At 41.7% G+C, this 69,558-nt stretch overlaps 1 protein-coding gene across 1 annotated transcript; it reads left to right on the top strand.

Annotated features, from left to right (window-relative positions):
• The first annotated feature begins 10,380 nt into the window (after nt 1–10,380).
• BNC1 (basonuclin 1) lies at nt 10,381–36,457 on the top strand. Its single transcript, XM_034784744.1, has 5 exons — nt 10,381–10,637; nt 28,216–28,318; nt 28,475–28,710; nt 29,927–31,854; nt 34,702–36,457. The coding sequence occupies exons 1-5, from the start codon at nt 10,629–10,631 to the stop codon at nt 35,384–35,386; spliced, it is 2,961 nt and encodes a 986-aa protein (XP_034640635.1). The 5' UTR covers nt 10,381–10,628; the 3' UTR covers nt 35,387–36,457.
• The last annotated feature ends 33,101 nt before the right edge of the window (nt 36,458–69,558 follow it).

Genomic DNA, 69,558 nt, shown 5'->3' with positions numbered 1-69,558 from the left:
GAACTCCCGCCCCCCCCCCCGTCTCTTGACTGCCCCCTCCAGAACCTCCCTGCCCCTTCTCCTGCCCCTGGCCCCCTTACGCTGCTGCTCAGAACAGAGTGTTGGGCTCTGTGCGAGCCGGACACGTGGCTGCGCTCCCCAGCACAACACACAACCCGGTGCCTGGCCCTACACAGTGCTGCGGGACCGGGCTGCAGGGGAGAGCTGCCGGCTCAGAATGCAGGGCGGAGCTCCTCTACAGCTGCTCCGGAGTCCAGCCCGGGACTTCCCTGCAGCCCTCCCAGCCGCTCGCTCTGCTCTGCCGGGGGAGGGGGGAAATCCCGGACATTTTGAGTGATTTACAAATTCCCCCCGGACGCTATTTTTAGCACAAAAAGGAGGACATGTCCGGGTAAATCCGGACGAATGGTAACCCTATCTTTGGAGCTGCTGTGGCTGTCAAGGTATATTCTTGTTTGTATTCCATGGTGTGGCAATTATTGGTTATGAGGAGGAGAAGCAGATGGTAAGAACCTAGAAAAAGTTAGAATGTCAATGAAGTATTAAGTAATCATGGAGAATGATATTGCAGATTTGTGCTTGGTGAAGTAGCAGCGCCTGGGTCATGAGAGGAAAGCAGGAATGGACAGGTGAGAACTGCTGGGGAAAGATGAAGAGAGGTTGCTGGGAGACCAGACTAAGATGTTATTTTATGATGGATCAAAAAGGAAACAAAAGGAGAAGGCTCAAAAAAGGGATGGGCACTAGTTGGTTTCTTGCAGGCTGGTGACAGCAGTGAGCCTTGAGAAAGGAGTTTGAAGGAGAAAAGGATACTGCTACTCTACAGTTCCATTCAGGGAGGGTGCTTCAGGCATGTGGAAGAAAGCATGAAGACATGTACAGAAGGAGCAGACAAGCTGGTAATTGAGGCTGCCACCAGTGGTGGAGGAGACACAGGGGGCAACATGTAGGAGACGAGTAAACAGATTGGTAGGGGCAGAGTTGTGAAGAGACTTGAAGGAGAAGATGTTTGAACTTGATGTGGTGAAGAGGAGAGTCAGTGGAATGATTCAGAAAGGGAGATGATATGTTTAGCAATGGAAAAGGAAGATGATCTAGCAGGTATGGATTGGAGGGGAGTGATGTGGTGTCAGGGAGGCCAGGGGAGGAGATTGCAACAGTCAAGATGGGAGCTGAGGAGGGCCAGGACAAGAGTTTGAGCTTTCATACAGAAAGTAAAGGCCACATTCTAGAATTATTAGGGAAGAAGAAACATCAGCCTGGAAGCATGGTGTAAGAATGAGGGAGGAGTCAAAGATGCCATCCATGTTACAGACTTGATGGTGGTATAGCCAGTGACAGAGAGTATGAGGAGTAGAGAGAGTTTAGGAGGCGAGATCTGGAATTCAGTTTTGACCACATGGAGTCTGAGAGGACTATTGCCATTTTTAGTCACTGCATTGTTCATAACTTGCTCCTGAGATTCCAAATTTGTACAACATGGTAATAAAATAAACTCAGTTATGTGCATTAGAATTTTAGAAGAACATTCTCAATTTTGACATATAAAGTGAGTGGGTGGGCTTAAGTCATTTTGACTGAAGTTAGCCAGGATTCCAGCCCAATACACCATGCTAACACTACTTGCATTGTCTCGGTATGTTCAGGGATGTCACCAGCTTACCATACAACTTTATCACTGCACATTTCCCCATACAGTATCTTTCTGTGCTTTTATCTCCCTTGCCCATTGCCAAAAGCGACTAGCTTGGAACAAAGCTCAATCAAATCTCAAACATCATGAAAAAGGGGAAATCACAAAAGGTGGAGTTCTGGCTGTAGCTGCAGCTGTGGATCCTATGGCCACAGGCTCTGGACAATCTGGAAAATTAATCAAAGTTCAGTCAAGGATGTATGATATTGCGGCTACTGCAGCAATGTCAAGTGGCACCTGGGAGCTGTTCATTTAAAAAAAACCCAGCTCCCTGAAAAGCATCATAATACTGACCTTTGACTCCCAGTTGAAGGGTAACGTATGATAGTAGACCTAGAGAGCGCTGTGCCTTCTTCCTTCACCACTGAGTAAACTTAAAAGAGCCACATGTATTTTAGAGTTAAACAGAAATAGACAACTTGCAGCAGGTGTTTAATGTGGAATTAGTGACTCTGGGGTTTCAAAGGAGTCTGTTCAATGGGAGTTAGACACCTAACTCCCTTAGGCTCCTTTGAAAATCAGTCTGAATGTCATTGTGCTCTGGGTACGTGTAAAACTCCATCAAAAACATCTTCAGCCTAACCAGTGAGAAGGGCATGTAACTGGATAGACACTTGCTGTGGAGAGGGAAAGCAAGACCTATAGCTCTGGCGCAAGCACAAAGCCTGATCTGAAAGCAGATTGGTGTTCACTGTGTGTGGGAGCTGGTAATGCCCATCCATAATAAATATTGATTTAAAAAAATTAAAATGGCTGATAGGCTTGCCCAGTCAGGAAATTGCTGTTCGTTCTTCTCATAGTAACACTTTTCAACCAAAATTTTTCATTTTAAAAAGGAATGTTTAACGATTTGCTACCTACATAACAAACGCTTAACCTGTAGCTAAAAGAAAACCTACATGACTTTATGACTAAATGTTGGCAACGCTTTAGGCAGGCAAAATACTTGTCTCGTTCATTTTATCAGTCTGCCACTGAGACACCTCGTAGTCATCTGTGTAATATTCTAACACTCCCATGAAACAAAGCAAAATTGCCACCATTGGCATTGCTGGCATGTTACTCACTGGCTATTATATTCCATGCTTTAAACACGTAATAAAACCACTACCTGGTACTAAACAGAGTGAAAATCCCAGTGAAACACTGGAGGCTGTGAAAATGAATGAGGCTTCTTCCTGTGGGCAAGGTGTCTGCTGATATGAGCTATATTGATTTAGGCTTGCATCACCTTTACTGGTGCGATATCAGTGTTAAGGTTTCAGGATACCATGCTACCCACCCTTCTTTTTTTAATTATCTGTACCTTGATTGCTCCCAGTTTTGTGACAAAGCTTCTGCCCATACTTTGGCACACCCATTAGCCCACATCTGAAGAAGTAAGGTTCTTACCCACGAAAGCTTATGCTCCCAATACTTCTGTTAGTCTTAAAGGTGCCACAGGACCCTCTGTTGCTTTTTACAGATTCAGACTAACACAGCTACCCCTCTGATACCATTAGCCCAGTGTCACACCTTTTGGCCCAGAGATATAAACATGGTTGGTGACTCTTCCTTTTATGACAATGCAGTGTCTCTGGCATTCTGTCTAGGCTGCTTTTAATTAGATACCGCAAAAAGGATCACCAAGCTAGTGTCTGTCCCAATTGTATTCCTGCCTGGTTTAGTGTAACTTAACTTACTGGTATTTTTGATAGGCCATTAGAGTTGGGAGTTTTTTTATTAATTACTAAACTCTTACTGACAGACAAATCCTGCCTGTTAAAACTTGTGTTGTAATTTGAGGATTAAATGCCGCGCCTCTGGGAAATGTCAGTATCAAAATTGATTTGTTGTAGGAGACATATGTTGTTGGAAGCTGCAACTCAACAGAGTAGATTCTTCTGTAATGCTGTTAGCAATTAAATTTTGTAAATTGTTAAGTTACAAGATTTGTGAGAAGGCAGTTCTTAAAAGTACACATTAAAGGAAAATGCATAAAACATCAGTTTAGTTTCCTCTTCCTATCCTCCCAAAAAAAGTCATTGTGTAACTTCTGCTCTCCTGCCTTTTTTGAAAATACTTTTAATTTTTGATGGCTAGTGGAGAAGAATGGAAAATGGTGTGTTTCAATTGACAGTGGAGCTGAGTAGATTTTTCAAATGAACAGTTGACTTGCTGAAAAATGCAGTTTGGTTGACCTGAAACGATTCACAGATTTGACACAAACTGGGTAAACAGTTTTTGCCACAAAAAAAAACAAAACAAAAAAACCCACCACTTTTCAGGAGTTAGGCACCATCACAAACCAGCTGGAGGAATAGGTGGTATATTCCTTATACCCTTTAGTACATTGGTTATGGCATTCACCTGGGATGTGGGAAACCTGTGTTCAATTCCCTATTCTGCCTGATGTGGAGCAGGGATTTGAACTTAAGCCTCCTGCACTTCAGGAGAGTACCCTATCCATTGAGCTATGGGATATCCTGTGGCAAGGCTCTCCTGATGAAATTGTTCCACTTTGTATAAAGTACTTGACTAGTCAGAGAGCGTGAGAATCACACGCTAGCCTGCCCTTTTTTTTTCTTCTTCTTCTTTTCAAAACTACCAGTGAACTGAAAAATCACTGATTACCCAGCTCTAATTGATAGGACTTTTTCATATTACCCAAAGCACTGTGGGTTCAAATCCTAGCCCGTCATTGGGCACCAGATCTGAATCTTCTTTAAATACCATAATGGCTAACTCACACTTACAGTATTACTTTAAATACAAATGAGTAGTGAAGATAACTAACGTACCAAACAATTGCCTGAAAATCATAGCCTTGGACGGGGTGCAAGAGTAACTGAATGTTAAACAAGCTCCCTACTTTCATCATGTTCTTGAGCCCCATATACACAAGACTTTAAAGCAAGATAGGGATCAGTTTATATGTGGTTTTAACTACAACAGCTGTGAACACAGTTTGACAGTCGCTGTGTATGTGGAGTCAAACATTAGAGGCAAAATTTTCAAACGCATGTAAAATGACTTAGGAAACCAAGTCCTATTGTCAAAAGTGATGTAGGTATTAGGAGCTTATATCTCATTGAAAGTCTTCTTAAGTGCCTAAGACACTTTTTAGAGTAGGACTTGGACTCTTACATCAGTTTGGTGCTTTAGAAAATTGTATCATAAAACTAGAGATGGAGCTGAGTAAGAGAACCCACCTTACTTTTGAGAAAGTTAGGAGCTATCTGCATACGTCGTGACACAAATGAACCCATCTCTAGTTAAAACAGTGGTTTTAAAAGTGTGTTCTCCAAGGCTAGCATGTTAGTCCTTGTCCCAATGCACGCAGACTAGTCTGATTGCTAGAAACCATTGTGTTTGGAACCCTATTTAAATGTGGGTCCCTAACTGGGTTTAAAATCAAGCTGTTTGAATAAATGACTTTTTCATTTGCTAGCAGTTCACACCACAAAAGAAATCCTTATGGGTAGAAAAAATACTTTGTTTGACCTGAAACTAAACATTTCATTTCAATTTTGAGTATTTTTTAACTTAAAAAAATAAAGATGAAGGAAATTTTGAAACAAAATTTCTTCAAATCAAAAAATTGAAACATTTTGACTTTTCTGGAATTTTTTTGTTTGTTTTTGTGTGCCCCCCCCCCCCCCCCCCCCCCAGAAATCGAACAATTCCATGGAAACAACATGAACTATTTCAGAGTCAACAAATCTGCAAAAAAAAAATTTTTACCAAAAAAAGTTTCAGCTAAAAATTTTTACCCAGCTCTTGTTGAAAGCTAAGAGCCTAAATTCTCATCAGTGCAGAAAAAAGAGTTCTTCCATTATTGGGCCTTCACTCACCTTTCACCCTCTCTTCTTCAGAATTCCAGTATGGTGAATGTGTTTTCTGTGTTTCAAGGTTCAAAGCCCCCTCAAGCCTTCTGTCCTATTCTGCCTCTTGCAGATTATTTCACTGACTTCCCCCCACCTGAAAAACAAACCCATCCCCACCTCATTCAGACTGACCCCAGGGCATGGAGTTCACAGTTTGAGAAATGGTATGCAAAAGAGCTGAGACACTTTACATAAAATGTAGCTTGAAAATTGTCGCCATTTTGTTTTGGGTAAGGTTTGTACCCCTGACATTTCACCTGTCTGCCACATTTCAGAGAAGAAGTTCAGTTTTGCTCTTCACTTGAAATTTCACAAAATCTCAAGCAAAAGTGATACAACGGCCATCTTTGAAATGTTTCTTTTGTGTACTGTTGGTGAGGGGGGAGGGTTAGAGAGGCAGACAAATTTATTATGCAGCAGATTGTTGCTATTGATCCCTGTCACAGAAGAAACTCTCCACTGTCTATGCTCCTGTATCCTTCACTGTACAATAGTATATCTCCTCTTCACCAACTTCTTGTGTTCCCTTAGTATTGAACCATACTGTAGTGTGACAACTCTCTTATCTCTGTCATAGTTTCCTCACCTAAAGGTGACCCATTGCTCTGCAGACTGACCACTGGTCCTCATGGCTGTTGTGAAGTGAAATGTCTAACCCACACAACTCCCCAGGGCAACAAGTCAGCAGACCATAAAATAAGTGCCAGGATCTCTGCCACCATTTAGTTAAATAAGAGGGACACCAGCCATGTGGTGGTGGAATTTAGGTCAAGCAGGCATGATACAAAGGTCAACATCACTGCAGCAAACCCCAGCAGTAGGAATGAGAGAGACAGGCAGTGCTCAGATGAGCAAATAGGTGTCATTGGAATACAAAAAGCAGCTGCAGGAGTTAGACCAGTTCTGTCCCCTCAGTGTAATCAATGCATTAGTGATTTTTTTCTATCAATAGGATGCAGCCACAAAATTCATATCTGGATCTTGATCTCAAACACCCACAAGTTCCAGGGTGTTGGTGTCTGGGGTTCTGTGATGGGTCTTTCTTTGTGTTGCACCTACACAGTCCCAAAAGCAGTGATGATGTCCTTAAAAAAACAACCAAACTAGAGCAAAAGCAACAGCCTTCCAGCCAGCTCCCCCATAGGAGCTCTTCTCTTTGTTATAAATAAGTAGTTGAAGCACTTCCCCTTCTGACCTACCTACTCATAAACACTCCTATGCTGCACTGGATATACAGGCTGAGACATGGGATGGGGAAGAGAGTAAGGTACAAGGGGAAATAGGCTGGGGCAGAGGCTCAAGGAGACTAGGCTGGAAAGAAAGGAGCTCCCCTTGAACCTCCATTATGCCTTGATTCCACATACCTATTATCACTGCCTTGTATTATGTGAGCACCTAAAGACCTCAATCCACTGGGCTGGGCTTTGTGCATACAACTAGACCACCCCTGCCTGAAAGAGCTCACAATTCAAATAGACAAGTCAAAATTGGAGAAGGGGAAAAAGGTAAAATAACTTGCCCACAGCTAAACAGTGGGTCAGTAGCAGAGCCAAGATTAGAATGAAGGTCCTAGACGATACTGCCTTATACCCCCGCTTTTTCCCTCCACAGCTGTATCCCCTTTAATCTCTGTTCTTCAGCAGAGCTTTGCAAGGCGTTCCCCAGTTTCCATTTGTCTTAGTTGTTACATAGCTGGATAATTGCTGCACAAAAACAAGCTTGTTCATCTCACTGAAACATATGACAAAAAACTATTATAAATGTGTTATGTGTAACATAAATATGTTAATATTATATAATTCCAATAGAAGTTGATCTCAAGATGAATATTGTAACTAGCACCTGTGAAGGCGGGGCCAGAGCTCATTTGCTTAGACTGCAATGGGGCCAGACAGTAACAAGTTGGAGAACCACTAACCTGGTCATAGTGGATAGCTTGCAAAGAACAGGGCCGGAATATGTTCGCACACAGTGTTCATTGAACAATTTTGAATAATGAAAAAATGTGTAAAAAATCAAAATCTGATTGTGGATAATGCATGAACAGAGAAAGCTAAATTAGTCAAATAAATTGTTCACTATAGCTAGTTTGTCCATTCTCTAATGAGAATTAAATCTCTACCAGGTGAGTGGCAGATAGCTAATAAAGAGTTTCTTCCTCTGAGCTGACTAGAGGGGAGAACAGCTTGCCACAGATCTAAATTTTAATCACTTATTATTTTGAAGTAAATTCAGGCCACCTGGCAGTTTATATAAACTTAAACCACTCTTCTAGCTTTTGTTGAAGAATTGCCAATGCGGTAGACACATCCCTGGTATGACATTCTGCATCGCTGCTTATTAAATTAAGAATGAAATATGGTCTAACTAATAAGGGAGGACATTGGCTTTACAAGAACTCACACAATAGTGAGCCTGTGGTTAGGCTTCGTCTTCATTACAGAATTGTATCGTGTTAGAAAACAGCTGTTGAAAAGTCAGATTAGCTAACAGGATGCCGATCACAATTTTTTGATGGCTGTTTTGTGTTGGTTAAGAAACTATTTTCCCACACAGCTTACAAGCTGAAAGACATTGACAGTAACTATCAAAGGGCATTCTCTGAGGGACTGAAGTTCCAGTGGAATCTCTATGTAGACCCATGGCAATTCAAGACTAATTATTATTATTATTTAGTATTTGTATAACCATAGTACCTAGGAGCCCTAGTCGTGTGCTAGGCACTGTACAAACACAGAGGAAGAAGACAGTCCCTGCCCCAAAGAAATTACAATAAGACAAGAGACAACAGATAGATACAGACAGATGGGGGAGTAAAAAAAAAAATACCATGAGTATGTCTACACTGCAGTTAAACACCCATGGCTGGCCTGCATCAGCTGACTCGGGCTCATGGAGCTCAGGCTGCCAGACTATAAAATTGCAACACAGACAGCTGGACTCGGGCTGTAGAGCCTGGTCTCTGGGGCGCTCCCCCATTGCAGGGTCAGATGCCTACACTGTAGTTTTATAGCCCTGCAGCCCCGCGAGCCCGAATCAACTTACATAGACCAGCCATGGTTGTTTCATTGCAGTGTAGACATAGCCAATGAGACAATACTGGCCAGCATGACAGGCAATGTTATCAGTGCACCAGCAGCCTAGCTATTGTCAAGTTTTTTTTTTATAGGAATCAAGGCAAAGGAGAGTTTTGAGGAGGGTTGTGAAGGAAGATAATGTGTACGTTTTGCAGATGTTTATGAGGAGCTCCTCCCAAGGGTGAGGGGCAGCTTGGAAGAAAACATGAAGGTTCTTGTTTGAAAATGTAACAAGTGGGTGATGGAGAATGGCATCATGGGACAAGCAGAGGCAGAAGTCTAAATCTTGCTGGTGAATGAGAGAAAATAGGTAGAGGGGGATAGATCATTAAGTGCCTTGAAATTGAAGACAAGCAGCTTATGTACCTATGTAGCCCTAAGCAGTTGACTGTTCAGACACAGATACTCTTTGTCAGAAATGACCGGCAGGCAGTGGTATGAAGCTAAATCTCCCTCACTGTTTTCTGTTCTTGTTAAAGTTCAGTGTGAGAAACATCATGGGGTGGGGAAAGCAGAGACTTAGAGAAACATGTGCACACTGTGAGATCTTGGGGCTGATTCTGATCTCACACTGGTTTTATGCTGGTATACTCCATGGACTGCAATGGGGTTATGCTGGATTTACACCAGTAGTAAGTGAGATCTGAATCCGGTTCTGTCTGTAAAGCACCATACATACCTGTAGCAAATAACAAATACAATTAAAGGAAGAAAATTCCTGTCAGTAACTAGTTACCTTAGCTGACTTCTCTCCCCAGCCTCTAGTATGGAGGTACAAATCTCCTTCTGGGCAAATATTATTTTCAGATGTTCATAAAAAATTCCTGTTGAGTTCAATGTGAATTGTCGATGTATATCACAATTTGTCTCTACAGGAAATACTAATATAAAGGAGGCAGAACAGGGACCCAGAGAACGGGATTGACAATTTTTTTATTTTATTTTATTTAAATTTATTTTTGTTTCCTGTTTCTTGGCAATTGGAATCCTAACAGCTCCAGGAATGAAATTTATCAGATGAGGGATGACTATGAGAAAGAACCTGGACCAAATTCTGTTCTACGTCACCTGCATACAACCCCACATGTGGGTAACTGAGAACAGATTTTGGCCCAATTATGGTAATTAATTCTCTGCTCCTCTTTATTACTCATATTTTTACCCATAGGAAATCTCCAATTGGTGTATTTTTATCAAAGTCTTTCAAACCTTTATGTTGTGTTCATAAAAAGAAATAAAACTCAATTAATCTTCCTGAATTGTAAGCTGATGGGGAAATTGTAATCAATATAGCTTTTTAAAAAAGAAAACAGACTCCAGTTAAAATGAATGAACATTTAAGACCTGCAATTGATAAATAAATAAAAATCCACACTTCCAAGTCTGGGGGGGAAAACCCCTACTATGTTGTGTCAGTGCTAAAAATAAGTAAATTAAAGAATAAATACCTCATAGCTTATTTGCAGATAGTTGTACATTTTTAGAAAAAAAAAAAAGGTAATAGGCCTTAGGTCAGCTGCATTGATTTAATGCCTTTACTTAGGCTGCCAGAGCAGAGGTAGAATCTCCTCACACTGCATTAGGAGTGCCTCAAGCCTCTGTGACTCCTTTTGATCAAATCTCTGTGAAAGATGAGTGTCATGGCCTCTTCAAGCCAGCTGTGAGGGGGCTGCCCTGTGACTGGAGGGACATGCTGGAACACACCACTCTGGGGCATTGAGGTGAGAGCTCGCTGCAGAGGTGAGAGGCAGACACAACTTAGTACTGTAGGTCTGGAGAACACCAAGGGGGAGGATCTTATTTCACTCCCCTGTGCACAGTCTGAGCATACATCAGACCTGGAGGTGCACAGATTCAGACAAGAGTAAAGAGGCGTGTGATGATTCTGCCTTAGTACTTGTACAGACAGGAGTGTTTCCAGTACTTCTTTGTACAACTCGCTGAGGGAATGGGAACCTGTTTTATAGCTCTGGAAACATATGCACAGTAAGAATGTCTGAGGTAAGGAAAGTTCTTTGCAGTTGTATATGAATGCATATTTTCACTGTACAACTTCTACTTGTGACTATGTACTGTGGAAACTCGAAAATCTGTGGTGGTGTTGATTTGGATAATGGCTTTAGTGATTCTTAAACTGTTCTCTCCGTTTCTGCCATAATTACTAAAAGAAACTATGCAAGTGTTAGGCTAGATTATTTACAAAATCCTGTTATTCTACCTGAAATACATAGTGAACAGCTCTATGGCTCTATGAAAATAAATAATGCAAAATCTTAAGAAGGCTGTAATAAAACAGAACCATTGCTTGGATAATTGTTTTCCTATTGAAGTAGTGGCATCCGTAAATCATAAATACTTAAGAATGTTTAATTGTACAAGTCCTGAATATACATTAATAGCAATAAAATCTGTGATTTGCGACTTAAATGTATTCTGAGCCAAGTGCTTTAAGCAAATACATTATCATTATTATGATGTATATATGCACTGGAGACCAGACAACAATATCATTTCACTATGAAGTTCTAGTGGAATTAGCACAAAGTGGAGGCTAATGTATGCCCTTTATATACAAATCACTGCTCACTATTCAACATCCAGAAAAATAAGGCAGTAATCTTTTTCTTAGAGATCCAGTCTGCATGTCTGTATTTCAGTTTTTACTTTCAAGTAATTAGGAGGCTTACGTAGTGAATCAGAATTTAAGACACTCATTTTATTTCTTACGATTTTTCGCCATGAAGAAAAATAAATATGGCATTAACTGTCAGCTTAACCCAGTGCTATTTTGGTAGATGTGTTTAAAGAAAAAGCATTTTACTTTCTGCTCTATTAATTGGTCAAGTACCCTAGCCTCCAGTTTAACAAATGCTTGTTTTAAAAATGAAGAGTCGGCGTATTGCTAACCCATGGAGAGGGTTTCTGATCTATACAGACTATGGTTTATCCTGTTTTAAAATGCTGAGGGTAATAAATGACAGATGCTTTTAAAAAATGGTTCTTCTAGACTGGATAATTTAGGAACTCATGGATGATTGTGATTTTGGGGTTTGAGAGGAAGAGGGAAAGAGAAAAAAGTAACAATTTTTCATTGTTTTAATTTAAAACAAATCATTTGAAAGGCAGCTAGCACTTAAATTGCACAGCTGATCTGGAGTGGTAGACTGTGCTGTGTTCATTTGGTTGAGTTTGCAGTTCAAGTGTTTTATAAATCCCTTTAAACAAAATCATGTAACTACTTGGCTTCTTGAACCTCAGGAGCTGATTGTTTGTCTTATCTTTTGGTGAGCTAGCTCTGTGTTATGTTGCAAAACCTTCAGGCATGTTGTGTTTCTTCGTGTTCCTGCAGTCTGCAAGTGAAGTCAGCTTCATTAGTTTCATGATGGCACATCAGTGCATGGCTGGTGTTGCCGCTTCCTTCAAGCTAGTCCTGAAGCATGATCTGGGTTGCCTTGGTTTGGATAAGCTTGTAAGGATTTGTCAGCCAGATGTGACAAGATTGTCAAGAGGCAAGTAAAGAAGGAGATCTGATATTAATCAGTGCATAGCTTGGAGCCAAACTTTCTCAAATGCAGTGTAGTAACATGTTCTTCTCATTTACTGCTTCTCTTTGTGGCTATGGAACTGCCACTGTCTGAGTTTGACGGTTAAAGGGGATGCCAGCTAATAGCCTTTAATTGTAAGGATAAAATTCTAGGTGGAAAAAAGATCATACGTTTCTATTTTTAACTTCTTTTCAAAAATATAGTTCAGCATACTGAAAAAATACATAGGTACTTGATTCTGGTAAAATCTTAATATTTCTATAGTCAGATTTTTAAAATATTGAAACTGGGGTTCAGTTCCAAACATTCAGGGAACATGACTTGGAACATGACTCAGGGAGCCCCAATGTTATTTCTGGTTCCAGTGTGATGAAGGCTGCCAGGGATATTTTTAATTGCTGAGAATAATGTGTGTTGTTTTTCTTTATTTTAGTGATGGTGACAGAAAGAGAACAGTATATGCTGAAGAATGCTCCCCCCACCCATTTTTTTTTCCAGCTGAAAAGGATCATTAGTACATTTAATTGACTTTCAAAGAGCATACCCCATATTATTACGTTGTCTGTATACCACTAGGTTTATAAAGCCATTAAGTTTTCCCTACCAAACACTATAATTCTGCATTTTGGTTAGAATTAATCTTTGGTATTAGTGAACAGATACAGTATTTCATAAACAGAGTTATATTTTAGCAATAGGTGAACAGATGTGAAAGGCATTTCTAATCCTATACATGAGGAAATTCTTTTTTTTCCCCTTGAAGACCCCAAATAAAACTCCTAGGAACACTAACCGTGACAAGAATGTTTAATTGTTTTCCAAATTCTTTAATCTATAGCACCTTCCCTTCTTGCACTTTTCCTTCATATCTTAACAAGAATGATAAACGCAAATACATACATACCCACGGGAAATGTGCATCTTTAAAATAACATAGAAAAGTTTTCTGCAAGTTTTGGGCCACATTCTGCACTCACTGAAAATTGAGGTGAAATCTTACCCTACTCCAGCAAGAACAGGTTTGGGCCTTTTGGTAGGGTGACCAGATGTCCCATTTTTAAAGGGACAGTCCTGTTTTGGGGGACTTTTTCTTATATAGGCGCCTATTACCCCCACACCCTGTCCCATTTTTTCACAGTTGCAATCTGGTCACCCTACCTTTTGGTACCAAATGTCCTAAATAAAGCAAATTTGTACCCTCAGTAAAACTGAACAATATTATAAAAAATCTGTTCATACAAGTGTATTATTTCATTTCCAATCAGATAATCCACAAATTAAGGTGATATTTTCAGCAATAAAATAGCAGTATTTCATCTAAATAAAATTAAGAGTGCATCATATGCAAGCAGATCTCAGTTCTTTTTATTTTAAAACATGGTTTCTGCAACATGCTTTATTTTAAAAAAAGTAGTTTTTATATATTCTGGTATATGGTAAATGTTGCCATGCAGTCAACAAGCTGAAATTCAGGACTGAATCTTGAAGTCCTTACTCAGGCAAAACACCCAGTAAGTAAGGACTGCAGTTTGGTCCTTTGGGCCTTATCCTGTTCTAATTAGCTGCTTGGTGCAGGTTCAGGTCCTCTATTTCTGTTAGGTTCTCTCTCTGCAGCCACCATTTTTGTCCTAGCAAGTGCAAGAGGTAAGATAGTAAAACAACTTTCATTGCCGCCCCCTCTGTTTTTAATTGCCCATAACTGCCTCCAAAATTTTTTCTCTTGGGACTAAAACTTTCCATGCTCAGGCTCTGCCCATAGATGAATTTTTGGGGGAGGGAAGAAATCTCCATAGATATTTTAGAGTTATGAACAGTGACCTGGATAATGAACAAATGGTCACACTTTAACGCTTCAAATTTCACATGTGGCTAGCCCACAATGAGAAATAGTCACTGTGTGTATTTGAAAATAGGTATTAAATTACAGTGTTAGAAGTCATTTTAAAATTGGTTATTCATGCTGAGGGAAAAATTACTTATTTTTAAATTGTTTATCTGCCTGCAGTGGTGTGGATTTGCATAAAATATTGCGTAAATTTGTAGTATCATAGACTGTATCTTGTGTGTGTACAGGCAGTGTGATTGAGTTTAAAAATTATGGAATTGTGTAAAGTAAAATTGTGTAACAGTCTATTGCAGAGTATGTTAGTGTTTATTCCTTTTTAAAAATATAAATATTTAAAAGAATGGGAAAAAAATTAAATGCGAAAAATTAAGTCCATATAACATTATGGCTGCAGACTTAAACAGCGAAGTGAAGAGAGGAAAAAGTTAAGATTATCTTTGCAACATTAACTCACCTACATTGCTCATCTATAGAACTTTTTAATATTGGTAGAACTGTTACCATACGTTTTCAAGTGGGCATTTATGTGCAATGTGCGTAACTTAATGTTGTTTATATTTTTTTCGTTTCCTAACTATTGTGTGTAAATTTGAAACGTTAAATTTGTGTTAGCCTAGGGTTTTGGTTTTGTTTAATTAAACTTTAGTGGCTCTCTAGCTTCAATGTAACATGGTGTTGTGTATGTATGTATGCAGGGTACACATAAATATGTACAAACAGTATATGTGCAACATCCTATATATAACATTAAATGAGACGCAATCGGGTTTATTTTAATAATTTTCACATAGTTCAAATTCAATGACCTGTCCCTCCCTCAGAATCCTTAACTAAAAACATTGCTTTTAAACAGCTGTGGTTTGTCAAATGAGTATGCAGTGATCTATTATTCATTGTTGAATATATAGTGGGAAATTTTCCTATGCTACCAGAAATAGGTTGCCTTATAAATTTACTTTAAAAGAAACTTCTCTGCTTCATGTAATGGGTATTAAATAATCCCTTAAATTTTGCAGGGTATTACAGTCTATACATTCCTGCATTGTGGGCAGTTATGTAATGGTGCATTGTAACATTATTACTGATTCAGTATGTATGAAAATAATTTCAATTTGGTTGTAGGGTCAAGCTTAAATAATACCCATGAGATGATGACACCTGAGACAGTTTCTAGCCCTAATTCCCACTTCTCTTTGTTCTATGTTAATTGGATAATAAAAAAGTATATGAATCTTTTTCCTGGTTTGAGAAAACAATCGTTAAATGCACACCTGTTGTTTATAAATATGTAAGATTAATTGCAAAGATCGTGTATCTATAAACGTGTTGTCTAACGGCAAATTTGGGCTTTACTGGTCAATGTGTTTTGCTTTAAAAGTACCCATTTTGTGTGTGTGTGTGTGTGTGTGTGTGTGTGTGTGTGTGTGTGCACGCTTTCTTTTGTCTTAGTAGTTATTTTGACAGTGGCCATTAACAGAAGTTGCCTTGAGGGGCCCTGGAGGGTAAATGACTTGCATGAGGAGTGTTTTGCATCCCACAAGTTATGTTATCATTTAGGTCTGGCCTTCTGGTATGTTACCTTTTTGAGAAACTCCTCCATTCGCTTTCTCTCCCAGTTGCACTGTCTGAGGCTCTCAGTCCTAGACACCTATCTGTCAGCTCCTAACGTTGCTGTTAAGCAAGACTGAATGCTTGCATTACATTTTGAAAAAGTCTTTACTTTGTATAATCCTCTATCGTGGACATTTGCTTTCAATGCAGTGTTTTATCAGGAGAAGTTTTTAACTAAGTGACTGTGTATGGACTATAGGCCCATAAGTCTAAGGTCCATTCCAGCCCTTGAAGTTAATGCATGTGGGTGGTTTGACTGAGTAGAGTCATCAATATTGGGCAGAAAACATACATAGACAGTACTAATTCCGTCTTGAACTGGACTTCCTTTGGATCCTCAATTTTATGGGCACAAAATATCGCAGAGACAATTTAAGCATTTAGGTATCTAAGTATCAATTTTTACCCACAAGTGAGATAGTTGGGGTCAAATTCAGCACTGACGTATATCTTGTTCATGTCAACAAAAAGCAATGGGATAGCATCAGATGTAAATCAGAACTTGGTCTGTAGACATTCAAATTATAGAAATTGTACCTCCATATACTTGTATCCTCAAATTGTTGGTGTACAAAGAGAAGTCAGGTTTGATATCTGACTCTAAATACAAAATATTGTCTATAGTTGAATGCATACACTAGGGATCCAGATAATTAACTGTGTTTTCTGCAGTCTTCTTTTATAAAGTATACTCAGAACAGGAAACATTGTGAATGAAAGGTGTATGCCTATGAGGTGTAATCTCCCAACAATCCACATTTATGCCGAGTTTAGTGATGTCACAAGACTGGCCAAAATTTTCAAACTTGAATGCCTTAAGTTAGACTCCCAAATCCATAGTGAGCTTTTTGCTCAGATTTTCAAAGGTGCTGAGCAGCTGGTGCTCCTTTTGACTTTAGTGGGCGCTTGGCTGCTCAGCACCTCTGAAATCGCGGTCATTTATTTAGGAGCTTAATCCTGGATTTAGGAACCCATGTGTCAGCATCCAGGTATGACCATATTTGTGTGTAAGTGGGATTTTCAAAGGCACTCTGCTGTCATTGAAGTCAGGGGTTGAAGTTGCATGTGCTTCATGGCCTGCCTCTGGTTTGGGGAAGAGGAGTCTATCCCATCCCTGTCCTACATGCTGGTCTCTTGCATAAAGCCCTTTGCACAGGGACCAGAATTTCACTGAACCCTTTTGCTACTGAGGAATGTGCAGAAATTACCTGCATCAGCTGGAAGTAATATTCATAGAAGTTCAATATGTAATAAAGCTCTTGGGTCATGCAATCCATCCTAGTGTCCTTGTAAAAATGTTTTCCATTCATAAAGAATATTACTCAAAAGTTGCATATGTTCAAAATATCCATGTGTATATTCTCAGGACAAAACACTATAAAACTTGTTCACTGGCTAATTTATATTACTCTGTCTTCTTTTTATTAGAAGAAAAGTACTCATTTTGCATTGATGATACATTTTTTGTGAGCTCTTAAAGGGTCCATGCTTGAGATGTACTCTCAGTTTATCATAATATCTCCCAGGAGAGAGATTTTGTTTATAAAACAAAAAGATAATGTGTCAAATCTTGCAGGGCTTTAGAACCTCAGCATTTGAACCAATATAAATAGAAAATTTAAGGATTCTTTTCCTGCAGTGAAAATAGCTTCATTTATTTTAGTCTAAATATTCTTCAGCATAGTGGTGAACCTAAATACAACAACATGATACCAGTGCATGAATATTACAATTTGAAATAGACAAGCATATTTGTGTTGGATATAAACACACCATGAACTGAAAACTGATTTAAGTGCAGAGATTTTCAGAGCGGTTTAGAAGATTATCATTAAGGGAGGATATGTGGCTAAATTCCAGGCATTGTTCTGAAAATCTCAACCAAGGACCTAGAAAAGAAGTATAATAAACACTGAGTGTCCAGGGGAGTACCACAGAGCAATATATGAAGTCTGGTCTTAATTAATAGACCAGGTCCTCAGCTTGTGTAAATCAGCATAACACCATGGACTTTCTGGAGATATGCCAATTTACATCAGCTGAGAATCTGGCCCATTCCTTTAATTCCTGCAGCCATCTCAAAATCCGTTAATTAATGATCTAGAAGAGGGACTCAAAATCTTTTTGATTCTTTCTCCTGTATAGAAAGGCTTCAGCCATCCTGTCTGGGAGCAACAAGAATAGCATGTGACTTAGGTGACCAGTCACACACTATAAATAGTAAGTGGTCAATGACATACATTGAGCAAATATTTCACAAACAACCCCTGGGCTGCAATACAAGGTAAAATTCACCCCTGTGCAGAGGACCAGCACAAGACCTATATACCACTTAAAGTGTACATGAGAACAGTACATGGTCCTCATTCTGGCCTACTTCACAGAGGCCAGTTTCACACAAAGTGTTGACTGAATAATATGCAATAAGTTGAACTACTAAAGTCTGTTCTCAGATGGTTAACAAATAGAAAATGGGTGAATTTAATCTATTCACATTACTCCCTACAAAGAGTTTGTCCAATTCTAGGCATAAGTTTATAATGTGATATGGCAGTTTTGGGCTCTGTAGAAAAATCATCATGTAAGAAAGCAGGGAAATTATAGTCCTGGCTTTTTGTGACAACGCCTAGACTATTGTGGTCAATTATGATAAAATGCAGGAAGCTTAGCAGAGCGACAAAAATTAAGTGCTGGAGGAAAGATTGCAAAAATTAAATATATACAGCTTGAATAAGAGCAGATAAGATAGAACTCTACAAATATGAGGATATTAATTATCTGGGAGGAGCACGGTTACTAGGGTAATAACAAGGAGGTATAGGTAACACAAGAAAAATGGAGGTTGAGTATTTGTAAAAGCTTTCTGACCGTGAGATCTATCAATCTGTGAAATTGTTTCCCAGGAGAAGTGGTGGAAGCCTCACCCTCATTGCTTGGCAAAATTAAAACTGGACAAGACAAAGCTTTGGAAAATGTGCTGTAGGTGTACGAAACCGTCCTGCACTGGCAAGAAGAGGGGCTAAATAACTTAATAGGGCTGTGCTTGTCTCTAATTTCAATGATTGTCCAAAGTGAGTGACATGTAAAAGTAAACGGCTATAAACAGGGGAAGAAAATCAAATTTTTAAACATTTCAATGGTAATAACCTGAGTTATCAGCAACACAGGGAAGGAAAATTAGATAGGAGGCCCAATTTTGGCCTCAGGTCCCCATGTGTAGCTCTCATTTAAATCCATGAGAGAGAGAGGCATCAGATCTGAATCAGAATTGGCCTTTGATTTTGCATTTTACAGTGTTACTTTAAAAGCACACTAGAATGAGTACATCCTTTAATATTGTAAATCGTTTAACAGGTGTAAGCAGGAAAATATTTCCTAATAACCAGGCACACATCCTACTTTTTACAAACCAAAAAAGGGAACCGAATCTCCATGGATCCTTATTATCCAGCTTCTAATATGAAGGTATAAAATCCTTCACATTTTAGCCAAGGGGAGAAGAAAAAGATAATATTTTACCAAATGGTCAACCCATGTCTCTATTGTAAATACCAACCCCTCCTCCACAGGTGCAGATAGGGTGACCAGACAGCAAATGTGAAAACTCGGGACAGGGGGTAGGAGGTAATAGGAGCCTATATAAGAAAAAGACTCCAAAATCGGGACTGTCCCTATAAAATCGGGAGATCTGGTCACCCTAGGTGCAGAGGTCTCTCTAACAACGGAACTGGTGAGGTTCTATTGCACAGAAGTTGGGCAAGTTTCAATTCGCTCCCACATATGATGTGCATCTCCTGTACTCCACAGAGCCCAGCTCCACAGGGGGCTACGTAGATCCAGTGGGATTTTTTCTGGGGGATTGCATTCAGTGGCTTGAAGACCCTACATAGGGTGCACGGAGGACTGGATCTGAAATTCACATTTCACATACAGTATTGAAAGTTTCTTTCAGATTAGGTGTAGTTCATACAGAAACCACCAGGACACCTCCCTTTAGACTAAGGGTGAAGCTACTCCTCCATGGCAGCAAAAGACATTGATGGCATGTAAGCAATGGCACTTCATCTGCAACACCATTTTGTTAGTGATCTGGGTGATAAAATAGTGATGACACAGAGCCAAAGTCTAGAGCACCCCAAATATTGGCAAAAAGACCAAAAGTAGCTTTGCAACGTGTAGCTTTATACCAAAGAGAAGATCTCTTTGATGGATGTCCACAGATTCCCTAAGAGGGGAGCAAACCAATGTGTTGTCCTGTGCATTATAGAGATGAACTAGGCTAACCTGTAAGGGAGAATGAGAGATCTCATTCTGCTATTTCTCCCTGTGCCTGCACTAGCAACTGTGACCCAGTGCAGATATCCTGTCTGGTTGGGCTGGGAATCTGTCCCTTAACAATTACAGTTTTTGCACATATTTAATTCCTTTTACTCCAAATCTGAACCTCATTGAACTAGATTCCTTTTAGATTTTAATTCTGAATGTGCAATCAGACTTGAGACAGATGAAAAATCTCCTCTTAGCTACATTCATATACACACTGGTATTTTTTATTCCTATTATTTTTGTGTCATTCTTATTTTAAACTCGCCACTTGCAAGGTGAACTCATAGCCCACAGACAACTAGTATTAATTTCAGGTAACAAATCTTAGGTGTATGCCGAGTATTGGGATGAACTTGTTATCTTGTGCCTCTCTTTAGCTACAGGTTTCAGAGTGGTAGCCATGTTAGTCTGTATCAGCAAAAAGAATGAGGAGTCCTTGTGGTACCTTAGAGACTGTGCCACAAGGACTCCTCATTCTTTAGCTACAGAGGCTGAAAACTGGGATATGAAAAGGGATCTTCAGTGTAACCTCACAAAGCATAATCAAAGCCATGTCACTATCTCAAGAAAGAAAAGTTAGAGGTCATTACATTTAGGTAACCTGTTTTGGCAATGATCTCTGCCTTTTCAATGATTAGTTAGCTAGCTTTTGAGAATTCAGTTTGATAATAAATATATACTTCTTGTGACAATGGCAAAGATGCATTCTTATTAAAAAGCTATGGGCCAGATTCTTGTCTCAGTTGTGCTGATGTAACCAAGATACAAATTTGGCCCCAAATCTTCAATACTAATTTTAAAAGTATCTGTATGGGTGGTGATAGTTCTGGAATGACACGTTTAGGAAAGAGGGAGTAACTGGAAAGCAATGATAATATCCTTGATAAAACCAGAAGACTTTAAACATCTGCTGTATGTTTCTGGAAAATGGAACAAAATATTAAAGATCTGAGTGAAAGGATTACATTTAATTTTTTTTTCCATTTTAAATTCCATCTGCACTTCCAATCCTTTAATTAGGATTCTGAATTTTTACATGTATTAAATGTGGAAAATTATTCTTTTGTTCTACAGAAAGAAATTCTGTGTACATTCTAGTTGGTGGGATAACAAAGCACATCACTCAATTATATATCAAAAATATTCTAAAGCTCTGTAATTATCTGTTTCTTTATAAAAGAATAGCATATTATTATAGATGCTTGGTAACTTGTTTGATCATTAAACCATGTTAACATTAGTTAATTTCGAACTAATCTAAACACAGCTTCCATAAATTTATTTACTAGATTGAATAATGAATGAAAACTTTTGAGATTTTGAATCTCAGTTGAATCATGTTAAAATCTAACTGACCATATTACATTTTGTTCTTCCCTATAGATATTTAGAGGGTTCACAGAAAAGTGTCTAGGGAAAGTTGGAGTGGGTCATTCACATGCAGTGTATTGGTGTGGAGAACTAAAAGGAATTACCTATTGTACACATCCTGAGTAGAAAGTCAGACCAAATATATTGTAAAACTGCCACATTTATTTATATTTTTAACATTTCAAATTAAAGGAAACAACTTGAAAGATCACCTCTCTCTGAAAATGCTGTTCCTAGTGTATTTACAAATAATTCAAAGATGACTATAACTGAAAAAAGTATGTGGTATTTTTCTCTTTTTCATGGGGGTTGTTTGTAATTTTTTTTTTAACATTGGTGCATTTCCCAGCATGCTGAGCATTTATGTATATGGAAGATTGGGGCCTGTCACTGTTCTTTCTCATGGACGTAGGCCTCCTGGTATCAGAGCACGGCATTGCACTGATCTGCACCTCTAGTATCCCCTTTGGCCGCTTACTCTGCCCTGCACCAGCTTGCCCTTAATCTTTGTGTTCTTTGGCCTAGCTGCTCGCTTCTCTACTCTCATCCCCTTCCAGGATATCCAAAGTCCAATGTAATACGTTCCAATCAACCATAAACAGAAAGGTCCTTCTGGCCCTCACCAGGTACAAGGTTGCCATCTTCCCTCTCAGTCCTCCCATCCTGACTTCCCTCACAAGAGCCTTCCTTGCCCCTCATGATTCTCTCCTTGCAGGAGAGTACTGCCTTTTCTGCAGTTCCTCCCCTTACTGAGGTCCTTCAGTCTACTTATAATGTCCAGGTGTCCAGTGAATCATCATCTAGCTGTGCCCTCTCTGGCCAGAAGGCAATCAGCCAAAGCACCCCACAGATGTTGAACGTGTCTCTAATTGGGGGTTTTCTCCCTTCTCTAGCAGGTGATGGGGGAGCCCCATCCCAGAGCCATAATCAGATTCCTTACTGAAAAGCGCCTTTAAACTTCAGCTAGAATGGAGAAAAGCCCTTATAAACCTGATTAAAGAAATGTTTAAAAACAAATTTCAGGCCATGCTATTCAGTTAGTGCACTGTCAGTAACTGGAATGTTAAAAATTTAGTCAGTTTAGAAAATTTTGATTTAAGAGTTGTTCTTTGGTGAGAGACCAATTCATGAGCTAGCCGCATCTAAGCGTGCTTCCAATAATAATCAATATCTGGATTTTTTTTAAAAAATACAGTATTTATTTGGGGGGGGATTTATATTTGCCCTTTTAATTGTTTTTACGAATGTATGTAAGTAGCTATGTCCCTCTTTCTTTGTCCAGTTTTTTTCATTGAAGAAATTTTACATTTTTTATATATATATATATATACACACACACACACACACACACACACACACACACACACACACACACACAATAAAGACAAGAGGACAAGTGAAACAGATACATGCATCATACAGGAAAGGTGCATACAAATCTCTGAAATGCAAAATTAAATGCACTTCAACTATCTTAGTTAACTACATACAAAAAGAATTAAAAACATAAGAACATAAGAAAGGCCGTACCGGGTCAGACCAAAGGTCCATCTAGCCCAGTATCCTGTCTACCGACAGTGGCCAATGCCAGGTGCCCCAGAGGGAGTGAACCTAACAGGCAATGATCAAGTGATCTCTCTCCTGCCATCCATCTCCACCATCTGACAGACTGAGGCTAGGGACACCATTCCTTACCCGTCCTGGCTAATCGCCATTAATGGACTTAACCACCATGAATTTATCCAGTTCTCTTTTAAACTCTGTTACAGTCCTAGCCTTCACAACCTCCTCAGGTAAAGAGTTCCACAAGTTGACTGTGCGCTGCGTGAAGAAGAACTTCCTTTTATTTGTTTTAAACCTGCTGCCTATTAATTTCATTTGATGACCCCTAGTTCTTGTATTATGGGAATAAGTAAATAACTTTTCCTTATCCACTTTCTCCACATCACTCATGATTTTATATACCTCTATCATATCCCCCCTTAGTCTCCTCTTTTCCAAGCTGAAGAGTCCTAGCCTCTTTAATCTCTCCTCATATGGGACCCGTTCCAAACCCTTAATCATTTTAGTTGCCCTTTTCTGAACCTTTTCTAGTGCCAGTATATCTTTTTTGAGATGAGGAGACCACATCTGTACGCAGTATTCGAGATGAGGGCGTACCATCGATTTATATAAGGGCAATAATATATTCGCAGTCTTATTCTCTATCCCCTTTTTAATGATTCCTAACATCTTGTTTGCTTTTTTGACCGCCTCTGCACACTGCGTGGACATTTTCAGAGAACTATCCACGATGACTCCAAGATCTTTTTCCTGACTTGTTGTAGCTAAATTAGCCCCCATCATAATGTATGTATAGTTGGGGTTATTTTTTCCAATGTGCATTACTTTACATTTATCCATATTAAATTTCATTTGCCATTTTGTTGCCCAATCACTTAGTTTTAGAGGTCAGTGGCATACAGAATGCAACAGAGGAAAAAAGAATGTGAAAGCTTGTGAAATAACCTCAATTAACTTTCTATAATGACAGCAATTTTTATTGTACATCTTTCTATTATTCCTCGCAGCAAAAGAAAGTTCCTCTTTTTAACATTGCTTGGAGGGGCTGCCAAAGAAACATTTGTGAAATTCTGATCTAGCTTATGGGACTAACAGAATAGCCTTATGGAAGAACGTGCAATCTATGCAAGTTATAGTATATTATGGCACAATGAGGTAGAAGAATTGAACTACACTTTATAGTTTGATATCTCGTGATGTAAATGAATCATCTGCCTAGCACAATATGCTTTTTTTAGCCTTATAAAAGAAATGTATGGCTTTTTATTGTTCTATTAAAAGATTTCAGCATCCAAGCTAAAATATATCCTGCACTAAAGTGAAGCAATTCACCATGCCTCATGTGTATTTTATGACTTTATAGGGCTCTCAAAACTTTTCTCAAGAATTTAGCATTTTGCAATGGTTTCTTTAAGGGATTAAGCAAAAAATTATTCCGTCGGCTGAATGGCCATGTTGCCACTTGTTCCTTCAAAGGAGAATGACTCTCAGCTTGTAGTCACTACAACCTAGTCATTTGTGTGCACACTAATATTCATCAGATTTCAGATAAATACTGTAGGTACTTAAGCATATGAACTTTAAAATTCTAAATCTAGCGACCAAAGGCACTGTACACTGGAGCGCCCTGGACGTGAACTTCTAAGGTAGGGTTCTCCCCTGCCCTCAGTGAGGCTCAACGGCTGAAGAAATGCTCATGGCAAAGAGCCCCGTTTCATGTCTGACAACCTGAGGTATTTGGTCTCTCCATCCTCTCAATCTGATGGCCATTTATTACTATATATTAATAAATACAGCAAGTTCCAATTTTGCCTAAAGTTTGAAGAAACTGGAACAGTCCCTGAGACCTATTGAATGGCAGATAATACTCAGCATAGCTTGTTGGGAGTAGCTTCTGGCTATTGAGACCATGCAGGAGGAAGATCCACAAATAGCTCCTCCGTGATGAGGTACATCCAAGACCCCAGTCCTGCAAAGGGTTTAGTACATGAGTAGCTTTACTTACATGTCTTTACAGGATTGGGGCTCGAGGTGGAGATGGTGTGTGAAACAGAATTCCCCATGAAAGTGGTTGCTTTTCGGTTTGTATATTTTCTCAGGTGTGAGTCTCCTGAAAAGCAGAAGAAGAAAGGAGAAATGTTTCAAAAGTTCAGCTACTGAATGCCAAACTTATTTGAAGTTCAATATGTTGAAGGAAAACTGCTTTGAATTTTTACCACTATTTTAGAGGGGTACAGAAGAATCCATTCTAAAAGAAGCATTTTCAACTATGAAACTCAGAAAATGTTTCAAAATCTGCATTAATATGAATTGGACAGCTGTGGAATCCCTGGTGATTCCTTTTATGAGAACTGCAACAGGAAATGAAGCCTGAAAGCATTACATACGGTGATAGACCCAGACCAGTTGGGAACAGCAGAGTAGCAGAAGGGAGATATACTGGCCACTGGATAAGTAGTTTTCTGTTCCCTGAGTGACCAGAGCAGGGGCTGCTCCAGTCTAATAGACCACCTGACTCCAATTAACCTGCTAAGAGTCAGGTGAGGCAGTTAAGCACCTGACTCTAATTAAGGCCCCTCTGATGCTAGAAAAAGGCTCACTCCAGTCAAGCCAGGGGGAGCCAGAGAAGAGGAAGTGTGTGTGAGGAACTGGGAGCAAGAGGTGTGCAAGAAGCTGAGAGTGAGTAGGCGTACTGCTGGAGGACTGAGAAGTACAAGCGTTATCAGACATCAGGAGGAAGATCCGGTGGTGAGGACAAAGAAGGTGTTGGGAGGAGGCCATGAGGAAGTAGCCCAGGGAGTTGTAGGTGTCATGCAACTGTACTAGGAGACACTCTAAACAGCTGCAGTCCACAGGGCCGTGGGCTGAAACCCAGAGTAGAGGGTGGGCCCGGGTTCCCCCCATACCTCCCAACTACTGATCAAACACAGGGGGAATTGACCTGGACTATAGCTTCTACCAGAGGGAAAGGGCTCTGGACTGTTTCCTGACCCACAGGGTGAATCTGTGAAGTGAGCAAATCCACCAATAGGCCCAGGACCCGCCAAGGTAGAGGAGGAACTTTGTCACAATACATACAGGAGGGCTAGAATTGGAGTAAGAGACAAGGAGCAAGAAATTTCCATAACTCTTTATAAACAAGATCTTCATTTTTCTGGGATGGAGGGAAAAGGTTGTTTGTTTCTGATTTGGTGTTAAAGAAGCCATACCCCAAAACAAAATCAGAACAGAGTTGCAGAAATTTCTTAAATCTCTTCCTGTTCCCTGTGTCTCTTGCTACAGCTCTTAATGGCCTATTTTGGTGCACATCATTGGGATGACTGTTTTCCTTCTTCATTATTTCATATTAACATTTTTTGTTTTAATATGTGTACCCTCTATTTACTGTACAAGGTGTAATTCAGCCATGTTTTAGATTAGATCCTGTGACTATGAAGTGTTTTATATTCCATTGCACTTTCTGATGCATGAATTCCTTCACGTTAACTCCTCCTTAATAAATATTTCATTTATGTAAAAAGTATATTCAGGACACTAAGTGCTGTACTGAGAATAACAGAGCTAAGAAATACTTGGTCGTACAAATGCTGTACTCTGTAGCAATCCCTGTGGAGATTTAACCAGCACCTCAAAGTTGTCTGTTCACTTCCTGCACAAGATGGGTCTGTAAGGAGGGAAGTATGTATTCCAGGAAACACAGCTGCATTGGCCTGTTGCATATGAGCATCTGAATACTAATTTGGATTTGTATTATAGATGACCCCAGTGAAAGCAAAGTGGTACACCCGTTAAACCATGCAACAGGTTGCTAATCGATCTGCACTTTGTGTTTCATCTATAACCCTTCAAGAATTTCTCTTACATTATCTAATATTAAACATGCCTGCCCAATGTATTGAATACATGGAATAAACAAAATGAAGCCATTCTATTAATGAGGATTTGTAGTACTTATCCTGAACTGCTGTGTTGCTACTCAGAATGGGGTGACGGATTTCCTTTGCCTCTGGGAGAGTACATCCGCCACGTGAATATTGCTAAAACAAACCCTGCCCGGGATAACTTTTATCCCTGGATCTTAAAGATGCTCTGTTGAGCAAATATGTTGCTTATACGATGCACTAGATTGCACTAAATGTCATTAACTTTCTCCTAGAACTGGGTGAAAAGTTTTAGCTGAAACTTTTTTTTTTGCAAAAGATGCAATTACCGTGACACTGAAACTGTTCATGAATTCACTTTAAGTTTCACTGAATTGTTGTGGTTAAAATAAAATTTTTAAACAAAATCTAAAAGCCCCAAACATTTTGTTTTGACATTTTTAAAATGAAATATTTCAATTTGGTTTGAAATAAATGTTCATTTTAAAATTTCCTTTAATTATATAAAACAATAAATATTTTAAATGGTCTAAACCAGTGTTTCCCAAACTTGGGACGCCGCTTGTGTAGGGAAAGCCCTGGCGGGCCAGCCGGTTTGTTTACCTGCCGCATCCGCAGGTCCGACCAATCTTGGCTCCCAGTGGCCACGGTTCGCTGCTCCAGGCCAATGGGACCTGCTGGAAGTGTGGACATACTGGCCGCTGCCTCCAGCAGCTCCCGTTGGCCTGGAGCAGCAAACTGCGGCCCCTGGGAGCCGCAATTGGCCGGACCTGCGGACGCGGCAGGTAAACAAACCGGCCCGGCCCCCTAGGTGCTTTCCCTACACAAGCGGCGTCCCAAGTTTGGGGAACACTGGTCTAAACTAAATGTTTCATTTGACCCTAAATGATTTTTTTTCAAACCAAAAAATCCATGATTGGCCCAGCTGTATTTTCAACAAAATGTCAGGGAATGGAACTTTTATCTCTCTGTGCTCATTTCTCTTTTTAAACTCTGCTGAAAAATCGATTGCAAGCTGCATGTAAGCATAGCATAATTTCCTAATGGATAACAGCAAATTTATTTTAATGGTGCATTTAAGTTATTTATTTGACACACATCTAGGGACAGCACTAGAAGTTCTACTGCTGCTCACCAACCAGCCCCAAACCACCTATGAAAGTGTTGCTGAATATTTTGCTGCTCATAATATTCTGCTGCTTTAGAGGGTGACCCGTAATGCCAGTTCACAGCAGCAGCCCTGTTGACTTTCACAGCTCAGGTGGTAACTGGGCTGTCCACCTAGCTAAATCTATATGTGTATTCATATGTGATCTATATGCATTATCCATATGTATTTTTATACTTCATTTAAAAAGTCTGTATGAATATATAAATTTAGTGTGCATGCTCCAGATGTTGCTTGTTACCAATAAACCTGTTTTGTTAATTTCCAGGTTATCCGATGCACTCTGGTGAACTGTAGTTGTCTGTGTTTCAAACCTGGAAAAATAAACCAACGACAATGTGACCAGTGTCGACATGGTTGGGTAGCGCATGGTAATATTGCTTTTGTAAATCTATCTATCTAGGTTCTTGTATAGCCCTCCTCAGCATAGTATCTCAGCTCTTGGATTTTTTAATGTTCATCACACTCAGTTGTGTATAACTCTTGCCACTCATGTCTTTTCTACTTTGTTTTAATTTTATTTTCAGCCCTAAGCAAATTAAGGATCCCCAACCTGTATCCAACAAGCCAGGTAGAGATAGTACAATCCAATGTGGTCTTTGATATCAGTAGCCTCATGCTGTATGGAACCCAAGCCATTCCTGTCCGCCTTAAAATCCTGCTAGATCGTCTTTTCAGTGTCCTGAAGCAAGAAGAGGTGATACAGATTCTCCATGCACTGGACTGGACACTGCAGGATTATATACGTGGATACGTGCTACAGGTATTGTAGTGAAAGCCTAGTCAATACAGAAAAAATAGTTGACCAAAGTAATAATTTAAAATGTCTTCCAGTTGAATCTTGGTATCCGTGGATCCCATTGAGACATCTATTTTTAATTGAATTCAATGAGGAATTCTGCTTAAAAAGTTGATGGCATGAGATAAAGTCAACTATACACTTGTAAAAATTATGTGGCCCTGGCTCAGTTTTTATTTAGTTTTTACTCAGATAAATATCTATTGACATTGACCACCATAAGGGGAAGGAAGTCAACAGCAGTCTGTCTGAGTAAAGGCTTCAGGAATTGACCCAAAGTATTGCTTAACTATTTTATTTTATTTTATTTTTGTATGGTGGGATAATACATTTACAAGTTAACCTGTCAACATTTAAACACCAGGGCCTATATTCCTCTCCGGTGTAACTCCACTGACTTCAGTGGAGCTACACCAAAGATGAATTTGGCCCTACGTGCTTATACAGATGCTACTGGCTGGAAATTACCTTTTATGTAAAGTAGCATCATGATCTTATATTATGACACAAATCAATATTTAATGGTCTTGATAATCTTGCTTTTTAGTGTTAGGATTAAAAATATGGACTCAATTACCTTGAACCTCTATCAAATGAAAAATTTATGATGTTACGTTCTTCATCTTAGAAACTCTTACATGCACTGAGAAAAATCTCAGTAGGCCATCAAATACATGTTCTGTGATAAAATATTTATTGTAGTTATTGGGAAAAGTTAGGCATAGCTAGAGTTTGAAAGAACTCCAACACTCTAGTGTAATTACAGCTGTGCTCTGTGAACACTGGCGATAGATCAATACAGGTTCATTTGTTCTCTGATCTTAGTTGCTTGGAAGATTATTAAACTTGCAGTGAAAGAATACTTGACTTCAATGTGGAGCTAAATATTGGTCTGATTGCTCCATCTCTGCTCTTTGTACTTACATGTTGCTAACTGTTCAAATTATACGTGTTTTAATTTTTCTGAAAAAAAATAGCTTATTAGACAGTATTACTATTAGTTCAGAAAGAACTAAGATCACCACTGTGTTGAAACTCAAAAGACAATATCACAAAATTGCCATCAAACTGTCTGTAAGTAGAGTAATTTTACAGACTTGCTAGAGAGGATTTCTGAGAAAGGGGAGTCTGAAATATGTTTAAATGAACGTATCACTCTTTTAAATATGTTCTGTTTTAGGATGCTTCAGGAAAGGTGCTGGATCACTGGAGCATAATGACCAATGAAGAAGAACTGGCTACTTTGCAGCAGTTTCTTCGCTTTGGGGAGACTAAATCCATTGTAGAGCTAATGGCAATTCAAGAGAAAGAAGGGCAGTCAATTATAATACCTACAACAACGACTAATTTGGATATTAGGGCATTTATAGAAAGTTGCAATCAAAGAAGTCCTAATCTTTCTTCTTCCATGGACAAAATGAGCTCTACCAACGTTCATCACTTTGAGAACATTGTAAATAATATGGCTTTCATGCTGCCTTTTCAGTTTTTCAGTCCAGTGCCTCCACCTTTGATAGGTTCACCACCAGAAAGACATTTGCTTGAGCAAGGTCAAGACCGCAGCAATGAAACTAAACAAGATGTTCAGATACCATTTTCCGAAAGCAACTTCTTAATTTCCAGTTCTACTTCATTTCAAGTTGAAAATGAGAGGAGCATAAACAGCCCAGATGCCACTACTAAAACAGAAGACGATGCCCCTTTAAGTGATTCTAGCTCACATAATACAATAACAAAGCTTGAAAGGACAGAGTTATCTCCAGAAAATAAAATGAAATCTGTTGAAAAAAATGGCATTGGACCAAGAAAAGGACGAGTTTTCTGCACTGCCTGTGAAAAGACATTTTATGACAAAGGAACTCTGAAGATCCACTATAATGCTGTTCATCTGAAGATCAAACACAAATGCACAATTGAAGGCTGCAATATGGTGTTTAGTTCTTTGCGAAGTCGAAATCGTCATAGCGCAAACCCCAACCCAAGACTCCATATGCCAATGAACAGAAACAACAGAGATAAAGACCTGAGGAACGGTTTGACTATCGCTGGACCTGAAGAAACCAAAAGGACGGACTTTACCATTTTAACCCCAGATAGTAGACCTATTACTAGCTATGTCAGTTCTTGCACAGATTCAAAGGTGCAATCCAGTTTTCCCAGTATTGGACAGAACGGTGTTCTCTTTCCAAACTTAAAGACAGTTCAGCCAGTTCTTCCTTTTTATCGCAGTCCAGTCACACCAGCTGAGCTTGCTAATACCCCAGGCATACTCCCTTCTCTACCTCTCATTTCTTCATCAATACCCGAGCAGCTGGTTGCTAAAGGATTGCCATTTGATGCACTACCCAAGAAAAAATCCCGTAAATCGAGCATGCCCATCAAAATAGAGAAAGAAGCTGTTGAGACAGCTAATGAAAACAGCAACCTTGCCAGCTCGGAAGATGATACACCTCTGCAGGTGGTAAGCGATGGAGAGCTGGAGACCTGTGAGCATAGGATTGAAAAGCAGATGAGTGACAGGGTAGAAAAGCACCCCATTTCAGGTAATTCATGGAAATCTCTCTCTGGGGTAGAGGGCCCAAAATATTTTGATTCTGTCATTGAGCCAAATAACAAATACATCAAGGAAACCGCTGAGAATGAATTGGATCACTCTAAGAGAGAGATTACGCCAGAAGAAAACCAAGCATTAAAAGTAGCTTCTCATGAAATCATGTCTGAAGATCCAGAACAACACAACAGTGATGTTATAAAACCAGTGACTACATCCTCTCTTTATATTAAAGAGCAGTCAAAGCACCGGATTCCTAGTAATGATTGCACTGAATTGCACCACCACTTGCTAACTGGGGGCCTCTTCAGTGCTTTGTCCAACAGGGGTGCTGCCATTCCTTGTTTAGAAGACTCTAAAGATATGGATCATATCAGTCAACATGCACTAGGGATTCAGAAGGCAGAAAGCCGCTTTCATTGTGACATCTGTAAGAAGACATTTAAAAATCCTTACAGTGTAAAAATGCATTATAAAAATGTACATCTGAAAGAAATGCATATTTGCACAGTTGAGGGTTGTAATGCTGCTTTTCCTTCTCGTAGAAGTCGAGACAGGTAAGAAAATTATAAACAAAATTATATTTATTTTACATTCACAATGGGGGCCTAATTTGAAATTTAAATAAGTGTTTGAGGAATATGGAGCTGCAAAGATTTTCTGTGTATCCACCTATAACGGGTATAATAACTTATCAGAATGTTCATAAAATGAAAATCCATTGAAAGAAACATTTTCTTTCCATTAGACTACAAGGTTTTAAATAAAGCCTTGAAAATTTCATAACTGATAAAGATTGGAATAGTTGAAAGAATACTTTAGAATATCAATGAAAAGGCACAAGGTGTGAATGCAACACTTTTCCCGCATATGCACATGTGGTTTCATGGGTTTAATATGTACTTGTGTGTATCTTAGTTTTTGCATTTAAAAAAAACATTATGGGGCCAGCTCATAATAGCTTCACTCAGTTTTCACTCTTTCCTTGCTTTACTCAAGGAAAGTCCCACTGAAGGATTTTAAACCAAGTGGAGAGGGAAAAATAGATAAGGACAACAGGATTTTTCCCTTGAGTTACTACAAAGTTAATATTGCACATTAATGTTTGCATATGCTGACCTTGTAAAGGTGAACATGCAACGTTAACTACCCCTTGTGTGTATGTGTCATGATACTGTCTTTAATAACAAGATCATATAATACTTCATAGATAATGAAATACCATGGGCCCAAGTTACTGCTGGTACTTCTGTTTTATGCCACTGTAAATCCATTGATTTCAGGTCTGATATGCATAAGTTAATAGAGAAACAAGAATTGAAAATGCTCCATACATGCAGCTTTACTGTTGAAAGCCTCCATTTTGTATATTTTACTGAGAAATGGTGGTAACGTTGTTAAAGATTATGAACTTGACTCATTGCATTGGTTCCACTGTTTAACACCACTGTAACTCAGGCTGCAGGCTCTGGTTGTAGAAAGTCTGCCTGGATGGAGCTCATAGTGACACAAGGTACCAGGACTCCATATTCTGCTGGGAGACCTGAAGCCAGTCGATGCAGTCCAGGAAGTGGGCAGAGACAGTCAGGGAGGGATGTGGCCATTACAGTCAGGAGATGCACTGAATTAATCTGCTGCTGGCAGGGTTTCTGTGATGTCCTGTCAAGGAATGAAATCTACTCCCCAGTGGCAGGGTCCCAAGGGAGGGCAGTCAGGAGCGGTGCCAGGGTTTTTGGCGCCCTAGGCGGGGGTCCTTCCGCGCTCCCGGTCTTCGGGGCACTTCGGTGGCGGGTCCCGGAGCGAGTGAAGGACCCGCTGCAGAATTGCCGCCGAAGACCTGGAGCGCAGAAGGACTCCCCGCCGCCAAATTGCCGCCCCCCCCCAAATCCTGGCACCCTCGTCAACCGCCTAGATCACCTAAATGGAAGCGCCGGCCCTGAGGGCAGTGACAGGGCTGCTTCCTCTTTTCCCTGCAGTGAATTCCCTTCCAGTGTAGCTGTGACAACAGGTGGGTGAATGAAGCCCTGTGCTGCAGTTCGTACACAGGTACTGCAAATGCATTTCCACACCATTATATTGCTTTAACTTTAATTCTGCTACCCTCAAGCACCTAGTTTAAAAAGAGAAACCAAATGATCCCACAAGAAAGTTCCTGAACTCCACACAGGACAAGAATTAACTACACCTCCCCTGCAATGCTGTTCTAGCCTGGACCAGGAATGCTATAGTTACAGGGCAGAAAGTTTTCAGCGATAGCCCCCTGTTTTCATGGGCTGATAATGTTCTGAATAATCTATTTTTTTTGGATGAAACTATGCCTGTTGAAAGAATTTTTTTTTCTTGTTAAAGTCTGGATGATGCCCTTGCAGCCATTTTTGGAATTAGATAAGGGTACAAGTAAAAAGAAAAACCCTCTTTTATATATCCAAAATGGCTGAGGTCTGGAAGTTAGCTGGAAGTCAGAGATGAGCAATGACTGCCCGTGTGTGAAGAAAATTGGTTTAGATGGAGCAAAGTGATGCCTGTTTGAAAATTGCACTGTGGATCTAGCAAAACATTCTGTTGAGTGCAGAAGTGACCTCTTCAGGGAGTCACACTGGACAGATGGGTGCAGCTGCAGTAGGGCACATGTTTCATGGTATCAGGCAGCAGTCTTCAGTGACTTGAGCCCTCTATTTTCTGGCTATGGAGCAGGTCCAGGGGCTAGTCTCTTTCACTTCTTTGTCCTGGGGGGAGATAGGTTCAAAGTCCACTGTCTGGCTCATCTAACCCCACCCCATCCACTCCTTGATACCTGAGTCCTGCTAGAAGAGGTTATCTAATCTGTTCTGTAACCCCTCTAAGCCAGCATTAGGTCTAGTATGTGAGTGAAGCATGAAGTAGCCACCAGGGCTGACGAGAGGTGGGGGAAGCCGGTACAAATTACCGGGGCCCGGCGGTCCGGAAGGGGGCCCAGGGCCCAGTTCCCCCTCCTCCCGCCCCCCCATTGCCTTACCAGGGCCCGGCAGTCCAGAAGGGGGTCGGGGTCCGGCTTCCCCGCCTCTCGTCGGCCCTGTCTAGCTGGTTCACCCTTGCTGGGGGCCCCGAAAAAAATTTTCACCAGGGCCCGAACCCGCTCTTGGCGGCCCTGGTAGCCACACCACAGGGGAGTATCTGGGCTGCTGACTTCCATGGAGTTATTCTTGATTCACACAGGTGTACAAGTGAGATCCGAGTCACGCCAAATACCTGTACAGATGTTTGAATTTTCTCCTTTAATCTTATAGTGGCACTTGATTAAACATACACAGTTCACATAGACTACCAAATATTGGTTACTATTTCTTAGTTAATAGTTTTCAAGCAACTGATGTTAGGTATTGATGAAAAAATCATTTTTGCTAAGCTTCTCTTTGTTCTTCTAGACATAGTTCAAATTTAAATCTTCATCATAAGCTTCTGACCAAAGATACACTGGAATTCAAGGACAACTATTTCAATGCAACATACCTCTTGAAAGACATGGCTAAGGAGGTTTGTCAAGATGTGTCTTTAAAACAACATGTTGGACAGACTTCTGTAATCTTCAAAGGAATGAACAGAACAGGCAGCTTGGTTTTTCCACTGAGCAAAATCAGAGAACCCTGTTCTGAGAATTATGGATATGATCCAATGAATGATGGTGCTGTTCTGGATTTAAGCACTACTTCCAGCATTAAGTCTGAGAGCAGTGCACATTCCTCTTGGGATTCTGATGGAGGCAGCGAAGAATGCATCATGCCTTTGGATGATAGTGATGAAAGTTGTGAAGGGCCAAGCCTAATACCGAATGAAGAGCTCTACCCGGACTGTACTGTAATTGAGAAGGCTAATCAAAGCTTTACAAATTTACCTTCCAGTTTGCCAATAACTTGTCATATATGCCAAAAAAATTACAGTAATAAAGGAACCTTCAGGGCCCATTACAAAACTGTGCATCTCCGCCAGCTCCACAAATGTAAAGTCCCAGGTTGCAACACAATGTTTTCATCTGTCCGCAGTCGAAACAGGCATAGTCAGAATCCCAACTTGCACAGAAGTCTGACCAGATCACCAAATAGCCTCCAGTAACAACGTACTAATCTCAATTGACTTTTTGCTAAGCGTAAATCATTTCAGATAAGAAAGAGTTGGAAAGATTTTTAAACAAAACAAAAAAAACAACCTCATTTGATGCTGGGTCCATTTAACATATGGGGTCAAATTCTGCTCTCACTTATACGGATGCTTTCCTACAGCTTCACTGAGCAAAATGTGGTGCCATCATTTTTAAACCATTATTTTGTTTGACGTTAAATAACAGAAACTTCTTTAAGGAAAAGAAAGCAGTATTGGCATTGGGGTGAATGTGGCACCGTTAACTGAAGTCTTTTTGACAGTTTGCAAAGTATTATTCACTTACAGTACGAAGTTTCAAAGGAGAAACCTCCATCCCATTGGATCCTGTTATGTTTACATGTTAAATGGGAGTAGTATTCTAGGATGTCAATAAAGATGGGGGCGTCCTTTGGTTGGGTTGGGGGTTTGGGGACTGTCATTTTATTCCTGAGGCCATTGTCAGAGGCTCACTTGCAGTATTAAATAAATTATGGTGTTTTCAGTTTAGTTTTCACTGAATTTCAAAAGCCAAAATACAAATTTAGGAGAATGTAGGATGATGCAAATTCTCCACAAATTCTGCAGTCCTTACTCCTTAATTTCAATGGGAATTTTACTTGGATAAAGACTGCAGGATTCTGGCCCTTTGAGAATAGACCAGAACTAGATTTAAAACGAAATATTCCTTTCCATGCAAGAGGGTCTCTTGGTTAAATCTGAGAGATCATGACATGTATCAGCAGAAGACAGCTAAGCATGTTGGTTCCAGAACTACAGCAAACATCCCAGAGGTAGAAAAAAGTAAATACTATATTTTAAATGCATTTTTTTACCTCTACTTTCACGAAAAGTGGAATACTTGGGGGGAAATCCCCCAAATTATTCATAATTTTAAAGGTATAGTTTCAAACCTGTGGGTAGGGTGACCAGACGTCCCAATATTTAGGGGTTTGTCCCATGTCCCGACTGATCTTTGGTCCCGATATTTTGCGGTATTCCTTTTTTTCTTTTTTCTTTTTTCTTTTTTTTTTTTTTGCTCTGCTGGCGAACCCCCTCTTCCCCCCTCCCCCATGTGTCCCGATATTTTCTTCCTCTCATCTGGTCACCCTACCTGTGGGAGCTATGGAAAAAGAAACAGTTTAAAAAAACGTGCAGTAGGTGTCCTTCATGATTTGTTGATTTTCCTCATCCATGGGAATAACGCACAGATCTGTGTAACAATAAGAAAAAGTGTGCATTTATTCTGATTCACATACTTTTTTTGATATTAGAACCTTGCTTGAGATCTATTAAAATGTTTAATATCCTTGTACTTGTCACTGTAATTAACAGTATTCTGCATTATGTTCTATGCACTTAAAAAAGACTGGTTTGCATTGTATTTAAAAAAAACCACTTTGATAATATTTAATTTGTAGTTATGTCATACCAATGCTGTGTGTGTACATGTGGTGCAACAGTGTACTTGACTGAATCATTTTTCAATAGCAGAAAGAAATGCTAAAGCAGGCTTTATAAAACCACTTTTAAAAAAAATTAGTAAACTTTTCCATTTTGAATCAAGTTTTCATGAGTTGTAGTGGGCAAGCATGATAATGACAGCACAATTTGTACATATTATACCAAAGTGCTTAGAGTATTTGTGGTTTCTAGAACTAGTCTGGGTTTCCAGTGTAACTGGATCTTAGTCTTTATCCATTTTTGTGACCGAACGAGATTAGACTGAATTTCTGATTTAGGTTTTAGGAAGACTAGTACAAAGCTATTGCCATATGTCTTGATGTTTAACTTATTCTAAAATATACTACAGTATTGTAACCATTTTATATTGTATAAAGGAAGCTAAAGTGGACTAAATATTTCATTAATTCTTTTGAAAATCTGGTTGTGTGTGTGCAGAAGAAAAAACCATGACATTTGCAGTGTTGTAAATTTTTGTGCTTACTAGAAATGGGTTTCATATGTTGTGTACAGTAATTTTATTTTATATTTACAGTAGGTCTCTGTGATATTAAAACACTCACTAAAACAATTCGGGCTTGAAGCGGTTAGGATAAAAATGTTGTTAGGCTGGGACTAGATTGTGCCCTCACTTTTTAAGCAGGAATTAATATCGATGGGGATTTTAGCTTAAAAACCAATGGTATAATCTTGGATGCTACAAAAGACCCTGGTCTTCTGGTGGCACAAACAAATGACTTGTTACCAACTATTTGGTGTGCTTTTTACATATATTTGTGCTGGCTTAATCGTTAAGGGTCTGTTTGAAACGAAGTGTGATGTAAACAAATACTGTAAAGCCCAGTTATTTAGTTTTTCACTGTTTCCAAAATGGTAATACAATTTGTATACCCTAAGAATTTTGTATGTGTTAATAAAAACATATGATAATGTCTTTGATTCAAAGCAAAGAGATTTCTATAACTGGAAAATTATCATTCTGCCACTTTATTTTTAAATAATCCTTTAAGCACATTCTTTCTACTAAAAGAACCTTGGTTTGACAGTTGTAGTAACTGCTGCCACAAAAAGGAAGCATAATTACTTTAACGAGCTATTATAAATAATGAGGTAACTGTTACCAGATCATGTATTGATTCTTCACCCTGTAATGAGCAATTTATTTAAATATTGTTGCATACAGTACACAGAGGTAAATCACGCAGCATTGAATATTGTTTGAGTTAAATATTTTGGCCTTACCTTAAATATTTATACTTGGGAAAGTTTTTAATCTTTCTTGAGACTCTTTGTTATTTACTCTCACAGTTTTGACAAGATGCAAGATCCCCTAAGATTCTTAAACTCACTTAGTCTCCACACTGCCAGCCTTGGGGGCATGGATCAGTGTTCATGTTGCACTCCCCTTGGTGGAAGCTAATGATCCAATCTATAGACCAAATTCGGTGATGAATCCTGGTCATGTGCCACCTGAGGCACATTGCACCTGTGCTAAGAAGACTGCTGTCCTTTAGTTTTAGAAATATATGGTGCTTAGAACTGCCTGCATCCCCTATCCAGCATGGAAGTTAGGGAAATAACATCATGGCGATAGCCCTGGTACTTTTAGGGCATGCTACACAGACACATAAAAGTTATATATTGATATTGCTCTTTTGGGGCCTGACCCAAGAGTAACACTGCAGTCAGTGAAAATCTTTCAGTTGAACTAGGGCTCAATCAACCTTGCAAACATGCTTAAATTTATGCACAAGTAGTCCCCTTGATTTTAATGAGACTGCTCATGGGAAAAGATAAGCATGTTGTAAACATTTGCAGGATCAAGGCCTTACATGAGAGTTTAAATGGTCCTGTACATGCTAGCCCTCATAAAACAAATATTGCTTCCGCTGTATCTGTTTCCACTGTGTGCTGCCTTTCATTTTTTTATTTAAACTGGATCATTTCACTACTCTGGGATTCCCAAGAAGGTAGCATTCAGGAAAACTACAGTATAGCCAAGCTCTAAGTTTGAACAGCTGATCTGCTCAGAGGATAGGGGTTCTTTTTGTGGGAGAAGGAGGAGAGTTAAATAGTTTCTGATGTCCAGTAGGTGTAGTTGTGACAAAGTGTGCACTCTAATGAACACAGGAGTATACTGCAAACGCCCTTCCTGGAGTAAGTGGGCCAGATCCCCTGCTGGTATAGATTGGTGTAGTTCAATGGAAGTTACCCCAAGGATTTGGCCCATCAGTACTACTTTATGTACCATGACAAGAAGTGCAGCAAACCTCATGCCACTGTGCTGGATATATCTTTCCTGAGCGCAGTTACAGTGATGTAAAACTGGTGCTGTGGTGTGAAGTGGAGAAGCAGGCCCTGAAACTATCTGTCAGCAGGGGCATAACCAGAATTTTCCTAATGAGAGGGCCCAGATTCAGGGGCGCTGGAACAATGTGTAGGGGGGAGGGGTGCTGAGAGCCACTGAACCAAACTGTAAGCCCTGTATATGATGGAAACCACTTCAAGCCAGGGGATTTGGCCTCACCCTCAGCACCCCTAGTTCCAGCACCGATGCCCAGATTACCTGCTGATAGCAGAGGTTGCTACAAAAGGTGTATGGGGCGATTAGTCCCAGTTGAAGAGGTGACCTGAGGGTAGATGGGGAGCTGGAAGGATAATAAGTGCAGAGGAGGATCTAGGTCCTCTGCCTCCCGCCCATCATGCCCCTGCCTATTAGCCTCCTTGTATTGATGTAAGAGCCTAAAAACCAGTTAAAATTGCATCAGCAGGGTCATGTAAATGTACTAAGAGACCTTCAAAATCTGGGCTGGTTCACAGTTAACTCCTGCCCCACCAGTAGGAATGGCCTGTACTGCAAAATTAGTTTCAACGCCACCTACCTCCATTTGAGGTGCACGCGTTCAGGGTTGTAATTTGATGTACTAAAGAGGGAAGCACTGTTTGCAACAGTCAAATGTGAGCTTGGGTCTGAAAATCGGAGAGAGGCCAACAGTTTAAGAGGGGAAGGGAGGCTGGATCAAGGAGTCTGTGGAGAAAAGCAAGACAAAGGTTATGTTTGGAGGAGTACTAGGAGGAAGAGTCCGTTTGGGGGGGGAGAGTTCCCAGGTACGATTATGGAGATTCGGGGGTGGGGCAGTGATGTAAAGTGCGGTGACTCTCGATTCCTTTAGTCCCAGCTTTAGTCTTTGAAGATACTGTAAAGTCTTTCAAGTGTCTATTGTTGCACTCAGATCTCTCTAACCCAGTGGTTCCCAAACTTGTTCCGCCGCTTGTGTAGGGAAAGCCCCTGGTGGGCCAGGCCAGTTTGTTTACCTGCCACCAGGGCTGACGAGGGGGGGAGCCCGTACAACTTACCGGGGCCCGGAGGTCTGGAAGGGGGCCCGGGGCCCGGATTCCCTTGATTCCCCACCCCTCTCGTCAGCCCTGTTTAGCCGGTCCGCCCTTGCTGGGGGGCCCGAAAAATTCCAGGCCCGGCTTTCCCCGCCCCCTCATCGGCCCTGTTTAGCCGGTCCGCCCTTGCTGGGCGGCCCGAAAAAATTTTTTCATCGAGGCCTGAACCTGCTCTTGGCGGCCCTGCCTGCCAAGTCCGCAGGTTCGGCCGATCACGGCTCCCACTGGCCGTGGTTCGCTGCTCCTGGCCAATTGGGGTGGCGGGAAGCAGCGGCCAGTACATCCCTCGGCCTGCGCCACTTCCAGCAGCTCCCATTGGCCTGGAGCAGCGAACCGCGGCCAGTGGGAGTCGCGATCGGCCAAACCTCCGGACGTGGCAGGTAAACAAACCACCCCGGCCCGCCGGGGCTTTCCCTGCACAAGTGGCAGAACAAGTTTGGGAACCACTGCTCCAATCTAATGGCATTCCAATGGCAGATTTTGGCTTTTAATTTTTCTTTTGTCATTTCCTTTGGCATACCTTAGACTAGTAGATTTGCTAACTTGCAGAAATGCCTTTAAAAACCCATCTTTGCTGAGCTCTAAGCAAATTAGCCCAGTGGAGCCCTTACAAGCTTCATGTTTGTTCTTTAAAGCCGATGGCTTGTTTAAAAAATCCGTGTTCCTAACTGGCATTGCCTATTTGGTAGGGATCTTAGCTAACTAATTCTGCATCAATTTACAGCCCTGGAGAGGTGCACAGATAGGTGAGAATTGGTTACATTGTGCCTCAGTAGACAAACAGACTGCGATCTTCATGATACCGCTTTCTGAGGCAGCTACATAGGTGTGTAAGTGTCACTTGCATAGTACTTGATCCTGTCCCCAGGGCTGGCTCTAAGTGTTTTATTCAGGGCCGGCTCTACTGTTTTTGGCGCCCCAAGCAGCGCGCCGAATTGCCGCCCCGGACGGCGGGCGCAGTCTGTGTGCCGTTAGGGCGGCACGCACGTTTCTGCCGCAGTGGCAATTCGGCGGCAGCTTCTGTCTTCAGCCGGAAGACAGACGCTGCTGAATTGCCACTGCAGGCAGCTGAACATAGAAGCTGCCGCAGAATTGCCGCCGCCATGGAAACGCACTTGCCGCCCTAACAGCACACGGACTGCCCCCGCCATCCGCGCGGCAATTCGGTGCCCTGCTTGGGGCGGCAAAAACACACGGACTGCCGTCCCTTGCAGATTGCTGCCCCAAGCAGCTGCTTGGAATGCTGGTGCCTGGAGCCGGCCCTGGTTTTTATTGCACAGGGCAGAAAACTTTCTCAGCATCCCCGAACAGCTGAGGGGGAGGGGGAAAATATAGTTCCTGCCCAGATGTTGATTTGGCACCAACGGCTGCCACCCAGATCGCTGCCCCTGCCTGCCCCCTGCTGGTACATTAATAGCAAAACTCTTTTACTGGCTTCAGTGGGAGCAGGTTGGTCCATACTATGCCATTAATATCCTTCCGCAATTCTCAGAAGGATATTAAGTCCCAATCCTGCTTCCCAATCCTGCTTCCACTGACATCATGTCAAATGGGAGCAAGGTCCTTAGATGGGAACTCTTAAATATTGGCTCAGTTATCTTCTCATTTTATGGCTTCTACTTTTGTCTCCTGTGTAGTTTGTCTGTTACCATTGCTCCCTGCCCCCAGCCCTTATTATCACCTTTTATGTTTAACTTCACAAATGTAGGTAAATTTTTGGAATGTCCAATTGAGCAACATAGAACCTAGCAACATATCGGAGTGACTCAACCAATGACTGTACAAAGGGTCCATTGAGCTGCATAGAACCTAGCAACATATCGGAGTGACTCTTCCATTTGTACAAAGGGTCAGGGCGAGGTTATAGCATTGAGTCACAACTCTGAGTAAGTAATTGCATGTCAGTACATTGCCTGGACAGGAAACCCAGGAGGCATTGTGTTTTAGAGAGAGCTCCTCAGGGGCATGGGGGGAGGGAGCAAATTACTTTAGGCCGAATCCAAAGTCCATTTAAGTCAATCTGAGGAACTGTCACAGATTGAAGTGTCACTAGAGTAGATTTTGGAATTAATTGATAAACTTAACATTAACAAGTCACCGGGACCAGATGGCATTCATCCAAGAGTTCTGAAAGAACTCAAATGTGAAGTTGTGGAACTATTAAGTAGGGTTTGTAAATCCCTTTAAATCAGCTTCTGTACCCAATGTCTGGAAGATAGCTAATGCAACCGCAATATTTTAAAAGGGCTCTAAAGGTGATCCTGGCAATTACAGACTGGTAAGTCTAACATCAGTACCAGGCAAATTAGTTGAAACAATAGTAAAGAATAAAATTGTCAGACACCTAGAAGAACATGAATTGTTGGGAAAAAGTCAACATGGTTTCTGTAAAGAGAAATCGTGTCTTACTAATCTATTAGAGTTCTTTGAAGAGGTCAACAAACATGGACAAGGGAGATCCAGAGGACATAGTGTACTTAGATTTCCAGAAAGCCTTTGACAAGGTCCCTCACTAAAGGCTCTTATGTAAATTAAGTTGTCATGGGATAAAAGGGAAGGTCCTTTCGTGGACTGAGAACTGGTTAAAAGACAGGGAACAAAGGATAGGAATAAATGGTAAATTTTCAGAATGGAGAGGGGTAACTAGTGGTGTACCCCAAGGGTCTGTCCTAGGACCAATCCTATTCAACTTATTCATAAATGATCTGGAGAAAGGGGTAAAAAGTGAGGTGGCAAAGTTTGCAGATGATACTAAACTGCTCAAGATAGTTAGGACCAAAGCAGACTGTGAAGAACTTCAAAAAGATCTCACAAAACTAAGTGATTGGGCAACAAAATGGCAAATGAAATTTAATGTGGATAAATGTAAAGTAATGCACATTGGGAAAAATAACCCCAACTATACATACAATATGATGGGGGCTAATTTAGCTACAACAAATCAGGAAAAAGATCTCTGAGTCATTGTGGATAGTTCTCTGAAGACGTCCACGCAGTATGCAGAGGCAGTCAAAAAAGCACACAGGATGTTCGGAATCATTAAAAAGGGGATAGAGAATAAGTTGGAGAATATATTATTGCCCTTATATAAATCGATGGTACGCCCACATCTTGAATACTGCATACAGATGTGGTCTCCTCATCTCAAAAAAGATATACTGGCACTAGAAAAGGTTCAGAGAAGGGCAACTAAAATGATTAGGGGTTTGGAACAGGTCCCATATGAGGAGAGATTAAAGAGGCTAGGACTTTTCAGCTTGGAAAAGAGGAGACTAAGGGGGGATATGATAGAAGTATATAAAATCATGAGTGATGTGGAGAAAGTAGATAAGGAAAAGTTATTTACTTATTCCCATAATAAAAGAACTAGGGGCCACCAAATGAAATTAATGGGCAGCAGGTTTAAAACAAATAAAAGGAGGTTCTTCTTCACACAGCGCACAGTCAACTTGTGGAACTCCTTGCCTGAGGCGGTTGTGAAGGCTAGGACTATAACAGGGTTTAAAAGAGAACTAGATAAATTCATGGAGATTAAGTCAATTAATGGCTATTAGCCAGGATGGGTAAGGAATGATGTCCCTAGCCTCTGTTTGTCAAAGGGTGGTGATGGATGGCAGAAGAAAGATCACTTGATCATTACCTGTTCAGTTCACTCCCTCTGGGCCACCTGGCATTGGCCACTGTCAGTAGACAGGATACTGGGCTAGATGGACCTTTGGTCTGACCCAATACGGCTGTTTGTTCTTATGTAATGGGAGTCTTTGACTTTAGTGAGCTATGGAGGCCTTACATCCCTTTCTGGGGTGGACCATGCTTCCTCCCTTCACCTCAACATCTAGCTAGCCATAGCCCTTCCCACTCACTCCTGGGCCTTTGCTCTCCCCCCACAGTGCTCAGTCACAATCCAGGTAACAGTAAAGCTACCGTGTTGGGGGGAGATGTAGCCCCTCTCCCCCACTTCTCTATGCGGCCACTTTGGATCAGAGTACAATCTAGTTCAAACTAATTAATTAACCCACAAAATTGCTGGGCAGTAGGTAAGTAGTAGTAGCCTAACTTTCCATATGAGACAGAGGTTCATGAGTTGTACCTGGCATACGGTATGTATAGTAACTACCAAACAGTCCACATTGTACACCTTCACTTGTTGTGGGTTAGTAAAACTCTGTTTAGTGTTCTGGCTGTGACTTGTCATTTGTATATCAAAATGATGATGATTTTTAAATGATAGCTATTCAAACAAAACAATTAAAGCTTTATCTTTTTTTCCCTTTTTTTCTGCTCCTTTGGGACCAAAGTTATTTTGTTAGGGTTTTAACCGAAATTGCCAGCTTCCACCCTAGAAATTATTTTCATGTTTATGCACAAGATCTGTATATGTGCATGTATTATTACACAAATATTCACAAGGATTTTTAGCATGTAGATTTACTACAGATATCCATGGCTGGTTACACACATTGCGCTCCATTCTGCTCTCTGTTACACTGGTGTAAATTAAGAGTAACCTTTCTGAAGTCAGTAGAGTCATACTTGTGTTTTTGTTTGTTTTGTTTTGTTTTTTAAACAAAGGGAAAATGTGATCAGAATCAGGTTTCTGTGGGTTGTTTAGTTCCTCACCCTAAATGCAGAATGTGCAGACTGGCCCAAAACACTCAGGCCTTGGCTACACTTGGCAATTCACAGCGCTGCCATGGTTACTTTTCACCTGCTTGAGGCCTTGGCTACACTGGCTCTGTACAGTGCTGCAACTTGCTGCGCTCAGGGGTGTGAAAACGCCCCTCCCCCCCCCGAGCGCAGTGAGTGCAGCGCTGTAAAGTGCCAGTGTAATCAGCGCCTGCAGCGCTGCACGCTCGCTCACAGCGCTGCAAGCTACGCCCCTCAGAGAGGTGGAGTACTTGCAGCGCTGTGAGAGAGCTCTCGCAGCGCTGGCGGCGTGACTACACTCGCACTTCACAGCACTGCACTCACTGCGCTCGGGGGGGGGAGGGGCATTTTCACACCCCTGAGCGCAGCAAGTTGCAGCACTGTACAGAGCCAGTGTAGCCAAGGCCTCAAGCAGGTGAAAAATAACATTTTGAAAGTGCAATTAAGTTCTACCGTGATATCTTTTATTCCACATATAAAAGCTGGTTTAGGGCTATATCGTCCCATGACCCATGCACCAAAATGCATAGCAGCTTCCACTACTACAAGAAATGGCTTGAGATCCTGAACAAAAGCCAAAAAACACCTTTCTGGTAAGATGTCACGGGGTAGATTAGGTGTTAATGGGCATAACGGCTGTGAATTCAACGAAGCTGTGCCAATTTACACCAGCCAGCGATCTGGCCCCATTTTTCTTATATTAAAATGGTCTCCAGCCAAAGATCTTCAAAACAATCCTCACAGCGCACAAGCCTGTGAGCGTGGGGCCTGTGGAAATACGGGAGAATTGGCAGCTGCCAAAACGACTTCAGAGGAGACTGTAGGAAAACAACATAACTTACTAGAGAAGAGACACGTTATTGCTGCTCCGGAAAGCAGACATCTGCATCTTGGCAAGGGATGATATAAACCTTACCAAGGATTGCTGAGCATAGAGGGGCCATCTGCAAACAACGGGTGTGTATAGACCTGGCATACAGCAAGCAGCTTGGATGAGGTCTCTCCAATGTTACAGGTATCCTTGCCCCTACACAGCCTAGCGCAGGGCTCCATAACTGCATCTGCAAACTTTCTTCTCTCTCCTCAGTGGATATTTAAGCCAGGCTGACAACTCTAGGGGGGGTTCTTATATTGTGAGTTTTCACACCCTACTACAGGTCTGAGAGAAGAACCTGTGGAAATCACCCTCCAGTTCGCTCCCTTCCCCGCTCCCCAGCCTCCTGGCAAGGGGCAGCCTGTCAGAGCTGCTCCATAGGCTGAGGGAATTTCTTCCTCTTTCAGAATACGAAGCAGGCCGAGCTGCTTCTCCTAAAGGCTGCTAGAGCTACAGGGGCTGTTCAGCCCTGTTCCTCAGTTGGTTCTGCAGCTCCTCCTCTCCTGCAGCTCCCACCACTGGGCCTCCTGACTCCTCCCAGGAGTGTGTGTGTGAAGAGACTCCAGACTGGCCCCACTTCTCCTCAGCCTCCTCCAGTACCAGCAGGGGAGTGAGGAAGAGGAGCCACAGGTGGAGATGAAGTTGAGTCCCAGCATTCTGGGGAACAGCAGCAATTGAAGGCATGTGTGGGGCACACAAGTATTAATAGGGGGTGTGGGATCTGTGTGAGAGTGGCACAAGCAAAACTGGGTGGGGGGGGATTTGTGTGTGCAGGGGTAGTATAAATTGGTGATGCTTTCAGGGGAAATAACTTTACTGAGAAAACTAAAAGCAAGAGTGAATGTTTGATCTTAGCTTCCCACCCCATCCCATTATACCAGAGTGACTGGGGGGGAAAGCAATCATTATTAAACTTACATTTAAATAGTTTTGTCATGTCACATTTTTACTAGCCAGGAATGGGTACAGTTTGTTAATCTTTTTTCTGTGTCTATAATAGTGTAATGATCTGGGCATGGGTGTGTGTGTGTGTGTGTGTGTGTGTGTGTGCGTGTGTGCGTGTGTGCGCAGCCCTCTATTGGATAGGATCAGAGCTTTCCATGACCGTGTTCTTGGAGATCTAAGTTCTATTGCCATGTTGTGGTGAAGTTCATTTGCAAGACCCCAGTGTAGTGCCTAGATGGCTATGGATTTGTTACAGTGTGGTGTGTTTTCTGTTACTGGATTTGTTGGTCATTTTTAAACAAACCAACCCAAACATGCTGCACAAATTAATGTAGTCATGCTTGGAGCTGCACCAGGAAAATAAATAAAGAAATGTGCAATGTAATGATTAGCAATGTGTTACGGAGAGAGTTCAAGTATTGCACATCTGGTACAACCCAGACAAAGACAATACTCATACAAGATAAAGGAAAGTGGAATCATTTCCAGGTCAGTAATAACAACTGTTAACAACACCCAGGGGCAATCAGGCATGTGTGTTTGCATTCAAATACAAAATGCAAACCTCAAGCACTCTGCACAGCCTTTTACTAAAACATGTCAAAGTCGATTTGAAATGCTGTGTTTTAATAACATTGTAAATACATATTGAAGATACCTGATAAGGGTAAAAGATCATCAGCACATACAACATTAACAACTTGTGCATTCTCTAATGTAGAACCAGTGTGCGTACAAGTGCCCATCTGAAATCTTTACAGCACATGCCTGAGCAGAACAGACCATTACGATCGTCTGGTCTGGTATCCAGCTGATAATAACAGATTCTTTAAAGGAAAATCAAACACCCAACAATGCACCTGGCCACTGCACAGGGGGAGAGCAAGAGAATCCCATTCTGATCTTCAATCGGCTTCCGCTTTTGTACTTACAATCTAAATTCTAATAGTCAATGAACAGTCATTAGCCATAGGTATTTCTCAAGTGCAAACATTATTTGTCTTGCAACTGTTGTCGTTCCTTTAAAAAAAATCAGCTCCACAAATTTATAAAGAGAGTGAGTGAGAGAGAGTGCACTCATGACCACATCAAAGGAGAGTCTCAAGGCATTTCAAATAAAAGATAAAAGTGTTTAATGCAATATACAAAAAGTATCCTCAAGTGAAACAAGCATACTGGAAAGAGAAAACTCCCCAGTGTTCCAGCCCTGCAGCCTCTCAAAGGCCAGAGTGCTGAGCACTTGGTCACAAATAGAATGGATTGTACCGTCTTGAATCTTACTTTACTGGTCCAAAATTATTGTCTGCTGCCCTGTTAAGTGGGAACATTACTGTATGGAAGATACACCCAGATATAGTCAGATATTCATGGCATGTGGATGCTTCAGTACATGAATCAACACTCATTGTAAGATCAGAAGAACTGTTCAGATCAGTATGTTTTCCTCTAAATAATAAAATGATTGACTCCTATGCTCCTTCTTTCTCCTCCTCACCAGCCCTCTCTAGCTACAGTCAGTATAAGTGACCTCCATGAACACGCATGAACAAAGCAAGATGGATAATGTCAGGGCCCTAATTCCAAATGGTGGAAGAGAGTTTTCCCAGAGCATTGCACCCTGGGAGGTTATCATCTTCCTTTGCCTCATCTTTGTTTTTCTGTACATAAGTACATTCTTATTTGTTAAAAATGCCCATATTTTAGACTCCCTTTATTACTGTATTGTGCAATCAGATACCATAGTGATGAGCGTGATATGAAAATCAGAACGTAATCTAATTCATTCTGACTATATGGTCCCATTTCCATATCTGATCCCTCTTGCAGAGAATCCCAGACATTTACCTTCATCACACAGAGATTTTCAGGGCAGTGTAAACCTTTATTTCCTATCCACGACCTCTGTAATCTTCAACAAATTTGACGCTCTTCAGGAGGAAGCTCCAGATTTTCTCTCAAAGCTGAAAAAACAGTGGCTCAAATAAATAAGGCAGCCACTACTAATGTTAAGGGATCAATAAGACAAAGTGGGCAGATGAGTGGATACTTTGGTTTCACCATGGCTGTGCGGTGTTTAGTGGCCTGTGATATACAGGAGGTCAAACAAGATGATCCAATGGTTCCTTCTGGCCATAAACTTTCTGACTCTAATGCCCACATTCCCAGAGCATATGTATTCATAGGGCTGAGTGTCACTTTATGGGAGGGATGATGCAGTCACGTGACACCCATATAGTTTGAATAAGCTGGCTTTTTTCCAGTTTGCATCTCAGCTTTTAAAGGTATTTGAATGTGTATTTTGGTGAAAGTAATTGGTTTATAAAAAATCCTAGTTATTTACCTAGTTATCAACAAATAGGCTAATCCTATTAGTTCATACCATGGAAACTATATGGGTAGATATATTCAGGAAAATATTTTATGAATTATTGTATTGTGTAAAGAAATCCATCTATCTATAGATATATCTGGGAATTTTTAAAGTGAAGATCTTCTCAATTTGCTGTTTATAGCCATTGCAAACAGTTATGGTCGCTTAAATTAATCCTGCTGTCATGCACATGCACCAAATTAGCAAGCAAAAAATTCTTCAGCAGGAAAACGGTTTCTTTTTTTTCCTCATTCTGAGTTGCAGATTTTCAGTTTAAAAGAAAAATTGTTGGCCGGAGGTTTTAGAAGTAGATAAAAGCGTTTAGACCCGAAATTGGAGTTGCAGCCACTTACACTGGGTCTCATCTTAGATCTGCTTTAGTATGTGTACAGCACCTTAGCTCCTTTTATTTAAGAATCCCAGAGTACTTTACAAACATTAATAGGAGGCAATATAACTATTTTTATACTCATTTTCTAACTAGATAAACTAAGGAAGTGAGAGGCTGGGTGAGTTCTCCAAGGTCACAAAAGTGAGTATCCAGAATAGAACCCAGGAGTCCTGGGGCCTGATTTTTAAAGAGATTTAGATGTTTACAGTTACAGATAAGCACCTAATGGGATTTTCAAAAGCAGCGAGGTGCCTAAATCAATGGGAGTTAGGCACCTGGACATCTTGAAAATCCCAGTAGGCACCTAGCTGCATCTTTGGGCACCTAAATCTGATCCCTGTTACCTAGGTCTATGTTCTAATCAGTAGCCATTACTACCTCTCCACTCCAGTGTGTATTTTCTAAACTATAATTTGATTAAAAGGAAAGAGAAAATTATCCTGCTTGTTGTATGTCACATTTCAAAGGTTCATAGGTTCCAAGGCCAGAAGGGACCATTGTGATCATCCAGTCTGATCTCTATAGCACAGGGCAGTGACCTTCCCCAAAATAATTTCTAGAGCAGAACTTTCAGAAAACATCCCATCTTGATTTAAAACTGGCCAGTATTGAGAATCCACCACAACCCTTGGTAAACTGTTCCAAAGCTTAATTACTCTCAATGTTAAAAATTTACACCTTATTTCCAGTCTCAATTTGTCTAGCTTCAACTTCCAGCCATGGTTTACCTTTGTCTGATAGACAGAAGAGCCCGTTATTAAATATTTGTTCCCCAAGTAGGTACTTATAGACAGAAATCAAGTTACCCCTTAGCCTTCTCTTTGTTACGCTGAATAAATAGCGCTACTTGTGTTTATCACTATATGACATATTTTCCAATCCTTTTCTCATTCTTGTGGCTCTTCTCTGAAATCTCTCCACTTTATTAACATTCCTCTTGAATTGTGGACCCCAGAAGTGGACATGGTATTCCAGCAGTGGTCACACTCATTCAAGTTGTGAGAACTGTCCCGGAGCCTGGTGTAAAGGGGGATTCAAAGTGGGGAAACAGACACACCCATAGCAATGTTAGTGTGACTGGCACAATATTTACAGTGCAGAGTGCTACCACTATCACAATAAAAACATAATTTAAGTAAAGAGGTTTGCAAGGACTAGGATATGCAGCATTCAATTCCTCCACCCCCACCCCAACATTGGATTACACTGAAAAATTCAAATAATTATGATTACATTTGCTATTGATGTTGTTTAGAAACTATTGGCTTTGACCAAGCATTCATAGTGCCAAAACCTGGCCAGATGGGGCAAACTCTTCCGGATGCAAGAGATCCTTAGTCAAGCCCAGTACACTATGGTATTGATAAAGATACTCACAAGTGCAGGATCAAGCCCTATACATTTTCTATAAGCCCCTTGCTCTGAAAATCTGAGTGTCCTGTTTTTAAAGTATTAATTTTGAGTAGCTTTAGAGAGAGAAAAATAAAACTACCTGTACAACTTTATCCATGCACGAAATTGACAGTGACTGCTGGTATGACACCATCTAATCTGTTGCAAACCATGAATACACACCTGCATGTAACTGAATTAATCTCACTCACAGATTTGTAAAACAGCTAAGTAATAGCAGGATTACAACAAATCTGTGACAGGTGCAATACATATGGGCCTTCTTTCCTTACAAGGTTTGAAGTCCTGCAAAGTTTTAATGGCCATAGCTCTAAAAATTCTGACCAGGGGATTATCTTGACTCATGACTTACCCCTTTCTCCACATTGGTTGGCAACGTTCCTCTGAGAGTCTGGCTTTTTGTAATGTACAGTTTAATATCCAGGATCACATTCCAAACTCAAAAGTCAGGATTCTATATGACTGGGAATTTCTATTTCTGAATCCTTTCAGTGCCAGCTTCTCCTCTCACATAACTCCTGCAGCCCTGCTGACATCAGTTCCTAGGAGGGATCCAATTTTCAGAGATTTTTTCCAGCCAATAGGGAGCCTTATTCTCGATAGAAGAGCCCTCTTGCCCCAAAGTGGCTCTACAGTGGCTGTTAAGTAACAGTCCACATTTTTAGAGAAGGGCTACACACTAATGCTACGGATCATTCTAATTGAGTGCCAGAACTGCTCCAGGGAAGCTGGGAGAGCTCAGGCCAGAACAGTACCTGCAACCCCCTTTTACAGGGCATGTCATGCTTTCCCCTTCTTAAGGCTATTACAGAGGGGACCCATCCTCGCCCCATTCCCCGGAGGGAGTCTAGTGCTGCTGGTGGGGTGTACCTCTCCCAGTTTGAGCACAAAAACAGTAATTGTGGCTAAGCCCTCCGTAGGGACCGAGGAGAAAGGGTCTTTATACTTCCACCCCTATCCTGGTCTGGTCCAAAGGTAGGTTGGCATAGGCGAGTGGTCTGGACAGTGGGTGTTACCATATCTGCCTTCTCATTAGAATTTTTTTCTCTTGCCCCCATCTTTCCGTAGCACCCTTCACGCTGTCTACTCCTGCTTTCACCCTTTCTTTCCCTTCAGATATTTCCTGTCTCCTCTTTTCTTCACCTGTTCTGTGGCTCACAAACCAAATAGTGTTTCTGTTCGAGCCAGACCTTCAACCCACAATATTCTGGTGAGATTGAAATCAGGCAGGACAAATGTAACTGTAGAAATGCAGGCAAAGGAAGGCCAAACGTGACAACGGTGCCTTTGAGTTAGAAGCATAAGGACATTTTCCCTGCCCCTTCTTGAACCTTTGCAAAGTGTGAGCCTGTTGAGCAAGCGTGACCTCAGCCTCTCGAGTCATCTTGTCCTTTGGGAAGACACAGGGTCGTGCAGAAAGATTCTCTTGGAACGATAAGAATCTCAGCCTAGCAAGCAGAAAGGATCAGATGAGCAAATGCATCTACAGATGTCTCTATGGTGCTCACAAGAGTTGATGAAATACCCCTCACAACACCCCTGTCACATAGGGAAGCATTATTGTCCTCGTTTAGAGTCAGGGAAAGTGAGGCACAGACAGTAAGGGCCACATCATTAGAAGTAATCTGTGATGTTGGGTGTCTAACCAGAAACATCTTGGTCCAAATCCTCATAGGTATTTAGGCTCCTAAATTCCATTGAAACCAATGGGAGTTAGGAGCCTCAATGCTGTTGAGGATCTGGGCCATTGAGATTAGTTTTCAGAGGTGCAAAGCAGCCACATCTCCCAATGAAATCAATTCTCTCTTCCCCCATCAATTGCTCTTCCCCTCAAGAACCTTGTAAGCTCTTTCAGTGGTCAAACTACTTTGTAGGTATTCAGTGGTTCACAGATTAGAAAGCAGGAGAAGAAAGGGAAGGGAGCGATAGCCACTGGTCCCACCCACTTTGGCAACCAGACAAAACTGGAGACATCACCAGGGAAGCCCACAAAATCACACTGAGGCCAAAAAGCGAGAGATTAGGCTGGTCTGATTGTTGCCTGCAGTCTCACTGTATGTACCCAAGAGTTTGCAAACCAAAGAACTACTGACCTGCAAGTGAGTTCTGAGGTATGAGAAAATATTTACTAGAGCCACAAGAGACCTCTGCTTTTAATTCACCAGCATAGAGATGACAGGAGGCTGAGTGTGGATTTGGCTAAAACGCAAGTTTTGAGACCTAGTGGAACTCTTGAGATGTTTGCTTTCTCATTAAATCTCCTTGTGCTGAGCTCCAAGGGGTGCCTCTGTTTCCTTTGGTCCCAGAAGCCCTGCTACAGTTAAGATGAGGACACTGACTTTAGCTGCGTAGGGGGGAGGGATGGCTCAGTGGTTAAACCCAGGGTTGTGAGTTCAATCCTTGAGGGGACCACTTAGGGATCTGGGGCAAAATCAGTACTTGGTCCTGCTAGTGAAGGCAGGGGGCTGGACTTGATGACCTTTCAAAGTCCCTTCCAATTCTAGAAGACGGGATATCTCCATTAATTTATTTTTATTTTTTATTTAATTTAACACTGAAACAAAACCTGCTAGCCGGGTACGTATCTTCTGGGCACTTGTGCACTAGTGAGAGGGTTTGAAACTGAGAATTATTCTGCTGTGGGAGTGTGGTGGGAAATCTTCTGCTATGCTGGCCCTAATTTGGCCCTCAGGTACATCTATGTAACTCCTATGAACTTCAGAAGGGTTACATGGATGTAACTGAGAGCTGGAACCATTGGTGACTCTAGGAAGAGAGACGATTAAATGTTATGCTGTGTTTTACGGAGTACTGAGCCTGCTTGTTTTAATTCGCAGTTGGCTTGCTGTGCTATAAAGCTGAGGGTCGTTTACTGTGTCATTCTATACGTACTGTGTGTGTGTTTCCTAGGATAGCGTGAGTGCACTTACTCCTAGTACTCAGTGGTAATAATGTGAGTGTTGGGAAATTGACTCACCTCCTTTATGGATGAAGGTGAGCATATGGTTATAAGGAGTAAGTAATACTTGATCCCACAGTGAGAAGGCTTTAAATGCTACATTTGTAATAACTAACATCAAATAGTGTTGTGATCTGGCAGGCACTCCCTACCAGGTCCAGGGCGAGCTGCCCCATTGCCGTCTGTAGATTCAGTCCCTGTGTATGTTCTGCAGGGGTCTATCTTGGCAGAGCTTGGTGTGGACTGTGGGAGGCTGGAATGGTCTCTGGGCTTGTCACAAATTCAGATCTAGCGCTGTGCCTTTGAAAAATCAGATCTGTGCATAGCACACAACGATGCAGGGACTGTGGCAAAAACGTTCATGTTGACACATTTAACGTAAATGACGATTAATAGCAGTTTGTCATTGTACCAGGATTAAGAGTGGTAGCTGTGTTAGTCTGTATCAGCAAAAAGAACGAGGAGTCTTTGTGGCACCTTAGAGAACACGAAAGCTTATGCTCAAATAAATGTGTTAGTCTCTAAGGTGCCACAAGTACTCTGCGTTTTTACCAGGATTGGTGTAATGTTAATACATGTGGGGTTGCTGCAGTTTGATAGTCTTTAAATATTTTAATTGCAAAAAAAAAAAATCTTGGATGTAGTTTAGATAAAGAAAAACAGCAGTACAATGATACTGCTAGCCAGGGAAAGCACAGCCATTGTCCTGCTGCAACTGTTAATTGCTACTGTTACGCTGGAGGTTGGGCAAAACCTCCTTGAAGCTGGTGGGTGTCACCAGGGCCGGCTCTAGGATTTTTGCCGCCCCAAGCAAAATCAATTTTGGCCATTTCCCCCCCCCCCCCCCGTTTTTTTCTTACCCCACCCCCCGGCCCCGCCTCAACTCCGCCCCTTCCCCAAGTCCCCAGCCCTGCCTCCTCCCCCCAGGCTCTCAAGCCTGGGAGGGAGGGGGAACAGTGGCACGCGAATCAGCTGTTTCGCGCGCCATGGTACTTGAGCAGCGGCAGCAGCGGAGGTGAGCTAGGGCGGCCGGGGCGGCATTCTGGTGCCAGCCATGCCGCCCCTAAAAATGTGCCGCCCCAAGCACCAGCTTGTTTTGCTGGTGCCTAGAGCCGGCCCTGGGTGTCACAGCTGCCACCAAGGATAAATGTAAAAATTTCTTGGTGGAACAAAGAGCTGCAACAATAGGAGCCTCCACCCAAAACACAGGCCCCATGCAAGGCTGGAGAAGGAGCTGGGGCATGTGGCCTAAAAAGCTCCCACCCTGGCTCTAATAAACTCAGGGGATTGAATGGTTTGCAGCTGTGTAGGAGAGAGAGCGCGCGAGAGAGAGAAACACCACAGATAGACACAGAGAAGGCAGCAAACAACCAAGGACAGCCTGGGAAGAATTTGTAGTTATAGCTGGTCAGAAATTTTTGGACAAAAAAATAAGGTTTTCTGGTCAGAAAATGGTGATTCATTGAACCTGAAATGTTTTATGAAAACAATTCGGGTCCAATGAATGTCAAATTGCTGGCAGGAAACTGCCCTGAAGCTGGGACCCCAGGCTTCTAGAGTTTCTTATTATGGAGCTGGAAGCCCTGGCTTTAGTTGGGTCTTTCTGGGTTTTTCCATGGTCCCTTTTAGGGAGCTGGGGCCTGGAGACTGGGAGCACTGGAGCCCAGGTTCTTGGCTCAGCCCTGAAAGCTGTGCAGCAGGGAACCTGGGGGCCCTGAAAGCTGAGAGCCCCAACTCGACCCAAGGATCTCAGGGTTTCCAGGTTCCCTGCAGCTGGACCACCTGGCTCCTTGGGCTACCTGACTCTCAGGGCAGCTGGTTCCCCATACTGTGGGAGTCATCATGTAAAAAATGTATTAAGATGATGTTAAGAAAAAAAAAATGAACAGAGTTTGAGCATAGAAGTTTCTGGTTATCAGGGAATAACATACAAATTATAATTATCAAGGGTGCAAAATTTGGTTTAAGATCAGGTGGCATAAGGAATACATAATCTGCAATATCCCCGATTGGGGGTAAAAGGTTGATGGGTCAAAGTACAGGCATTGAGATATGAGGGTATGAAATTCATCGAGTGGCTATGTTCGGGTGTGGAGTATAATGAGTGAATATGATGATGAGGATGGATTGACCCTCATTTGGTGAAATTTAATGTTCAGGGAGTTTATGGTTCCAGTTCATCTGATCCAATAGAGAAGGTCACTTCCACACCAGACTGCAGCCTAGCGTACCTAGCCAGCAAAGGGCTTGGCACTGAGAGAATAAATCTCTTTCCTTGTGTGAGGGGAAAGGACCCCGCCCCACCCCACCGATGTTATCTGAGCCTTCAGTGACAAAGGCAAGAACCTCCATTTCAAAGTTATTAAGGTTTCTCAGCAGATCAGGATGAAGCAAGGAACAGTCAGTGATCAGACAGAGAGGAGGAACTGTGTAATAATCTGTGTTTTCAGAGTCCCTCCCAATCGCTCTGTGAAGTAGATTAGTAAATAGAATTTTATAGGTGGGTAAACTGAGGCACAAATCAAATCATTTGCTCATCGCCAGACAACAAGCCAGGATTAGAACTAAGGAGTTCATCCTCCCACCTCGCAAGGTCCCAGAGCCCAGGATCCAGACCCAGCCCGGAAGTTAACACAGCAATGAAACAGCCCAAGCCCCGCAAGCCCAAATCGTCTAGCACAGGCCAGCTGCAGGTGTCTCGGTGCTGTGTAGATATACCTTCATGTCACTGTTTCTCAGCAGCTGCCTCCAATCCCAGTTGTGGGGTTTTGCTTCTTCTCTGAGAAGGAGGGAATCATTTCTTTTCCTTTGAAGAAAAGAACCTGTTCGCTTGACACCCAGGAGGAGTGTGATCTTTACAATTTAACCCTTTCTTTGTGAACCTAAAAAGAACTGCCACAAGAGCGCTTTTAAACCCCAGCCTGCTTGTTGTGTATTGTTTTCTGCAGATGCAATAACACATGTGCCCTATCACCCTGCCCAAACCTAGACACACAGTCATTCTGAAATGCGTCCATCCCGAATGAGGGATGTCACAGTAGATGTGACATGTAACTGTTAATTGTTATCTTCTGGCTTTAAACTACAGGCATCTACAGTCATGGAATTGTGTTTTTACTTCTCCCAGTAAATTATATTCAACTCACAGAAGCTGCTTAACCTGGTCAGAGGCATTAAGCATGATTTAACAGGAATTTTGCCCGTCTTGTGTGTCCTGCTTCCAACTAGCCTTTAATTCTTAGTAGGCAGAGACCTCTGCTGGAAACAGTCAGGTACTACAAGACATTTGAGATACCTGTGAACAATTACAGTGGATCTAGCTGTAAGGGCTTGGAACCCCACCTGGGGAGCAAGGCACAAGGCTAGGGAGGATTACATTAAAAGCAATAGAGACAGTCTTCATGTGGCCTTTCTCTGTCTCTCTGCTGTCAGAGTTCAAACTGCTCTTTTCAGAGAGTAAATTCTCCAGCTTGGACTGGATTGACTTTCCTTTATCTTTTCCATTTCACTGTAACCCTACACTTGAATCAGCCAATGGCAATAGAACCCACACACCTGCCTCTGGGCAAAAACTCACACATCCAAGCCAGTGGTGTGCTAGTGAGCCACCCTGTGTGTGTGGCATACATTCCTCTCCCCCTCCCCATTCTCCCCCCCCCCATGGCACATAACAGTACAGGGGAAGTAAACCTGGCCACTGCTCTAGGGGACAGACCATGGCCCCAAGGAGGCGTGGGTAACTAGAGCTAGCCAGTTACCCACGCCCCCTTGGGGCCATGGTCTGTCCCCTAGAAGAAAGGTGAGTCCAGCCTTCCAGCTGGCTAGTACATTACGTTGCTATCAGCAGAGTGTGCTAGGTGGCTTCAGAACTATAAACTGCAGTAACTAGTGATTAATATGCTGCAATCACCCTCCCTGAGCCTTTGTGCCCTGCAAAGCAGGATGCCTCCTTATTCATATTTCTGATTCTGTTTGTTAGTTCATTCAGTGCCTTTTGTTTCAGATGCATGGCTGGCAATGCGTCACCAGCCTCTCCTCTCAGTACAGGCTGTGTCAGGTGAGAGCAGGATTTGGCCCGTTGGGTTTTCCCATTGGGTTACAAAACAGGGGAACTACTGCATTGTCTTAAAACCTCTTTCTGAAGCAGTCCTTGCTCATAAGAGAGAAGCAAGTTCTGCTCCTGGGCAGGAGCACCAGGAGTTCCTAGGGTTTATTTAATGTTCAGTAGGTATAGTCTTAAAGCAGTGGTTCTCAAACTGGGGCTGCCACTTGTGTAGGGAAAGCCCCTGGCGGGCCGGGCCAGTTTATTTACCTGCCCCGTCCGCAGGTCCGGCCAATCGCGGCTCCCACTGGCCGTGGTTTGCCACTGCAGGCCAATGGGAGCTGCTGGAAGCGGTGGCCAGTACGCCCCTTGGCCCATGCTGCTTCCAGCAGCTCCCATTGGCCTGGAGCAGCGAACTGCGGCCAGTGGGAGCCGCAATCGGCCGGACCTGCGGATGGGGCAGGTAAATAAACCGGCCCGGCCTGCCAGGGGCTTTCCCTACACAAACGGCGGCCCCAGTTTGAGAACCACTGTCTTAAAGAGTCTTATATTTGTCTCGTGACAATAGGATTCAAGTGGCTCCACTTTGACATACCTGATGATGGGATGCATTTCATTATTTTCCCCAAATGTTCATGATAATGGAGGTGTCTGGATCAGGCCCAAACAGCATCACCAGTGGCTGTAGTAAAGTAAGACTTCCCAAATAATTTGCAGCCCATATAGTAAATGACATCTTAACACATTCTCCCAATCTGGGCATCACATCCACTCATTACCCCACAGCAGCTCTCCGCAGTGTTAAATGAACCGTAAGCAGAACATGCTGGTGGCTACATGTATAAAGAATAATCATTAGAGTTTCAATGAGATTGATAGAGTGGGACAGACTTCCTGGGAAGTGGGGACGTTAGCCTTAAAGCAAAGTTTGTTTGGTTGGTTAATCTGTCTATGATAGTTTGAAATGTGTGCATAACAAAAGAGGCGGAAAGCGGTACACTGATGGACAGTGAAGATCCAGTATCACAGCAATGGTTAGAAACATGTTTGTTTTATTTATATGCAACAGGAAATAACATCTGTGGGATGCTAAATGTATTGGACCGATCAGTTTTGGCACATGACGGAAACTGATCTCCATGAGTGGTATTGTACTTTTAAAATAGTCCCCTGTTTTATGGCCATAAATTCCGGTTTGTCCAGAATAATCATGATCTTAGTCTTCACCCAGAAAATCAGAGTCAGGACATTTTGCTGGGAAGGAGGATTCTATGCAGGATAGGAATTTTTCCACTCACATGTGTGTTTATATGAGCATTAACTGAAAAGAGAACTAGTATAGCCACAGACTATAAAATACTACTGAACAAGGACTTAAAAATAAGGCTTCCGGTTTGGGGATTAACCAGAACTTTTTGGTAAATGCTTCAAGAATCATAGAAATGTAGAGTTGGAAGGGACCTCAAGAGGTCTTCTAGCCCAGCGCCCTGTGCTTGGACTCACTGCCACTTTATTACTTTTGGAAATGAAAATTAAATGAAATTGTCTATGATTTGCACATTTAGGAGCCATCCTCTAAACAAGAAACAGAGGAACTGCCAGTATGAATTGGGCCAGTGGTTCATCAAATCTAGTATTCTGGCTCTAACAATGGCCAGTACCACATGCTAGTCAGGGGAAGGTGCAAGAAACACCATAGTTTTCAATTATGGAATAATCTGCCTTCTGGGGAAGTTTGTTCCTCACCCCTATCAGTTAGTGGCTGGCTTGTGCCCTGAAGCATGAGGGTTTATATTCCTTTTTTAAAATGTGACTGCTCTTTGCTGAAGCTGTGGATATTCCTATTATCCAGATCAACGGCTAATCCCTTTTTGCATCCTTGTAAATTCTTGTTTTCAGTGATATATTGGGACAGAGAGTTCCACGGGCTAATTGTGCATTGTGTAAAAGTACCCCGGGAGGAATTGCTAATGTGGCGAGAGGCCACATGTATGCAAGCAATATAAACCAACTCAACTGCCTGCACATACACAACTTACAAGACCTGTGAGACTTGTCTTTCATAAGGATGTAAAGTGAGCATATTTTCTGCTGCTGACAGGTGCATAGAGCAGTTTTTGCTCCAAGATGCCAGAGAAGTCCTAGGCTGTACTAGGCTCACCCCTCTACTTAAACTGGAAGCATATGAGGTGGGATAATTCATTTATAAGGGTGACACATTAATAGGTGCAGCATTTGTTACCTCCGTGCTACCAGTTCCTGTTACTCACCCGAGTAGAAATTTTCAGTGGACCCTTTTGCACTGTGCATAACCAAATGCATAACCTAGACCTCTATTCTCTTCTGTATGGGCAGCATGTGGCACATATCAATAGGAGTTGCATTCCTATGGAAGAGAGACCATCAGCTTCTATTTTAGCCTGCATAGGATCAGATTCTGCAAGGTGCTTCAACTCCCCGGGACTTGCAGATGCAGGACAGTAAATAACAAACTAAGATGTGTACTGGAATAGCATGCAGTAAGCTTAAGATATGTACAACTATTGAACCCAATCCTGAAGTCTTTACTCAGTGTCTAGCCAGGCAAAATTCTCACTGAAGACTTCAATGTGAGTTTTGCCTAAGGAAGGCCTGCAGAATTGGGCCCAATGGGAGGGCGCAGTTTATAAATGCCAGCCTATTACAAGGCCTGTCATTGCCAATTCTATCTGACATTTCATCTCATAATATTCTCTTTGACTTCCTTAATACTAACCAGACTAAATATTTTATATACGTGCCTTGCAGCCTCTTGCTAAGCCCTTTGCTCCCACTCACTGTGAAGATGGGTATTGCATTGCTGCTTATTCTGAAACATTACAGCCCTGTGAACTTTTCTGTAAAGGTTTGAGCTGATGTTTGTTTTTGATAAGCAAGGATCCACTTAATCATAAACAAATCCACCACCACAAAGGAAGAAAAAAGCTAAACAAATGACCCACAGCTAACAGCAAGCTATGTCCTCACCAACTCATTATAGTCTAATTAAAAAGTAATGCCACCGCTTCTCTGGTAACAGCTACAATTCTTGCTTGTAATAGTGTGTCTGAAAAATCTATTCAAATATGTATGTATTATTTAGTAACATTTCTATTCTAACAGCTCAATACGTTACGAAAGTGGTTTGGGGGTTTGTCTGACTTCGCATTGATGTAAATCAGGAGTAACTTCATTGTATCCAAAGGAGTTAAACTGATGTAACCAAGAAGAGCATTGGGCTCATTAACCTCCAAGGGCTTGGTGATTATTGGCCCTTTGTTCGTAAGTGCAGTGGCCCTGATTTATTATTATTACTCTTATTTATTATTTATAATTGTGTAACTTTCCAAACATCAACAAAAAAACAATCCCTGCTCTGAAGAGTGTATAAAGGGTAGAAAGACAACATCAGCTTCTGGGCGAGGGAAAGGGATATAGCATATAGAAAAGTGATCAGGGAGCTGATAGATACATATCATATTAATTACATGGTTTGTAGAAATTGTTATTAGCAATACGCGCTAATTTCCTCTCCTTCCATCCACCATTGCCCATTCATCCTCCTTGTCTTCCTGCCCCATTAACCTCCAGCTCTCATTCCAGTGTCCTTACACCCCTTACCTACCAACACTTAAACCCTGGATAAGTAGACAACTTAGCCATCTCTTATGGGTGTCATGAAAGAACCATGTCTTTGAGAGGGATTTAAGAGAGGATAAGGTGATGATTTTGAGGAGCCGCTCAAAAAGGACATTCCCTGAGTAGAAGGGTGGTGTGGAAGAAAATACTGAGATGGTTCTGGGAGAAGTGGACAAATAGGATGTTGAGTCTGGCATTGCTGGTGATGAGGAAAACATGGGATAGCTCAGTGGTTTGAGCATTGACCTGTTAAACCCAGGGTTATGAGTTCAATCCTTGAGGGGGCCATTTGGGGATTTAGTTGGGGATTGGTCCTGCTTTGAGCAGGGGGTTAGACTAGATGACCTCCTGAGGTCCCTTTCAACCCTAATATTCTATGATTACCATGTGGCTGCAACATGATAAGAGACAAGGTTAGATAAGTAGGAAGTGGTGGAGATATGTAGGGCCTTGCAAAGCATCGCAAGAAGCTTGATCTTGATGTAGTAGTTATGGGGGAACTAGGGGAGGGATTCCAAGAAGACTGTCATGGTCAGAACAATGGGCGATGATCTGAGCAACTGTGGTTTGTGTGAATTACAGAGAGGCCATGTGAGTATCAGAGGAGGAGGTTATAGTACTCATAATGGGAAATAAGGGTCCCGATGGAGAAAAAGATTGGATCTTTAAAATGTTTTGAGAGAAAGAGCAGCAAGATTTGGGCAAGGCCTGGATGTGTGAGGCCAGGGATGGGAGAAGTTGAAGATGACACCCTTGTGACAAGCTTGAGTTACTGGAGGGAGGGATGGTGGTGGGGTCTGCAACAACAGAGAATGTGGGCTTGGAGAAGATTTGAAAGGAAAGATTGGGATAAAGTCAATGGGGCCAGGATTTCACTCCAGCAGTTCAGTTTTGGCCATGTTAAATTTTTGCTGATGACAAGAGATTAAGGAGCAGGTAGCAGATGACATTATTATTATTAATAATAATAATATAATGTAATGTTTATATTGTGGCAGTTCCTGAAGTCCATAACTAGCTTGGACTAGGAGCTGTACAAATGATGAGATGCAGAACTGGATGAAGGATGCTGCAGGCCTAGGAATGGATGTAAGTGAGCTAGATTCATATCCCAGACCATTATTTCTGAATATGGTATTATGATCTAAGTGAGACAAAGACAATCCAAGGAGTTACCTGCAAATCACACAATTTCTTCCTATTCCCCATCTTCTGATATGGTCATTCAGGTGACATAAAAGTGAAGTTACAGCACTTCTTATATATGTACTGCTGTCCACTTCAGGACATAATTACTGTACTCATTAAGTCACATTTAGAAAGGCACTTTGATGAATTTATCATAGGGTGTGTAGAGAAATGCTTTCCTCCAGCATTTATGAGAGGAACATATGATGGGGCAAGCGTCATGCATCTGGCACTAAATGACTGTTCCTGTCAGCTCTCAACATATTTCTCACCCAGTAAATTTCCATAGCTTTAGATTACACATTTTAAAAATTCTTCTTCTGAGGAGAAACATCTATTGCAGTTTTTCTTTGGTAGGCACTATGGCTTTGTAACTTTAGGGGTGGAGTGTCACGTGGCTGTAAGTGGGAATGCTTTAAGAGGCGTATAACCGTGCCTCCGTGGGTCACAACTGAGAAGACCAAATTCAGGACAAACTGCTGATAAACAGTGTGGTTATTCTCCCAGGAGATATACCAAAACAGCAACAAAGGTAAACTTCTGTTTCACCACACTGGCTAACAAGAAGTCAGAAAAGCAGCTTCCTTAGGCATCCCCGTCCTGGATTCAACACCCAGACACTAGACGTAATGATGAGTGGTTATTTAAAACCAGTTTCATCAAACAAAAGGTTCTTCTGATTCCAAAGGACCAGCCACACACCCAGGTCAATATATAACTTAGATCAGGGGTGGCCAACCTGTGGCTCCGGAGCCACATGCGGTTCTTCAGAAGTTAATATGCGGCTCCTTGTATAGGCACCGACTCCGGGGCTGGAGCTACAGGCGCCAACTTTCCAATGTGCTGGGGGGTGATCACTGTTCAACCCCTGGCTCTGCCACAGGCCCTGCCCCCAATCCCCCCACTTCCCGCCCCCTCCCCTGAGCGTGCCATGCCCTCGATCCCCCCCCCCCAAAAAAAACAGCTGATCGGGAGGTGGGGAAGGGGGAGAGGGAGGGAGAGGAAGGCGCTGATCGGCAGGGCTGCTGGTGGGTGGGAAGTGCTGGGAGTCGGGTTGGGGGGAACTGATGGGGGTTTGATGACGTATTACTGTGGCTCTTTGGCAATGTACATTGTTAAATTCTGGCTCCTTCTCAGGCTCAGTTGGCCACCCCTGACTTAGATCTTACCCAATAATCATGTTGTTGCCAAATCCTTTAGTATCTAAAATCTAAAGGTTTATTTATAAAAAGAAAGGTGAGAGTTAAAATTGATTAAAGGAATTAAATACATACAATAATGGCAAAGTTCTTGGATCAGGCTTGTAGCAGTGAGGGAATAAACTGCTGGCTTGTTACGTCTCTGGTTGCTTCCAAATCATTGGATGGTCCTCAGTCCCTTGGTTAGAATGCTCCCATTAGTGTAAGTTCAGAGTCCAGAGGTTTGAGCAGGAAAGAGGTGTTTCCAGGGCCTTTTATAGCTTCCGCCATGTGGAGGGGAATCCATTGTTTCAAACAAAGCCCTCAGCACAGCTAGTGGAAAATTACAGGTAGCAAGAGAGTGTTTGGAGTCACATGTGCAAGTCACGTGTCAATGCATGATTTAGCTTAGTCACAACAGAGGCCATTACCTATACTTCAGAAGGAACGTTCACAGAAAAGTCCGTCAGTGTAGATGGGTGTCTTCCATTGTGAGTTAAGTGTTCTTTTGATGGGCCACTTAACTTGAATAGTCCCTTCAAGATGTGCAGGCTAAATACCTTGTGGGTGTTACCACAGGAGCAAACATTTGAAATCCAGGTATAGAGCCAATGTTCATAACGTCAAATACAAAAATGATACATGCATACAGATAGCATAATTATATTCCGCAAATCATAATCTTTCCATAGACACCTTACGTGACATAATTTGTACAAGATTTGTTGCAATTATATAACCGTGATAGCAACAATGATCTACATGGTTATATTTTATCAGATAAAGTCACATGGCATTTTATAGATCGGCATAGCAAATACAGATGAGAATACTTAGTTTAATGAATGATGCTTCTACCAAACAGAAAGTTAAAAGGAAGGGAGCAGGGATGGTAAAGGAAATGGCTGCAGAAAATCTATCCTACAAGATAATCCTAGTAGCACAGGTGACTACATTTAGGTTATGTTAGCGGAAGCTACCAGTTTGTGATATGTGCTTCACAGCATATTTGCAATGATAATGACAAACTGAAATCTATTGCATTCAGAAAAAATTACATTAAAAGAACATTAACTTCACAAAGTCAAGTACTCAGAAGTTATGAAATGCTGGAATTAATATTGGCTCTGCAACTTTGTCCCTTTGTGCATATTAATTATGATGCAGTATTTAATTACATGATCACATACTGCTTTTTCCACAGAACCCTTGTGTCAGTCAGTACAGAGACTGTCGTTTGGGACCCTTGCTTCATTTGTTGCAGATGTTGGAATGTGTGTAATGAATAAGGCATGGGACTGCAGGAAGAGAAAGGGCCATGGTCTCATGGTTAAGGTAGTGGAATGCTGCCCTCGAGAACTGGATTCTATCCCTGCCACAGAGTTCTTATGTGGTGCTGGCCAAGTCACTTAAACCAAACTTTTCACGGTGTCACTAATTGTGTGTTCCTCATGTTTTGAGTGCCCTAACTTGAGACTCTGGGATCTGATTTGCAGACATGCTGCGTGGTCACAGCTGCAGATGAATTCAATGGGAGCTGTGCTTTGAACATAATGCTAAATACTCCGAAAAATCAAGCCATAGGCACTGCAAACTGAGCACCCAAAATTAGTGGACAATCTCTGTGTGCCTCAGTTTGCCATCTGTAAAATGGGGATAATACCCCCTCACTTCACAGGAGTATTGTGAAGATACATTTGTGAAGGGTAAGAAGCACTCGGGTACGATAATGATAAGCATAATAGAAAAGCCCATGAGGAAATGAATAATTCTGAATTCAGTGCATGGTTTGGAGGGTGTGCAGTGAATGATGCATGGGGGCCACATGCTGACTGATGAGGATAAAAAGAGCTATGGAATACTTGCTCATTCAGTGAACACCCATCCATCTTGCGCACGGAATGAGGAAGGAGCGTGTGTGGACCAAATCATGCATAATCGTGTAATTAAAGTCTGCACCATATGCATGCTCACAAAGGGGATGAAGTAATGTTGTGCAGGCAACCTTCGTCCCGGCATTTCCTAACTTCTGAGTGCTTGACTTTGCTATCTTAACATTCTCTGCACATAGCTTTTTTTCCATGTATTTTCCTAGGTTGTAAAAAAAAAACAAATTGGGAAACCCAGAAATTCCCTTGTGAGTAGCCATACTGATTCCCACATGAGTCATAGGCGGGACTGGAACCTTTAGAGCCACTGCCACTTGAGCTAATGGATAAGTGTAAGCAGAATAGTAGGCTGCTATCCTCTGTGGGAAGCAGCCACTAAACAAGAATGAGATGTGCACTTTGCCAGTGGGCTTCACAGATATTTGCTAGACAGCAAAGAAATGTTTGGACACAGGAATCCTGGATTGTATTCTAGGTTCTGAAAGACAGTGTGTTGTAGTAGTTATAACCCCTTCTGCTTCTGTGTACCCTTTTCTGCCCCGTCCCTTAGCCTGATCCTCTCTGCCTGTCCTCTTCTGTTCCGATTCCCCCTGTTCCTATCCCGCTCTGCTCTTGTCCCCTCCATGGTACCACAGGCAGTGGAGAGAAGTGGCATGTGCTAGCCAAGCTGAGTATAACCTGCTAGAACCCCCTGGGTATAGACATGGCATGGATAGCTCATGCCACCACTGCAATGTTACCGTGGCTACACTACTATTTTTAGTACACTAGCCCCCATTGAATAGCATGAGTATAGGAATCATGTCCCTAGCTCCTACTGCAGACATAGCCACACACACAAAATCTATAACATGCAAAGTAACCACTATCATCAACCTCTAGGGTACCTAGTAGATTGCACTAGTAACATAAAAAGGTGCCTGAGTCTATGTAGTTTGCACCTGCTGTGATATGCACCCTCCTCTCTCCCAAGCTTATGAAAGAGAATATTTGAGATCCCCTGGTGAACTTCCTCTTCCCAGTAATTAAGGGTATCCTAATGGGCACTGTAAGTGCCTTTCTGTGCATGTTGGGATGGACATATAACATCATGAACTCTTTTTGCCTGACATGAAGTAGTTCTGTAATTGCAAATAGTGCTTTAAGACTTGCCCTGCAGAAGGCAATGGTACAATTGTGGTCCAGAACAATTTCCTATTAAAATATTTATCAGACAATCAGTAACTTATTGTGGACATAAGCAAAATACTAACCATTGCAATCTATGTCATTACAGACATATTTTTCCCTGCAGGAAAAGGAGGTGCAGAGGGAAAGACAATAAAATCAGAGTTAGACAGTTCTGGCAGAGGTGCTCATCAATTATTTTAAAATAAAAGTATCAATATTTGTTGTTTTTCAGCACCTTACAGAAAGGTTCATTAAACCTGGTCCCTGCCCTAGAGTTTACAGCATAATTTCAGAGAGGATTCAAGGGGGAAACAGAAAAGTGGTAGCAAACCACTAGAGATGGCTAAGGAGAGAATTTCAGGGAGGAATATAACAATAATTTGTATAATTTTACTCCTGGGGGAATTCTGCGTCACTGCACATGTACAGAATTCATGTCCCACACAGATTTCTTTGCTTCCCTGCAGAAAAATGACTTCTGATGGGAAAGCAAAGGGAAGCCACAAGAGCAGTCATGCGCCCCTCCCCGGCAGTGCAAGCAGGTCAGTTCTGGTGCCTAAAGCAGCCAGTAGAGACATAAATCACCACTGGGAGGAGGGGACTGGGCAGTCATGTGTGTGTGTGTGTGTGTGTGTAAGAGAGAGAGAAAGAGAGAGAGAGAGAGCCTCTGTCCCTCTTGCTCACTATTGCGGCACGTTCGGCATGGAAGGGCCGGGCTTTGGGGTGTTTCTGAAGAGGTGGACATGGGGCAGGCTCTGTCCCCTCAGGCTGAGCAGAATGTAGCAGCCTGCCTGCATAGTGAATTGTCCCCATTGTCTTTGTGAATTCCCCCAGGAGTATAAAACAAGTATAAAGTTTTAAGGCTCCTTTACATTGCCAGAGTGGTGTAAAGGACAGTATGGCCTTATAAAGACCTATGGTGCTTTAGTGATTAGAATTGGTCTAAATTTTTGGACTGAAAATAGTTCCTATCAAAATGTGCTCCATGAACTGTTCGCTGCTGACCTTTTTGGAGATGAAAGGTAGCCAATATAAATTGTGACTTTGATTCCCCAGCCCTCACTTGCTCTTCAGTTGCCTATGATGTAACACTGAGCATATGGCTGTATATATTTGTTGACTAATAACTAGAAATAAAGGGTCAAACCTAGCTACATTACTATTAGACAGAGGGGGGCTTTGGGATTTTCTCCAATGCCCTCCACTCCCATTCTCCATCCATTGTATTGTAGTTTAAATAAATTACCAAAATAATTGAAATCAGCGTGATTATATTGCGTTACTTTGGCAGATAAAATCTGCAGAATTTTGCAGAATTTTAAAATATTGTGTTCAGAATTTTTAATTTTTGGCACAGAATTTCCCCAGGAGCAATAACATGTACTCACTAACTTTCTACAAAATGATCATATTTACTGACATGCTTACGCTATATTGGAACTTGGGCTCCCGGGTTAGGTAGTTCCATGTCACACTAGTAGACACCTACTTTGAATGCAGTATCCAAGTTGTATGTGATAAAACTTGACCATGGAATGTTTCAGGCACAAAAAATATGTGTGCTTAAAATTACAGTCATGACTTCAGATGCTGCTTTTGATAGGCTTTTATGTTCATACACTTTTCTCTTAAGGTTGAGCCAAAGCCTAATAAAGTCAATTGGAATCTTTCTTGATGAAAATTTCCAACCAGTTATGGGGCCAAATTCTCTGCAGGTGCAAATGGGTGAGGCTCCCTTAACTTCAAAGGACTTACGGTTAGGTCAGAGCGTTAGCAAGTGCCCTTTCCCAGCACACTTATGATCCTACCCTGCTCCTTACACCCTTCACTCACCTTCCCACTCTTGCTTGTGCACTGGCAGGAGCAAATAAAGTCCCCTTAGTAACAGCATAAGAGAAATAAATACAATATATGATATAGCAGCAGAATTATCTCTAAGCAGAATGTTTTGCAAACTTCTCAAGGTGGTGTCAGTGGCCTATGATAGATCTTATATTATTATACAAACTAAGGAGCCGCTAAACACACAGAGCTTCTTTTCTGTTTATGCTGGGTTTTCCGTGCATCAGTGGAAATATTTGTGTGCTTCATATTTGCTGAATGGTTTGTCTGCTTTTTACTTATCAGAAGTGTCTGCCTTCCTTTTCTTCCTATCCCCACCCACACTCTTAATAATGTGTTGAAAGAGGCCTTGCTTACGGAGACAGGTTTTCAAAGTTTTTAGAATTGTTTTGAGTTAATTAAGGTCAGTAGAGTTCTTAAATTGGTGGCAATTCCACCTGTTTCAGTAAATATGAAAGCAGATCAGGGCTACATTCTTCTCATCAGGTCCAGATAGCTCAAATAAAGGATTATCTTCACTCCACCGCAGAAACATTTATCCACCTGATGATTCCTATACCTCCTGCACACACCTGCACTGGCACAGTGGATCTCCAAAAGGGGTGTATTTTGGTGAAAGATGTTTGTCAAATATTTCAGATTCTGCTGTCCTGACACTGGCTGCACAGTAAGGCATTGCAAGCAAAATACATGTGTATATTTAGACTTTCCTCCTTGTGGCAAAC

This window comes from Trachemys scripta, chromosome 10 (genome assembly GCF_013100865.1).
Source record: "Trachemys scripta elegans isolate TJP31775 chromosome 10, CAS_Tse_1.0, whole genome shotgun sequence".
Taxonomy (NCBI): domain Eukaryota; kingdom Metazoa; phylum Chordata; order Testudines; family Emydidae; genus Trachemys; species Trachemys scripta.
This window is presented reverse-complemented; position numbering and strand designations above follow the sequence as displayed.

What these genes read in the sequence shown, in the direction of transcription:
- BNC1 (XM_034784744.1), top strand. An exon ending in ACATGGTTGGGTAGCGCATG is followed by an intron (nt 28,319 to 28,474) that starts GTAATATTGCTT and finishes TTTTATTTTCAG; the next exon opens with CCCTAAGCAAATTAAGGATC. An exon ending in TACGTGGATACGTGCTACAG is followed by an intron (nt 28,711 to 29,926) that starts GTATTGTAGTGA and finishes GTTCTGTTTTAG; the next exon opens with GATGCTTCAGGAAAGGTGCT.